At 37.4% G+C, this 72,089-nt stretch overlaps 5 protein-coding genes and 1 pseudogene across 6 annotated transcripts; 3 read left to right on the plus strand and 3 right to left on the minus strand.

The window, feature by feature from the left end:
* Positions 1-3,747, plus strand: part of LOC129106436 (tubulin alpha-1B chain-like) — a 3,919-nt pseudogene extending 172 nt beyond the window's left edge.
* Positions 3,748-4,188: 441 nt separating this feature from the next.
* On the plus strand, positions 4,189-13,264 carry LOC129105185 (CD276 antigen homolog). The gene is made up of 6 exons (XM_054616072.1): positions 4,189-4,350; positions 5,993-6,331; positions 7,411-7,686; positions 10,244-10,519; positions 11,485-11,534; positions 13,172-13,264. Exons 1-6 carry the CDS (start codon positions 4,281-4,283, stop codon positions 13,262-13,264), a joined length of 1,104 nt encoding a protein of 367 aa, XP_054472047.1. The 5' UTR covers positions 4,189-4,280.
* A 10,651-nt stretch (positions 13,265-23,915) lies between these two features.
* On the minus strand, positions 23,916-30,719 carry sec13 (SEC13 homolog, nuclear pore and COPII coat complex component). Its single transcript, XM_054616856.1, has 9 exons — positions 30,535-30,719; positions 30,376-30,420; positions 28,799-28,914; positions 28,547-28,698; positions 28,245-28,378; positions 27,952-28,085; positions 27,092-27,212; positions 25,524-25,670; positions 23,916-24,671 (listed from the first exon to the last, which is right to left on the minus strand). The coding sequence occupies exons 1-9, from the start codon at positions 30,535-30,537 to the stop codon at positions 24,561-24,563; spliced, it is 963 nt and encodes a 320-aa protein (XP_054472831.1). The 5' UTR covers positions 30,538-30,719; the 3' UTR covers positions 23,916-24,560.
* Positions 30,720-32,357: 1,638 nt separating this feature from the next.
* On the plus strand, positions 32,358-49,298 carry cand2 (cullin-associated and neddylation-dissociated 2 (putative)). Its single transcript, XM_054617342.1, is given in 26 exon segments — positions 32,358-32,435; positions 33,372-33,487; positions 33,490-33,514; positions 34,052-34,206; positions 34,830-34,953; positions 35,157-35,214; positions 35,517-35,715; positions 37,009-37,114; positions 37,200-37,339; positions 37,561-37,883; positions 39,059-39,200; positions 39,448-39,571; positions 41,039-41,102; positions 41,222-41,277; positions 41,737-41,989; positions 42,591-42,797; positions 42,945-43,132; positions 43,822-43,975; positions 44,122-44,262; positions 44,395-44,534; positions 45,310-45,485; positions 45,713-45,808; positions 47,137-47,306; positions 47,468-47,632; positions 48,343-48,450; positions 49,068-49,298. Coding segments are annotated over 26 exon segments (3,729 nt in total). The 5' UTR covers positions 32,358-32,367.
* A 2,096-nt stretch (positions 49,299-51,394) lies between these two features.
* Positions 51,395-59,485, minus strand: LOC129105933 (polymeric immunoglobulin receptor-like). Its single transcript, XM_054617210.1, has 9 exons — positions 59,363-59,485; positions 58,229-58,465; positions 55,902-56,204; positions 55,199-55,486; positions 54,790-55,098; positions 54,259-54,306; positions 54,058-54,141; positions 53,764-53,813; positions 51,395-52,526 (listed from the first exon to the last, which is right to left on the minus strand). The coding sequence occupies exons 2-9, from the start codon at positions 58,293-58,295 to the stop codon at positions 52,248-52,250; spliced, it is 1,428 nt and encodes a 475-aa protein (XP_054473185.1). The 5' UTR covers positions 58,296-58,465; positions 59,363-59,485; the 3' UTR covers positions 51,395-52,247.
* A 949-nt stretch (positions 59,486-60,434) lies between these two features.
* On the minus strand, positions 60,435-65,497 carry LOC129106160 (uncharacterized). 2 transcript variants are annotated; one of them, XM_054617503.1, is made up of 6 exons: positions 65,399-65,497; positions 63,710-63,823; positions 62,325-62,423; positions 62,133-62,219; positions 61,739-61,785; positions 60,435-61,061 (listed from the first exon to the last, which is right to left on the minus strand). In XM_054617503.1, exons 1-6 carry the CDS (start codon positions 65,436-65,438, stop codon positions 60,783-60,785), a joined length of 666 nt encoding a protein of 221 aa, XP_054473478.1. In that variant the 5' UTR covers positions 65,439-65,497; the 3' UTR covers positions 60,435-60,782. The 2 variants fall into 2 exon arrangements, with proteins under 2 accessions (XP_054473478.1, XP_054473477.1); XM_054617502.1 differs by lacking the exon at positions 65,399-65,497 and having other exon boundaries at positions 63,710-64,065.
* Positions 65,498-72,089: the final 6,592 nt, after the last annotated feature.

Raw genomic sequence — 72,089 nt, forward strand, 5'->3', positions numbered from 1 at the left:
ATATACAGATATATAGAGTCATGTTTGACTGCTTTGGCTTAACTGACATTTATACTTTAACGTTCAGATTCCTTGTTAGCTTAGCCTGCTAGCATGGAGGCTAACGGCGCTAACGTGCATGTGAAACAAAATGGCGGCCTCCCACCAGGCTCCTCCCCTCCAACGGCTCCCGGCGGCGGGAAACCGGCCTCCCCCTCCCTCAGTCATTACTGTCTGTCTCTGTGTGTTTGTGTGGTTTCTGTTTTTTATTGTCATAATTATGTTTATAATTATTATATATTTGGGGCCGAGGACCGTTTTTCTTGATGATGGGACGGAAACCGCGGCCGCCATTTTCTTTGAAGTTCAAGCAGCGGAGGCGGAGCTTAATGATATGCAGGGTCAGGGGGCGTGGCCACGGCGTGTGACGCGGCTCTGGAATAATTAAATAGACCAGGGGGCGTGGCCACAGTGTGACGCGGCTCTGGAATAATTAAATATATCAGGGGGCGTGGCCACATAGTGTGACGCGGCTCTGGAATAATTAAATAGACCAGGGGGCGTGGCCACAGAGTGTGACGCGGCTCTGGAATAATTAAATAGACCAGGGGGCGTGGCCACAGCGTGTGACGCGGCTCTGGAATAATTAAATATGTCAGGGGTCACAGTGGCCACAGTGTGACGCGGCTCTTGAATAATTAAATATATCAGGGGGCGTGGCCACAGTGTGACGCGGCTCTGGAATAATCAAACAGTAATGTGATTTAACATTCATAAACCAGTGTAATCATTCTACTTAAGATATATTTTAAGATAAGAAAACATATTTTCAATAGCGATGTGTCGCTTATTCTTACAATGGCTCCGTATTATTTTATTTTTTTTAAAGTCCCTGTGTCCATGGTGGTGTGACATTATCACAGCATGTTCTGCTTAACATTATTATATTTAATATCCCAAACAGAAGCAAGTGAAGCTAAAAGGAATATTAAAGCAGGTGGTGAACCTGAAGCTGCACAGTCCTGCTGTGAGCTGGTGCCCATTATCTCCTGTAATTAATCCACCATGTGTTGAAGTATTGTATACATTCCATCCAGGTATTCACTCCTCTTTTCAGTAGACGCCACCTGAAATGGAGAGAAAGGAAAAGCAGAGCGGCGAGAGTGACCTTCCCTTTGAAACAACGCAGCACTTTGTGGTTACTGTCGTGTCATCCTGATTTTTAGCAGCTTTTCTCCTCTGATGAGTTACACATTGCCTTGTTCTCATCCAGCGTGAGTGTATCTCTGTGCACGTGGGTCAGGCCGGCGTCCAGATCGGCAATGCATGCTGGGAGCTCTACTGCCTGGAACACGGGATCCAGCCTGATGGACAGAAGCCCAACGACAAGACCATCGGGGGAGGAGACAATTCCTTCAACACCTTCTTCAGTGAGACTGGAGCCGGGAAGCATGTCCCCAGAGCGGTCTTTGTGGACCTGGAGCCCACCGTCATCGGTACATTATTTATTCAATAAACACCGTGGTTGCTGCTTGATTTAGGAGAGCTAAACCCTTGAGTCATTTTGATTTAACTGTCTCCTCAGATGAGGTGCGAACTGGGACCTACCGGCAGCTGTTCCACCCCGAGCAGCTGATCACTGGTAAGGAGGATGCAGCCAACAACTACGCCCGCGGACACTACACCATCGGCAAAGAGGTCATCGACCTGGTGCTGGACAGGATCCGCAAACTGGTGAGGAAAGGTCTTTACTAATGAAGCCTGTGATTAATTATTAATGTTAATGAAGTATCAGGAAAGGGTTTTCATCTCAGACTCACCTTATGACAACCAGGTAAACTACCTGTAAAGGTAAACTACCCGTATTCAAGGTTTTGTGATCTGTTTTAGATTTATGCATGATTTTGGTTGTTGTGCTTATTTTTTAAGGTCATTGAGAGAAAAGATGAACAGAAATACTACATTGAGTGTGCGGCCACTTTTCATGTCAACACAGACAAAGTAGATGACTGATTTTATTTTTAATTTTTTTTCATATTTCCCTCGGACAGACTAACTCTCAAAACATCTTCGTTTTGTTCTAAGCTTTGAACCCAGCATCTGCTGCTGCACCAGTGGCTCTGCTGATGATGGCATTTATAATTGTCTTTAATACATTTTTGTACTCTAGTGTACTGCAGAACATTCATTGTATTTTGCATATCCGTATGTATTCTAAATAAATGTATGTAGTGAAGTAAAAAGTTCAAAAAAGTCCTCTGAATGTAAAATTTCCCTCTGAAAAATGTAAAAGTTCTGATGAGTCAGGTATAGTTTTGGTTTTAAATATGAACTATTTACAGACTGAAAACTGATTCACCTTTATAGCATCAAAATTCACAGCCTAGCACAGTACTGAGATGTTCAGGCTGGTTTAGTGGATTTGGACTCATGTGCTGGTTGACCAAAATGTGATAAAGTTAGAGTCCAATGTTCTTTTCTCTTTAATTACAAAAGCTATCTATAAACTGATGAATGAATGGCTCCCTCTAAACTGTATTATTGTGGTCTGTCCTCAGTCCGACCAGTGCACAGGTCTTCAGGGATTCCTGGTTTTCCACAGCTTCGGGGCGGCACTGGTTCTGGTTTCACCTCCCTGCTGCTGGAGCGTCTCTCTGTCGAGACTACGGCAAGAAGTCCAAGCTGGAGTTCGCCATCTACCCGGCTCCCCAGGTGTCCACGGCTGTGGTGGAGCCCTACAACGCCATCCTCACCACCCACACCACCCTGGAGCACTCCGACTGCGCCTTCATGGTGGACAACGAGGCCATCTACGACATCTGCCGCAGGAACCTGGACATCGAGCGCCCCACCTACACCAACCTGAACCGGCTGATGAGTCAGATCGTGTCCTCCATCACCGCCTCCCTTCGTTTTGACGGGGCCCTCAACGTGGACCTGACGGAGTTCCAGACCAACCTGGTGCCGTACCCTCGTATCCACTTCCCTCTGGCCACCTACGCCCGGTCATCTCAGCAGAGAAGGCCTACCACGAGCAGTTAACCGTGGCTGAGATCACCAACGCCTGCTTCGAGCCCGCCAACCAGATGGTGAAGTGTGACCCTCGTCACGGTAAATACATGGCGTGCTGCCTCCTGTACCGCGGCGACGTGGTGCCCAAAGACGTCAACGCTGCCATCGCCACCATCAAAACCAAGCGCACCATCCAGTTTGTGGACTGGTGTCCCACCGGCTTCAAGGTGGGCATCAACTACCAGCCCCCACCGTGGTGCCTGGAGGAGACCTGGCCAAGGTGCAGCGGGCCGTGTGCATGCTGAGCAACACCACCGCCATCGCCGAGGCCTGGGCTCGACTCGACCACAAGTTCGACCTGATGTACGCCAAGAGGGCCTTCGTCCACTGGTACGTGGGGGAGGGGATGGAGGAGGGGGAGTTCTCAGAGGCCAGAGAGGACATGGCCGCCCTGGAGAAGGATTACGAGGAGGTCGGACTTGATTCTGTTGAGGGTGAAGGTGAAGAAGAGGGCGAGGAGTATTAGACAGAACCTCAAGCCGCTAGTTAAACAGGACCGATCATCCCACTGTGGCTTTAAATGCATTAAATGTTTGTTCTGTAAAAGGAGTTTGTTGGTTCCTCTCCCAGCGGGGAGCAGAGGGGGAATATGGCTGCTGTTAAAGGGAAGAGGGAGATGATTTTCTTCTTGAATGTGTTCTAAGATCAAATGTTTTTTAATCCTCTAAACGTTCAGAGTTAAAGTCCTGACTGTCAGTAAAGTTCCTGTGGCATGTGAAGCTGTGCATCTGGTTATTGATCTGTGTGCAGAACCTTTTATTATCCATTTACTTTAATTTATTTCTCTTTTTGGTGATGAATGAAACCAGTAGGGGCTCCCACTAACGACTAATAAGATATCAATTAATCTATGAGCTATTAAACAGATTGATTAATTACTATAACTATATACATTTCCTCAAAAAGAACGACCTTTGGGTTTATTTTGACAAACAGTAGGCTGTCTTTATTAAAAGCAGCACGACACTAACGTTAACCTCTGGAGACGCAGTGATGGAGTCCAGCATGTGATCACTTCTGCAGTAAACCTCACCTCTTCAGTCACGTGCTTTATAATAAAGAGTTGATTTCATCTTAAATACTCCCATGAAGCACCGGGCCCAGAGACCCGCGCATGCGCACTAAGGAGCTGAAAGCGAAAGTGTTTGTGTGAGTTGGTCTCCGCAGTCGTTCTCGTTCCTCGTCGTTAGAGTCTCGGAGCAGTTTGACGTCCAGCGACGTGAAGAACGATGAACGTGGTTCCTCTCGTGTGTCTCTTTCTCCTGACTCGGTCCGGGACAACGTCTGCTGCTGGACACGGTGAGCACAAGATATATATCTAGATAATAATAATGTAATATATTGATATATATATATATATATATATATATATAATGATCTATATTGATATATAATAATAATGTTTTTTATATATAGATATATATATATATTGATCTCCATCTCTGGAGTCATTCATCGGTCGGTCCTCAGAGCGTCGCAGCGTTTCTCAGGGCGTTGACTTCCTGCAGAGAAACGAGCTGCTCGATATCTACTCACAAGTATTCACATCCTGTACTGCAGTAAAAGTACTGATATCACTAACAATACTTCACTACCAGTAAAAGTACTTACCTCACTGAACAATACTTCACTACCAGTAAAAGTACTGATACCTCACTGAACAATACTTCACTACCAGTAAAAGTACTGATACCTCACTGAACAATACTTCACTACCAGTAAAAGTACTGATACCTCACTGAACAATACTTCACTACCAGTAAAAGTACTGATACCTCACTGAACAATACTTCACTACCAGTAAAAGTACTGATACCTCACTGAACAATACTTCACTACCAGTAAAAGTACTGATACCTGAACAATACTTCAACAAAAAGTACCTTCAACAACCTGAAGTAAAAGTAGTTAAAGTATTGATTGATCAGTATAATGTTTTCCTATCAGATGTTTCTGGATCAATATTCCTGCTGCATTAATGTGTATTTCATGTTAACTCCTTTATATCCTGTTTGTTGGTTTAATCTGCATCAACGCATCATATTCTATAAAATCATCACGTGTTTGTAGAAAACATTAAAATATGAAAAGTAACTAAAGAACTCGAGTAAAGTACAAGTACTTGGAATAAGTACTTAAGTAAGTACTTGTCAGAGTAGATGTACTTAGTTACATTCTACCAGTGTATTTGTAACAATTCACTGATGTTTCTCATGAAATATGAAATCTGGATGTTCCTGCTGCCTGAGAGCTACTGAGAGTCTGGAGGATAGATTTTATTCAGGAGCTAATAATAATAATTATTATAATATTAATAATGTTGATAATAATAATTAAATTATAATATTAATAATGTTGAATAATAATAATAATAATAATGCAATAAGATTCAGAGCACGTTGTTTCTTTTTCCTGATTAACTCCAGTTCTTCTCTTCAGGTATTTTTTCATGCAGCAGCTTGTTTAAGTGTTTCTGAGGAAAGAGATCATATAATAATTATAATAATGATCATATAATAATAAAGCTGTTGGTCTGGTCCTCCTGCTCTGCGGTTAACAAACATGTTCAAACATGATTTATTCATTATTAATGAGAGAAGTGGCTGCAGAGTCATCACTATGAACTAACACGTTCAGTTCCTCCTCGCTCTCTCGTTTCCTCTCTCCTTCCTTCCTCTCTCCTTCCTTCTCTTCTTTGTGTGTTGAAAATAAGGATTAGATCAAATCACTTGTTCATTATTAATGAGAGAAGTGGAAAATATTAGAATATATGAATAAAAAAACCTCAAATGTATTAATATGTAAACAGACAATCTAGAGGGAAGTGCAAAGGATAATCTGATGACAAAGAGAAAGACGAGCTCAAAGAACGAGAAAAGTTTCTTGTTATTTCCTTTACGTCTGTCTGAACTTAAATACTCTCCATGTTTTTATCTTCCAGGAGTCATCATAGTGGAAGAAGACAGTGATGTTATCTTACCTTGTTCCCTCGACTCCAAGGAGAACATCGTAGCAGCTCTCTTTGACTGGAAGAAAGTAGCTCAGAGAGATCAAGGTCAGAAGGACGTTTTCTTTTATGATGCAGGTGATCATTACAACAACGGCCGTGAAGGTCAGAGTCCAGAGTTCAGAGGACGAGTCTCACATTTTCCAGATCAACTGAATCAGGGCAACGCCTCCATAATCATCAGGAACATGAAGGTGGAGGACACTGGGAGCTACACCTGTGATTTTCCACGTCTTCGGCCACCTCAAACGTTCTCCGTTGAGCTTGTTGTTGGTGAGTGTTGTAATAAAACAGGTCAGCAGTCTAGAGATGAAATCTGCTGTGAACACTCGTTGTACGAGCAGATTGTTTCTTCCATACTCCGACCTGAACGCGTCCAGGACTCTGTGAACGTTTATCAGTTTAGATGGAAAAACTAAATCTGTTCAATTAACAGACACCAAGCAGTCACATCTGTGAACGTTTATCAGTTTAGATGGAAAAACTAAATCTGTTCAATTAACAGGGAAACACATTTCTGTTTTATTGTCTGACAATGTTTCACAATCACTCTAACTCATGTTTTGTTTTACCTTTTTTCTAGATCCGTCTTAAGAGACAGATCAGGAGAAATGTGAGTATAAACACCAGGTGAGTCCTGATGGCGATGACGTCAGGCTCCACCTGTCCCATGCATGACGTCATCCACAGCCCTTTACCTGTGGAAACCTCTCTGTGCTGAACTGACCGGGATCTCTGTTCTCTGTGTTCACTTCACTTTAGAGAGACATATATGTGTGTGTATATGTATATATATATCTATACATATATATATATATTAATAATATTATTATTATTATAATTAATAATGACATTCAGCTGTTACAGTACAGTAAAAGTCTGAGAAAATATATTTAGGTGCAGGTACAAGTACATGAAACGCTAATGGTAAGACATTCCATATGGAATAAACAGCTGGAGTTATGATATGAATATAAATATATTTATTCACAAACATCTCTTTAGTTTGTGTAAATAAGGTTTATGATTGAAAAAGTTTATTTGAAAAATTAAAAAATGTTTTGTATTCATTTTGCATTGTTCACAATCTTTAATTTAGGTACACATAAGCAAATCAAAGAATAATATCCCAGGAATAAATCTTCATCAGTTTTTGTTGAAATTGTTACTCTCAGAGGTGTTTCTACCATTTTACATTAAAATGTATATTTTGCAAAAGGGAAATTATATAAAAACAATCCAGTCAAAATCTCTTATAAACTTTACTTGCCTTTTTAATTTTTCACATTTAAAAACCGAAAAGTGGTGAAATAAATATCCTGATATTATATGTTTAATTCTGTAATCATCAGGTGCAGCTCCAAAACCATTCATCACATCTCTTCATGAAACAAAGGACTGGTCCCTGCTGCAGTGTGAAGCTCATGGAAATCCTCGACCTGAAGTAGAATGGCAGGACAGTTCTGGAAACAAACTTCCTGCTGATGAACCAGAGTTCTCAGTGAGAGGAAGCATCTCCTACGTCAAACTCAACATCACTGTGAAGAAGACGGACCGCTATCGCTGTGTAGCCACACAGGAGAACATCAGTCATCAGATTCATACTGACACTTTTGAGCATATGAATGGTGAGTCGTATTTTAATCTTTAAAGAATTGTAATAATGATTATTCATGTGTTATTTGTGTGGTTTCTTTTAAAGTATGTGTTTAGGCTGAAGGTAAAGCAAATTAATAAAAATCAGTTCAAACGGGAATAAAGACAGGTCTGCTCATGTTGAAAGAGTTTCAGTGAAAACTTTCCTCTTCTGCTGAGACTCGACTTGATTAAAGTCCAGAGATGAGAGGAAGATGATGATGAGGGTCACACACAGTCATAGTTCCTGATTATAATTAGACCGCATGTGTAATAGATGCAGATAGGCCATTGAAGACGACTAAAGATGGTTATCTACATTTATTGCTCCTGCAGAAGACAATATATAAAACATGAAAGGCCTTCTGGTCTAACTCTGTGAGGACACGTCCTCGTCTGAGCCTGAAACCAGGAGTCAACAGATGTTCTCCTCTTCTCACTTTCACTAGAAGTCGGACTGTGGTTTGTGTTGAACGTTTACATGCAGCTCACTAAAGCAGGAGGATGATTCCACCAATCACAGGGGACCATTGATCCTAGAATCACAGATCAATACTAAAGAAAACACTCTCAATAAGTTGATGGGGGTGAATTTACATCATCAGGATAATCATGAATGTGGTCACATGACTTTAAAAAGACGTCTGTCGTGAAGAGAAATAAGAAAACAGTCTGATTTATAAACACAGGACTGATCATGTAAAAAGATCAGACTCACAATGTTTCTATTTGTTTAGTTTCATTTATTTATTCTTTATTTATGCAGTTAGACCTGATGATTCATGATTACCTCATTTAAGAAGTTATTCACTAAATATAATGTTCACTAAAAAAAGGAGGCGTGTCCTATCTGTGATGTAATATAACTTTTAGTTTCTTAACTAAATGTAAAGAAAATGGTTTCCTGTTTGTTTTCGAGACATTTTAAGTTTAAAGCATATTTTGATGATAATCAGAATAATGATGTGAACAATAATTATTTTGGCAGGATAATCATAACAATATATTTGTATATTTTTATTATATTATATAAATGTCAGCAGTGTAATTTACAGATTTACTGTCAGATGTTTGAAGTTCTGAGTATAAATAAATAACTTTAATTCTTCTCCATTAAAAGAAGCAACAACTGTCTCCTAACAGTAAATAATAATAATAATAAATACAGCAATAAATATAATAATAATGATAATAATAATAACATGAATAATTTGTTCTGCTACAAAATAATCTCAAAAAAAAACAAGTTAATATTAAAAAGTAATAAATACCTCAAATGAAAGATAATGAATGAACAAACACTTTGTATCAGTGAAAATAATAAAAACATCTTCATGTGACTCAGTTCTCCTTCAGGTTGTAAACATTAATTATCTTTTAATAAGTGTAGTTATTGTGAATATTAAACCATCAGAAGCTGATGAAGATCTTCTGAATGGACTTTAAAGATGAATTCAGATTCATAAATCATGATCATAGCTGTGGATTCACAGATCAATAAATCATCAGATACAGATTGATCTGTGATCTCCTGTGAGCTGAAACAGAAGAATTGTATTCAGACTATTTTATTTACTAGAGCTGTGAAACTGAATCTGAGTCTCTCCGTGTTCTCAAAGAAGAAGGTGTAAATGTTCATTAGATTGTTCACGGGTAAAATAATGTGCAGATGTGAAGTCTGTTGAGACGTAAATGGTCCGTGAAGAAGTTCCTCATGTTCAGTCCGTGTGGACTTTGTCTGAAGTGTGTCAATGAAAGGACGTGTTTGTCTCTGAGCTCTCAGTTAAAGCTGCTGTTGAACTGGACCACGTTCTACTGAGAGCTGGTTCTGGTTCTGCTCCTCTCTGTTCACTGAATGTGAAGAACTCCTCTGAGGAGAAAGCAGTCAGAACAACAGCACACTGACTGACCTCAGGGATCAAACATAGAAGTCAATCAGCTCCTCACAGCAGGAACCTTTCTGGAGGATCAATGACACTGATCAGCTGGACCTGATAAAGAGGACACTCAGTGACAACACCAGGGCTGCTCATTAAAGACTCCATGTTTCATGTTTCACAACGTTTCATATCTGACTTTAATAGAAAGTAGAGTCAACACATCAGAAACACATTCATGAGATCAGAGAAAGGTTTCAGCTCAACAAATAAACTCTTCAAGAGTCCAAACGTCTTCTGGTATTAAAGGTGTCACAAACACTGTTTGTAGGTGAAACAGTTCAGCTTTTAGTAGAAGTTAATGTGTTTAACATGAGATTATAATGATGGGATGTTTGAGTTGAGTCTCCTCAGTGTCTCTCTGTTCCTCTGTGTTCTTCTCTTAAACACACTTTAATCCTCTTTTACAAGCAGAGAGAGGAAGAACACAAACGTCGCAGTGTTACGTTCTCCTCCTGTAAACGTTCTCTGTAACCTCTAGTTTAAACTGTTCACAGGTGAAGATCAGGAGACGTCTGTCACGTCACCTGATCAAACAAAGATGAATGAAATACATCACAATGATACACTTTCATGATTTTATTGCCTTTTACTGTTTCTATTGTGTTCACAGGTGCAGCTTTAAAGCCGTATGTCACTATACTTGATCAAACAAAGGATGGGATGTTGCTGCAGTGTGAAGTTCATGGTGCTTCTCCAGAACTTAGAGTAGAATGGCAGGACAGTTCTGGAAACAAACTTCGTGCTCATAAATCACAAATCCCAGAAACAGGAAGCAGCTATGACATCATCCTCCAGACTACTGTCACCAAGTCCGACCGCTATCGATGTGTCACCACTGATAAAACCAACGAACGCTCTGAGTCTGAGACCTACGTGTCTGTAAACGGTGAGATTCTTTCTATCTGTATTATATATTTAATTTAGTTGTTTATGTCATTAGTTTTATAAAATGTTCTCGTTACTGAACTCAAAGTAACCTGTGATGAAGACGAAGTCTTTACCAGATGAAGATGTTTCATAGTGAGTCATGGGGCTGGTTAATAATTCAACATGATGGTTTATCGTCTTTCAGTGGAATCATATAGTGATAAAATCATAAAAGGAGATATCATAACTAGGGGATGGTATCGGTAGGATTTTATTGATACTCGTGCTCTCATCAATACTCTTATCGGTTCTTTATGATTGTTGACAGTTATTCATAAAAGATTCATCATGTCGTTATTATTCTTGTAGGGAAACAAATAGTCTTTATTGAGCAGACAAACAAGAAGTTCTAAATCTATGAAACACATTCTCAGCTGATCAATGATCTCAGTGATGATCTTTGATTGATGATCCTGTTGTTCTGATCAGACTAACGTTACCTTGGTGGAAACATTTGAGGATGAAGATTTGTGGTTTTGTTTTTCGTCTCACTTTATGTCTGATTTTTTATTTATTTATTCTCTATAAATTACTAGAAACTTTTTGATCATTTTGTTCTTGATGAAATGAGAAGAAGTTATTTTCATTTGTTAAAGTATTTAATTCACAGAGTTTCTAAAAACAGTCTTCACCACGAGGTTATTTCATGACTATTTATTTATTGATGAGCAGAAAACATGCTGCTTGGTGAAGAATCTGGTTCTGGAGAAATGAGAGGACTTCTATCAGGATGGAGGATTCAGGAGGAAGACTCCACCTGATGGAGGTCCAGACACAAGACACACACAACACACACACACACACACACACACACACACTGATGAATGAACTCATCAACATCTTCAGTTTTTCTCTTTGTGTGATGTTTAATCTGCTGAGTCACATTCTGATGTTCTGCTTTCTTTTTCTTCATGTCTCTTTCAGGGTTCCTCCCCAAGGAAGAGGAGGAAGAGGTGGAAGAGGTGGAGCAGCTGGTAATTCGTCTGATGTTATGGTTGTTGTGTCTCTTTCAGTTGGTTTGTTTCACTCTCAAGCCAACAAACAAAAACTTAAAGAAGGTAAGTTAAAAGTATTTAATCAGCATGTTCCACAGACTCTTGATTTGTTCTTCATGTTTAGAGTTCTGTCAGTTGTTTCATCTCCTCAGTGTTTCAGCTTTCTGTTGGTGGAATCAAGTCAGCTGAGTTCTTCTTGAATATAACTTTATTTTCCTTCCTGATGATCCAACAGCAAAGAACAGAGACCCAACAGCAGAGGAGATGATCTAACAGAAGGGAACATAGAACCACTAACAGGGAACCAACCTTCAGGAGACCCTCCGATATCCTGACTCCACATGTTTCTGTGTGATCTCCTGCTTAACAATCATATTATTCAATAACTAATCGGTCATAACTGAAGTGGATGAAATGAACGTTACTCTGCTTTTCAATTTACTGTTTTTATGTAAATTCTGTTAAAATTTGCGTCTCATTTGGATCAAAACTTGACTTTGAGGACGTTTAAAGGACAAAAGGACATTTAACCTTCAGACTTTGATCTAAACTCATTCATAAGAGAACCATTAGATCCCTCACATCTAAACTCATTCATAAGAGAACCATTAGATCCCTCACATCTAAACTCATTCATAAGAGAACCATTAGATCCCTCACATCTAAACTCATTCTAAAGAACCATTAGATCCCTCACATCTAAACTCATTCATAGAGAACCATTAGATCCCTCACATCTAAACTCATTCATAAGAGAACCGTTCTGTAGTTTTCTGATTTATTAGTTGTTCCATCAATATTATTTAACGTTCTAAACGTGGTCAGCGTCCTCTGATGTGTAAATGTTGTGATGAGGTTCTTTATGTCTCAGGAGTTGTTGACGACGTTTCTTTTAGTTTTATTTTATTTGTTTATTTAACAGGCACCATTCTCCTTAATATGCATTACTATCAGCCCTTCACAATAAAAGCCTGACCAAACGTACAGTGATAGAAATAGACAAAGATCCATAGAGACTGATAACAAGAGAGGAAACGTCCTTTAATGCCGACAGGACTGATTATTAATGAACAGTTGCTGTTGAACTCTCATTTATATAGTGACTGAGCTTTAGGAGAAAAAATGACTTAATTAATGCCGTTAAGGACTTTATTCTTTTATTTTTATACTCTGATCATCTTCAGATTTAATTCCAGGCAGCAAAGTGTCACGTCATCATAAAAATGTAGTTCTTGATGAATCAGATGAAGCTCCAGAGAAACTGATGAACGTGTGATGAATAATGATGTATTTAAAACGTGAAGAATTAAAAGGGACCAAGTTAAAAAAGGAGCTGATTGAAGTAAACGAGATTCAAACGTCCAGAAGGAAACTTGTAGCTTCACCACCAAAGAGACCAAAACATGAACACAATGTCAGACTGTCAGAGAGTCTGAATGAAGAGGACTGTGATAGCTCTCACTGAAGGAGAGCCGATCATTCCAGACTTGTTCAGGATCCTCATGTCCTCATGTCCTCGTGTCCTCATGTCCTCATGTCTTCATGTCATGTGTCCTCATGTCCTCATGTCTTCATGTCCTCATGTCTTCATGTCCTCATGTCCTCGTGTCCTCCAGTGTGAGAGGATGAAGGAGGGACATTTAAGCTGTGTAAATGTAGTCCGTTCATCAGATCTGATCCTGCTGCTTGTAGTTCTTAAAGCTCACTGACTGTCACGCTGTCAAAGAAATGTGAAGATTTAGCAGCTAAAGTGAAATATAATGTGACTTATTGTTTATTTTTGATATATTGTTTTTATATTTGCATTGTTTGGGACAAGCATGTGCTGCTTCTTGTTGTTTCTTCAGGTGCTGATCCAGGAACAGCTACACACTGAACACACACTCAGTGTCCAGTTTATTAGGGACAGCAGCTCCTGTTCCTTCATCATTTAATGCCAACGTTTGAATAAAACATGAAGAATGTTGCTGATGTTTCTGTGTTTTGATAAAAGAAACAAACTACAAACAAAAACACTTCTGATGTTTCAACATGTTTCTCATCTGCTCCACAGATTTATGATGAATCTTCTTCATTGAGAGTTATGATCATGAAGTTGTTTCATAATTCTTTGAGCTTCTGATAACTTAAGTGACTTTTGTGACTCTTTAAGACGATCACATCTGTCTTCAGAGGAGATTTATAGATGGAATATATATATATATATATTCCATCTATATATATATATATATATATATATATATATATATATCATCTTCTTTACAAGAGAAATGACATCACATGAACACACTCAGAGACCACATCTTGTTTTAAATACTGAATACTCAGACGTTGGATCCTCCAACTATAAAATAAATCATTTTGTTGAATTTCTTATAACGTTAATATTTTTCTTTCAAACTAACCAGTTTTTTGTTTGAATCTTTTCAAAACTAACCAGTTTTTTGTTTGAATCAAAGCTACATTATTAGTTATAGACTTTAGTTAAATGTTCCTTTAGTGGGGGCGTGGTTATGGCGGTGAACTAGATCTATATAACTAGATCTATATATATATATATATATCTTTTGCTGTCAAAAGCGTGATAATTGATAATTGATAAATATGCTCCTCCTGAAGGGTAAATGTTGACTGTGCCAGGTAAAAGATCCCAGGTTGTGTTTCCTTGTATTAATAAATGTTATATTTTTAAACTCAAAAGCAGTCAGGGATTCAGGTTATATTTATTTCCATATTTCTTCTGACTCAGAAAGTGGCAAAAAGAATATATCACATTGATTGTTATATTACATTAATGAAAGTATGTTAAAAAAGTCATAGTATGTTGTTATTGTCGGAGTAGAAGGACGTAACATAATGCACCAGGTGGAGCAAGTGAGGGTGTAGCCACAAAACCAGGACCCAATATGAATTAAAGACAGTATTTATTCATAACTTTGTGGGTGGGTTGCAGTTGTCTGTTATCTTAGGTACACATTACTGACATTGTGTTTTTCCATAGCCTTCAAATGTGTATATGGCACGTTTTCCCATGGTTGAAATGTGGCTCTGTGCGTCTTGAAGTCTGCAAATCTGTGATCAAATTCCTCCTGTAGCTTCAAAATGGCATCAACATACTTCTCACCACTGAATCCACGAGTGCCTTGCATGCTGGGAAATGGCAAAGGTTTGTCTGAGAGAGCTGTGACTGCAGACCACATTAGGCTACATTATTTTATTACTTTTCTTTTATCACTTTGATGTATTTAGTCAGAGAGAGACATATATACATATATACATATATACATATATACACATATACATATATACATATATACGTATACATATATACATATACACATATATACATATATACACATATACATATATACATATATACGTATACATATATACATATACACATATATACATATATACATATACATATATACACATATACATATATACATATATACGTATACATATATACATATACACATATATACATATATACATATATACATATATACGTATACATATATACATATACACATATATACATATATACATATATACATATATACACATATACATATATACATATATACATATATACGTATACATATATACATATACACATATACACATATATACATATATACATATATACATATATACATATATACATATATACGTATACATATATACATATACACATATATACATATATACATATATACATATATACACATATACATATATACATATATACGTATACATATATACATATACACATATATACATATATACACATATACATATATACACATATACATATATACATATATACATATATACGTATACATATATACATATACACATATATACATATATACATATATACATATATACACATATACATATATACATATATACGTATACATATATACATATACACATATATACATATATACACATATACATATATACATATATACATATATACGTATACATATATACATATACACATATACACATATATACATATATACATATATACACATATACATATATACATATATACGTATAATGTCCCGCTGGGCAGCAACTTAAAACACTTTCTTTTGGAGGTGTTGTGAACGCAGCACTGTGACGAATGTCCGCAGCCAGCACGGAGAGAACTCTCCATGGCAACGCTGCTGTCACTCTCCATGGCAACGCTGCTGTCACTGTCTGCTTGCATCAAGCCCGGTCGATGTCCCGCCCCCAGAGCCATATACCCACCGTGATTGGTTCGTTCAGCTCCGCACACAACACTGTAAAGCCATTCATATAAAAACCACGGCCCGCTACACATTCTATAAACATAATGAACATGAAACATAATGAATATGAAACATAATGAACATGAAACATAATGAACATGAAACATAATGAACATGAAACATAATGAACATGAAACATAATGAATATGAAACATAATGAACATGAAACATAATGAATATGAAACATAATGAATATGAAACATAATGAAACATAATGAACATGAAACATAATGAACATGAAACATAATGAATATGAAACATAATGAACATGAAACATAATGAATATGAAACATAATGAACATGAAACATAATGAACATGAAACATAATGAACATGAAACATAATGAACATGAAACATAATGAACATGAAACATAATGAATATGAAACATAATGAACATGAAACATAATGAATATGAAACATAATGAACATGAAACATAATGAATATGAAACATAATGAACATGAAACATAATGAATATGAAACATAATGAAACATAATGAAACATAATGAACATGAAACATAATGAATATGAAACATAATGAATATGAAACATAATGAACATGAAACATAATGAATATGAAACATAATGAACATGAAACATAATGAACATGAAACATAATGAACATGAAACATAATGAAACATGAAACATAATGAACATGAAACATAATGAATATGAAACATAATGAAACATAATGAACATGAAACATAATGAAACATGAAACATAATGAATATGAAACATAATGAATATGAAACATAATGAACATGAAACATAATGAACATGAAACATAATGAACATGAAACATAATGAACATGAAACATAATGAATATGAAACATAATGAACATGAAACATAATGAAACATGAAACATAATGAATATGAAACATAATGAAACATAATGAACATGAAACATAATGAAACATGAAACATAATGAACATGAAACATAATGAACATGAAACATAATGAATATGAAACATAATGAACATGAAACATAATGAATATGAAACATAATGAAACATAATGAAACATAATGAACATGAAACATAATGAATATGAAACATAATGAATATGAAACATAATGAACATGAAACATAATGAATATGAAATATAATGAAACATAATGAATATGAAACATAATGAACATGAAACATAATGAACATGAAACATAATGAAACATAATGAACATGAAACATAATGAACATGAAACATAATGAAACATAATGAATATGAAACATAATGAACATGAAACATAATGAATATGAAATATAATGAAACATAATGAATATGAAACATAATGAACATGAAACATAATGAATATGAAACATAATGAACATGAAACATAATGAACATGAAACATAATGAAACATAATGAATATGAAACATAATGAACATGAAACATAATGAACATGAAACATAATGAACATGAAACATAATGAATATGAAACATAATGAATATGAAACATAATGAAACATGAAACATAATGAATATGAAACATAATGAAACATGAAACATAATGAATATGAAACATAATGAACATGAAACATAATGAATATGAAACATAATGAACATGAAACATAATGAACATGAAACATAATGAAACATAATGAACATGAAACATAATGAAACATAATGAATATGAAACATAATGAATATGAAACATAATGAACATGAAACATAATGAAACATAATGAATATGAAACATAATGAATATGAAACATAATGAACATGAAACATAATGAATATGAAACATAATGAACATGAAACATAATGAACATGAAACATAATGAAACATAATGAATATGAAACATAATGAACATGAAACATAATGAACATGAAACATAATGAAACATAATGAATATGAAACATAATGAACATGAAACATAATGAATATGAAACATAATGAATATGAAACATAATGAAACATAATGAACATGAAACATAATGAATATGAAACATAATGAAACATAATGAACATGAAACATAATGAAACATAATGAACATGAAACATAATGAATATGAAACATAATGAACATGAAACATAATGAATATGAAACATAATGAACATGAAACATAATGAACATGAAACATAATGAATATGAAATATAATGAAACATAATGAATATGAAACATAATGAACATGAAACATAATGAATATGAAACATAATGAACATGAAACATAATGAACATGAAACATAATGAAACATAATGAACATGAAACATAATGAAACATAATGAATATGAAACATAATGAACATGAAACATAATGAACATGAAACATAATGAACATGAAACATAATGAATATGAAACATAATGAATATGAAACATAATGAAACATGAAACATAATGAATATGAAACATAATGAAACATGAAACATAATGAATATGAAATATAATGAAACATAATGAATATGAAACATAATGAACATGAAACATAATGAAACATGAAACATAATGAAACATAATGAACATGAAACATAATGAATATGAAACATAATGAATATGAAACATAATGAACATGAAACATAATGAAACATGAAACATAATGAAACATAATGAACATGAAACATAATGAACATGAAACATAATGAACATGAAACATAATGAAACATAATGAACATGAAACATAATGAATATGAAACATAATGAACATGAAACATAATGAATATGAAACATAATGAACATGAAACATAATGAACATGAAACATAATGAATATGAAACATAATGAACATGAAACATAATGAAACATAATGAACATGAAACATAATGAACATGAAACATAATGAAACATAATGAACATGAAACATAATGAATATGAAACATAATGAACATGAAACATAATGAACATGAAACATAATGAATATGAAACATAATGAACATGAAACATAATGAATATGAAACATAATGAACATGAAACATAATGAACATGAAACATAATGAACATGAAACATAATGAATATGAAACATAATGAAACATGAAACATAATGAATATGAAACATAATGAACATGAAACATAATGAATATGAAACATAATGAACATGAAACATAATGAACATGAAACATAATGAATATGAAACATAATGAACATGAAACATAATGAACATGAAACATAATGAATATGAAACATAATGAATATGAAACATAATGAACATGAAACATAATGAAACATAATGAACATGAAACATAATGAATATGAAACATAATGAACATGAAACATAATGAATATGAAACATAATGAACATGAAACATAATGAATATGAAACATAATGAACATGAAACATAATGAATATGAAACATAATGAACATGAAACATAATGAATATGAAACATAATGAATATGAAACATAATGAACATGAAACATAATGAAACATAATGAACATGAAACATAATGAATATGAAACATAATGAAACATAATGAACATGAAACATAATGAACATGAAACATAATGAAACATAATGAACATGAAACATAATGAATATGAAACATAATGAATATGAAACATAATGAACATGAAACATGATGAACATGTTCCACACATGAAACCTGCACTTAATGCTGTTCACACCAAATAGTTTACATGTAAAGTCACTGACAGACGCTGTGTCTGCGGTCGCCATGGCAGCATTAGACGGTGCTGCCACCGTGTGGTGGAAGGAGGAATTACATCTTTACATTTGTATGATTTATTTATTCTGACAGAGCTAGAGCCATAACTAACATTATAAGACTGAAGCATAACTAACATTATAAGACTGAAGCCATAACTAACATTATAAGACTGAAGCCATAACTAACATCATAAGACTGAAGCATAACTAACATTATAAGACTGAAGCATAACTAACATTATAAGACTGAAGCCATAACTAACATCATAAGACTGAAGCATAACTAACATTATAAGACTGAAGCCATAACTAACATTATAAGACTGAAGCCATAACTAACATTATAAGACTGAAGCCATAACTAACATTATAAGACTGAAGCCATAACCAACATTATAAGACTGAAGCATAACTAACATTATAAGACCGAAGCCATAATAATTTATTTAATTTTATTACCTTTATTTAATGTTTTATCAATGTTTTATTGTCTTTATTTAATGTTTTATTATCTTTATTTAATGTTTTATCAATGTTTTATTGTCTTTATTTAATGTTTTATTATCTTTATTTAATGTTTCATTATCTTTATTTAATGTTTTATTATCTTTATTTAATAATAATAATAATAATAAATTTTATTTATAATGCACTTTATATTCAAGAATCTCAAAGTGCTACAGAGAAAAAAAATAACAAAAAACTATTAAAAGGGGGAACCTCAAAGAAAGTTTAATATTATATATATATATATGTTAATATATATTTATATATATATATATATGTTAATATATATTTATATATATATATATATATTTATATATATATATATATATTTATATATATATATATATTTATATATATATTTATATATATATATATTTATATATATATTTATATATATATATATTTATATATATTTATATATTCATATATATATAAATATTTATATATATTTATATATATTTATATATATATTTATATATATATATATTTATATATATTTATACATATCAGATGAATACCTCTTCTTTATAAGAGAAATCTCTTGACATGAAAACACTCAGAGACCACATCTTGTTTTAAATACTGAATATATGCAGACGTTGCATCCTCCAACTGTAAAATAAATCATTTTGTTGAATTTCTTCTAACGTTAATAATAATTCAAAACTAACCAGTTAAGTTTAGTTAATTTGTTTGTTTGAATCAAAACTACATTATTAGTTATAGATTTTAGTTAAATGTTCCTTTAGTGTGCTTTTAAATAAAAAGGAACAAACATGCTTTGATCAGAGGCCAACTTTTTATTCTTCTTTTTAAATTAACCTGAATTTTTTGGTTTATAGTTTTTAATTATTTACTGATCGTGATTCTGAATGAAAAATGAGACCTTTAATATTTTTTATTAAACTCTTTAAACACAAGGATTCTCCAAGGCACACTGCTGCATCTGCTTTAATTAAAATGTTAATATTTATTTTCAACTACTCTGATTATTGGCTGCTGTCTCTTTCAGTGATGTTTAAGTTTTAATCTCCATCCTCAACAACATGGCGCCCTCTGGTGTCTGAAGACTACACACACACACACACACACACACACACACACACACACACACACACACACACACACACACACACACACACACACACACACACACACATGACACTTGAAGCTCTTGGACACTTTCTTCATCATTTAATGCATGGAACGTTTGAATATGTTCATGTTCACGGTAATGATGAAGCTCTTGGAGACATTCTTCATCATTTAATGCTAACGTTTGAATAAAACACGGAATGTTAGTGCGCCTCTATACTAACATTCACGGTAATACTATACATTCACGGTAATGTTAGTGCGCCTCTATACTAACATTCACGGTAATGTTAGTGCGCCTCTATACTAACATTCACGGTAATGTTAGTGCGCCTCTATACTAACATTCACGGTATTCACGGTAATGTTAGTGCGCCTCTATACTAACATTCACGGTAATGTTCACGGTAATGTTAGTGCTCCTCTATACTAACATTCACGGTAAACGCACAACATGAGATGTTAGTGCGCCTCTATACTAACATTCACGGTAATGTTAGTGCGTGGTAATGACATACTAACATTCACGGTAATGTTAGTGCGCCTCATAAACATTCACGGTAATGTTATGCGCCTCTATACTAACATTCACGGTAAACGCATCCAAACAGAGCAGGAGGGGTCGACGTGAGACAACTTCAGGTTTTCAAAATAAGATGTCAACAAATATATGGAAATAAGATTAATTTTATTTTATTCACATTAAGAATGAAACCAGTTACCTGCATCACGTGACTGACTAACATTTTCACTGTACCAATTGTATATTATATTTCATATTTAACAAAGTAATAACTCCTACATTTGTACAAATAATTGTCAAGTGGTTGTTTTTTTAAGTGCTATAAACATTTTTTTCTCAATAATTCCAGACATACCTGATGTATATGTGTTCAAACTAAAATTCAAACATTTTTAATGTACCAATTAAAAGATATTTCAAAGTAAAAGTCCTCCATTAGAGCAGTCAAAATATATATAAAGTATCTCTGAACACACTCACTGAACATTAAACGTTTTTATTGTAGTGGTTTAAATATTTTTCATTATTTTTATTTAATTGTATTGTCTTTATTTAATTGTATTATATTTATTTAATTGTATCATCTTTATTTAATGTTGTATTGTCTTTATTTAATTGTATTATCTTTATTTAATGTTTTATTATCTTTATTTAATGTTTTATTATCTTTATTTAATGTTTCATCATCTTTATTTAATTGTATTATTTTATTTTATTGTATTGTTTTTATTTAATTGTATTATATTTATTTAATGTTTCATTATCTTTATTTAATTGTATTATCTTTATTTAATGTTTTATTGTCTTTATTTAATTGTATCATCTTTATTTAATTGTATCGTCTTTATTTAATGTTTTATCATGTTTATTTAATTGTATTGTCTTTATTTAATTGTATTGTCTTTATTTAATTGTATTGTCTTTATTTAATTGTATTATCTTTATTTAATTTTATTGTCTTTATTTAATGTTTTATTATGTTTATTTAATTGTATTGTCTTTATTTAATTGTATTATCTTTATTTAATTGTATTGTCTTTATTTATTTAATTGTATTGTCTTTATTTGATTGTATTATCTTTATTTAATTGTATTATCTTTATTTAATTGTATTGTCTTTATTTAATTGTATTCTCTTTATTTAATTGTATTATCTTTATTTAATGTTTTATCATGTTTATTTAATTGTATTGTCTTTATTTAATTGTATTGTCTTTATTTAATTGTATTGTCTTTATTTAATTGTAATATCTTTATTTAATTGTATTGTCTTTATTTAATGTTTTATTATGTTTATTTAATTGTATTGTCTTTATTTAATTGTATTATCTTTATTTAATGTTTTATTATATTTATTTAATTGTATTATCTTTATTTAATTGTATTATCTTTATTTAATTGTATTGTCTTTATTTAATTGTATTGTCTTTATTTGATTGTATTATCTTTATTTAATTGTATTATCTTTATTTAATTGTATTGTCTTTATTTAATTGTATTGTCTTTATTTAATTGTATTATCTTTATTTATCGTTTTATTATCTTTATTTAATTGTATCGTCTTTATTTAATTTTATTATCTTTATTTAGGTTTTCATGGTTTGTCGCGGTGCAGTGACGTCACTATGACGTGTCCCCGGTACCGTGTCCCGGTGTACCGGAGGACCGGTCGGCTCATCCTCCTCTAGCTCTGCTAGCTAGAGGAGGATGAGCCGTCCGGGAGCTCGGGGAGCCGTCCCGGTAGAATCCCGGTGACCGGAGCACCCGGATGTAGTCAATAGGTTCGTTCACCGGCGATCACCGCGCAATGCATGCCGGGTAGATTTTTTTTTAAAAAAAAAATTTTTCAATAACTTTATTGGGACATTTGTTCAAACATATAAAACTTAACTTATAATTTAGCCATTTATTTATTTTCAAGTGATGTTTGTATTATTCATTGTTATTTTATATACTGCCATATGTTCAGGTTGGGGGTCATTTATGTATGTAGATTGTGTTAAATGTATAAAACCAATAAATATTAAAAAGTGTATTTATTAAGACCATGGACAGATATGTGGTAATGTGGAAGTCTTCCCAGGAGGATCATTTAACAGAACAGCAGCATAAGCAGCAACATGATGATGAAAACATGACTGGACCAGTTAACCTTCTGTGTCAGCTGCGTCACATGATCATCTCTCAGCCAGTCTACAATGCTGCTCCTGGGTTCAAAACCTTTATTTTCAAAATAAGAGTTCACTGTAACTCAAGAGCTTCATCCATGATGAACAGATCAGAACTCAAACTGCTTTCAAAGAACCAAAGAAACAAGACGTTTTGTTTTTAACATTAAGGTTATTTAATTACATCAAATATGAAAAACTCATCCGTGGTTTTCTGATCTCACAACTGAAACTGTTCCTCATTCAGGGTCGTCTCATTAGGATTCATTAAGGCCGGTTCAGGTCACGACCAGCCTCGTGTGTGGAAAAGAATGTGAATCAATAGTTTACTCAATAAATCATTTATTAACTTGTTAAGTTTACTGAACCAGTCGGATCATTTCTTTATCACCGTGACGACACGAGGATCTGATCCCAGAGCAGAGAACGAAGTTTATTAACTTTTATGGAGAGAAACGTTTTATTTATTTGCTGCCCGAGATGCTCGATGGGTTCGTTCTCCGCTGGTGGAGGTGGAATGTTTCAGGAGCAAAGCATCATGGGACGGGATAAGTTATGTGAATGTACATGTGGAGACTCGGTGGAGTGCATCTAATTAAAACAATGTTTATGTTAATTATCAGTCTGATGAACTTTAGGAACATCTGTACAGAACTCATGATGTCATCATCACACAGCCGAACATCAGCGTTACAGAAGGAGCTCAGTCGGCGAGGACGTCGTCCGGCGGGGTCATGAGGTCATCTTTTAAAGAGCGGGGTCATCCGGGTCCAGTCGGGGGTCAAAGGTCAGAACGTGTCACTGCTCGATCTGCTGCGTGTCTGTGATGGTGGAGACGGCGCCCTGGCCTTTGCTGACGTCACTGATACACGCCCACTGACCGTCCATCGACTCCTTCCACAGCGTCACCTACAGGGGGATCGAACACACGGGTCAGAGGAAGTAAACAACGTGAAGCTTAGTTTATAAACGCCGCAGTGCGTTTGGTCCTGCAATCTATGAAAATCTAATTTGAGTAAATATTTAGCAGCCAAATTAAATAGTTTACAGGAAGACCAACCCGAGTGTCTTTATAATAAATGGAATACAGGACTTCTTTCTTTACAGGATTAGTTTAAAGGTAAAGTAGTCCATAAAATGAGACATGAGTTTACAGATAACAGTCCTTCCTCGTCATAGTGGAGGTTAGTTTATGGCGTTCGTCGGTTACACAGTATTTTAGATTTTTCACAGTTTTATTTTACGTCCTCTGGTGTTTCAGAGAATAACGAACATCAGTTCAAGTATAAACCACAGACTGTATACAAGAGGTGGACGTTCAGCGTTTTCAACAGGAAGTGACCATATATGGAGTGAGGAGGAGTGACGTAGAGACGCCGTATACGTCTCTGGTGTGGACCTGTCAATCAGTGTGTAGCCCCGCCCTAAAGCATCCCCTGCTTTATGGTCTGTTTGACTCTAAATGGAGCATCATTTACTAAATGAACATCATGCTGTATTGAAGAAGACTTGAAACTAGAGATTGAGACCATAAACTCATGTTTACAATGTTTACTGAGGGAATAAATCAAGAGAGAAGTAGAGTCATTTTCTCATAGACTTCTATACAACCAGAGGAGTCGCCCCCTGGTGGACAGCAGAGAGAATGCAGCTTTAACACAGGAAGCTTTGGCTCTACTCTTCAGAACTGGAGGTTGCCTCCTGGTATAAGAGCTCACGGGTTCAGACAAAGCTTAACATGTGTTCCTTCATAAACTCCACCTTGTTGTCTCCTCCAGAAACAGCCAGAATGTTTCCAGTGATGGACCAGCTGACGTGCCAAACCACGTCGTTGAACTTATGGAGCAGTTTGGCCGTCCAGGTGTTGCCCGCCGGGTCGTCACACGTCCAGATGAAGACACGTCCGTCCTACGAGGAAACACAATCTCATGTCAAAATGTTCCTCACTTAACTCTGCTGCCATGTGACCCAGCAGACGGTGTTTGGTTTGTTCACCATGACTCAGATCTTTTACTTTAAATGGTCACTTCAGAAGTTTTCAGCCTGGACTCTTTCTCCTCAAGTTTTTGTGTCTAAAATATGAACAATAAAGTTTAAACTGGTTCAGTATTAAAGTTAAACTGTTATGTGATCGCCCACCGTTTATGCTCGTCCACTTAAAGAGCTGGTTTTTGTCATTATAAGAGTCTGACTACGGGATGGAAAGAACAGAAATATAACCTCTCCTCTTTGTGTCATGTGACTTGTTGCTAGGAGACGACAGAGGTTATAGAGTTATAGAGTTAAAGAGGAGAGATGATGCTGTCAGTGTGTTGTGATGAAGAACAGAACGAGGAGCTCAGTGTTCAACGTCACGGCTGGATATTTAGATGATTTCAATAATGGGGAGGAGACAAGAGATGTTCAGAACCAGACTTTGTTAAACAGTTTTTTAGATACTCATTTGTTAATATTCACCCTGGACTCTGGCTCAAACCGAAGCGTAATAACGCAGCGCTGTTTGAAACGTACCGTTGAGTTATTCAGAGAAACACTGTCGGAGCAGCTGAGCACCGAGCGCTGTGAATGTGTGGAAGTAACATTTATTTTATTTATTGTTAGCTATAGACTACATCTCTTACCTATTTCACAGGCATATGTTAGTCTCATGTTTCATCATAATTATGTCAACCTCTTCTTCAAACTCTTTCACAAGAGACAATGTTTTGTATTATAACCAGGAAAAGAGTTTTTCTTTCATCCATTTCAACTTCATACCCGTTTGTTATTTCATAAAGAAAAAGAACGCTTTGATTCTTTAAACACCATCGCTCTCATTTCAGTGTAGAGCTTCAGTTTCCTTTGTATACTGCTGAGTAGATTAGTAGTACATAATACAGTACTGCTTTATATTATTTAAGTACATCATAGTTTTTTATGTAAACGCTAACAACAAGTTACTAAATAAATGTAGTGTAGAAAAAGGAGAAATATCTCTGAGGTGTTGTGGAAATACTGCAGTAAAGTACAAGTATGTTGAATTTGAACTGAAGTGCAGTACTTGAGTAAATGTACTTCGTTACATACATATGCTTCATACATACTTGTTTCATGAATCAGAAAATGAAGTTTAAGGCAGCCCGTTAATGAAACGAGATGTTTCCATGTTTGTAACTTCTTCTTACTGAACTTTACTCTCTGTCTCCACCTGGTGGTTCAGATCAATAAACTCCACGTTTAACAGCTGCCACACTAATCAGAATAATCTAGTGATTGAATAAGAAGACAGTGATTCTCTGGAGAACATTGAGGAGCAGAGCCAGTGTTAATGGAACAGAAAGGAGTCTGACCTGAGAGCAGCTGGCGATGGTGCTGGTGGGGAGACCAATAGAAGGAGCCCAGCCGACGTCTCTCACCCAATCACTGTGAGCCTCCAGCTTCTGGTCCTCCTTCCACTGACCGTCCTCCTCTCTGGAGGCAGGAGGTGAGAAGTTAAGACATAACTCTCCTCCAACAAGAGAAATCAAACGAGTCAGCGTTTCTCTCCTCTAACGTCGTCTGACTCTTCATGGACAGTTTAAAACTAAAAGGACATAAAGCGAAGCAGCAGAACCAGAGACTTCCTCTTTTTATTCTGTTCAACTTCCTCCTCAAAGCCTGACACCTACATTACCCACAATCCAACTCTACCACAGACAAAAGGCTTTTCTAACATATGAAGACATTCTCCTTACGACCTGTAGACAGACTGTGATGTGTAATGCTGTGCAGCACACAATCTATGCCTTTAAACTAACTTCCAAAATGAACTTTTTCCCAACATGTTTTTATTCTATTGACACATTTATGTTTGCTGCACATAAACAAACATCCATCACATTATTGATGCTTTCAACTACGTTTCTGTTAAAGCTGTGACAACTATATATATATATATATATATATATGTTAAATAAACAGTCTGTGAGTCTGAGTCTATTATTCTCTGCCCCTTTAAATATTCATCGAAATAAGCAACAAATACATTTCGTATTTTTGGTTATTTTAACTTCTTCCATATTTTACTTGTGTGATTTTCTTTTTATTCATATTTAATTAGCGTTGCTTGAGGGATATGAATATTACGGCTGCTTCTCTGCAGCAGCTGTGCACATGACAATAAACACATAACTTCTATTGATAGTTAATAGTCTGTTGAACATGAACTTACTTCCAGAGTTTGACCAGGTTGTCGCAGCCTCCAGAGACGAAGCGTTTCACACAGTTTGGTTTCTGACCCGACGGCTGATCGATCAGGCTGCCGGGAACGACGGCAGGAGCCCAACTCACCGCGTTACAGCCGATCTGAAGCACAATGACAGCGGGGTTAATGAACCTGTGAACCAGCAGGAGACGGACAGCTGGACGGAGTAAAGAACAGCATGAACAAATAGTTGAACTGGACAGTATGTCACGCATTCATGGAATGAACCTCTGACACTCCGAGGTGTCTCTCAGACTCACAGTGTGTGCGTTGCTGATCTTCTTGACGTCCCACTGCTGATCACCAGTAAACGTGAGGAGGGAAATGGCTCCGTCTGAGCTGCCGCAGGCCAGAATCAGACCGAAGTCATAAGGACCCCAGCAGACGGAGTTCACTGTGGAGACACAGGAGCAGATTTAGAAACAGTCTGTCTGAAATTGACTTCATCGGAGGGAGAGAAAGATTTGATAAAATACAAACTAGAGAGCCAGTCACAAATACAGAAATATGAAATACGTAGAAAACAACTCCTAGGTTTTATTTCACCAGCAGATCTACAGACCTGATGACTCGTGTCCACAGTACTCATACATCTTGTCCCAGGATCCGTTCTCCTCCTTCCAGATGATGACTTTACGGTCGTAGGAACAGGAAGCCAGAATGTTGCCGAACATCGGGTGAGCCCACGCCACCTGCCACACCGGACCCTCGTGGCTGCACAAACACAGACACAAATGTGACGTCAGTGTTACAGATAAAAGAATTACTGTGAGGAGTCTGAAGCTGCTGGTTCGGTGTAACGGTGGTCTCTTACCCTCTGAGGTCGGCGACCAGGATCTGCCCTCCGTTTCTCACATCAAAGATCTTCACGGTGCGATCGGAGGAGCAGGTGGCGAGGCGAGTCCCGTAGTAGTCCATCTGGGCATCGTGCTGAAACAGACAGAACAACACACAGTTTAATGAATGATAAATAAATGACCTCTGTTCTCTCTTGTGCACTACACAATAAATATCATGAAACGTACGTCAATGAAACAATCATAATAAAGGAACTCTGGAACACATTAGCAACTGAACTAATGCTGCTGACTAAAAGAAAACCAGAGCTGAACACATTCATAACGTAGAATACAAACGATTACAGTCAACACACAAGAAGAGACAGACACACAAACTAAAGAGCTCATTGAGTTACAGCCGAAACCATGACTTTATTAATCAGTTCATCAATGAACAGAACAATCAAAGTAACTGGAAACTACGGCAACAGCAACTGATTCTCCTTTTGTTTATGCAACACTGTCAATATATTTGTGATCATTTTGAGGTTTGGACTGTTACTTCCTCTTACTTACTGTAACAGAGTATCGTTAGTATGGAAGTACTTTAACTAGAACAGAGTGTTTTACTGTGTGGTATCAGTACCTTTACTCTAACAGAGTGTTTTACTGTGTGGTATCAGTACCTTTACTCTAACAGAGTGTTTTACTGTGTGGTATCAGTACCTTTACTCTAACAGAGTGTTTTACTGTGTGGTATCAGTACCTTTACTCTAACAGAGTGTTTTACTGTGTGGTATCAGTACCTTTACTCTAACAGAGTTTTTACTCTATCAGTACAGAGTGTTTTACTGTGTGGTATCAGTACCTTTACTCTAACAGAGTGTTTTACTGTGTGGTATCAGTACCTTTACTCTAACAGAGTGTTTTACTGTGTGGTATCAGTACCTTTACTCTAACAGAGTGTTTTACTGTGTGGTATCAGTACCTTTACTCTAACAGAGTGTTTTACTGTGTGGTATCAGTACCTTTACTCTAACAGAGTGTTTTACTGTGTGCTATCAGTACCTTTACTCTAACAGAGTGGTGATACTGTGGACATAGTACTTTTTACTGTGTTGTATTGGTTCTCATACTGTAACAAAGTACTTTTACAGTGAGGTAGTAGTACTTCCTCATCACTGTGTATTAATATTAACCTGCAGCATTAAAGGCTGTTTAATAACAATAATAATGATGATAATAATAATAATAATGATGATCATAATAATAATAATGATGATAATAATAATGATAATAATAATAATAATGATAATAATAATAATAATAATAATAATGATAAAAATAATAATAATGATAAAAATAATAATGATGATAATAATAATAATAATATAAAAATAATAATGATGATAATAATAATAATTATAATAATAATAATCATGATAATAATAATAATAATAATACTAAACAAGGAGACACTGACAGACATGCAGCAGGTAAACTGTCTCTTCAGCTAATGCTAACGTTAGCTTCAGTGATAGCTAATGCTAACGTTAGCTTCAGTGATAGCTAATGCTAACGTTAGCTTCAGTGATGGATGAAGGAGACTTACGATCATGTCCTCGTGAGAGGTGTCCACCGTGTTGATGACAGAAACCTGGAATTCACAAACAAACAATAAAGTTATGTTGAGGATTAGCTCTCCGCCGTTAGCCTGTCAGCTAACGAGCTAGCACGTCCGCAGCTAACTGTTGAAACAAACTGAACTCACCATGACTGCTGAATATAAATGTATATAAGTATATATAAATATATATAAGTATATAAGTATATATAAATGTATAGAAGTATATATAAATGTATAGAAGTATCCCTTTTTCTCTCCTGAATGAGTTCACCAGCTCAACTGCTCCGACGTGGCAACAAGACGTCGCTTCCGTCTACAGGTCCGACGACTGTTCCTACCGGCGGAAACACACGAACGGACAAACAAAGGTTCCGCACAACGAGAAAATAAAAATAAAAATCTTATAAACTGTTTTAAAAGTCAAACAAAGGCAAGACTGGCAATATAAAGATACATAATAATAACATGACCAGTGCGGGAGGAAATATTTAGACATTTGACTCATGTAAGAGTAGTATTTCCCGAGAGTACTATTTATTAGATAAGATAAAATAAGATAAAATAAAATAATCCTTTATTAGTCCCGCAGCGGGGACATTTACAGGATTACAGCAGCAGAGAGGATAGTGCAAACAAGAGACATAGTAAAAAAGATTATAAATAAGCAAATTAGCAATAAAAAACAGTAAAAGAATCCACTGTAACTGAAATATTATATATACAGACAGAAACTATTATAACTATTGTATTGCACAGTGTATTTGTATTGCATCATGTATTATTAGCATCAGAATATACTTAAAGTTTTCACTATGCATGTCAAATGTCAGAATAATGTATATTATTGTATAATGTTAGTGATGCATTCATGTGTTCATCACTTTAATGCTGCAGCTTGTAAAGGTGGAGCAGATTTAAACTTCTTTATGTTCTGCTGTGTAGTTTAACTTATATATCAGAATGTATATGTATTCAATAATATAATCAAAACCTGCAAAGTATTTAATAACTGGAAGATGGATTCGCTGTTAATAATTAAAACTAATATTAGAGACCAGGCGCCCTGTTGTATAGTATGTTATTTATTCCTGTTCTATCTTTATTTTGTTGTATAGTATGTGTATTTATTGTCTGTGTAGTTGTATAGTATGTTGTGTAGTTGTATAGTATGTGTATTTATTGTCTGTGTAGTATAGTATGTTGTATTGTATAGTATGTGTATTTATTGTCTGTGTAGTTGTATAGTATGTGTATTTATTGTCTGTGTAGTTGTATAGTATGTGTATTTATTGTCTGTGTAGTTGTATAGTATGTGTATTGTATTGTCTGTAGTTGTATAGTATGTTATTTATTGTATTGTATAGTATGTGTATTTATTGTCTGTGTTGTATAGTATGTGTATTTATTGTATGTATTTATTGTCTGTGTAGTTGTATAGTATGTGTATTTATTGTCTGTGTAGTTGTATAGTATGTGTATTTATTGTCTGTGTAGTTGTATAGTATGTGTATTTATTGTCTGTGTAGTTGTATAGTATGTGTATTATTGTCTGTAGTTGTATAGTATGTGTATTTATTGTCTGTGTAGTTGTATAGTATGTGATTTAATTGTATAGTATGTGTAATATTGTATAATAATTGTCTGTGTAGGACATATTGAATAGGTTTAATTGGTTGACTATGCTCTATGTGTCCACACGGTGGCGCTGTCACCCTGGATTCTGGTCTATTTATATCTCTAACGCGGAGTGTCAGGTTCCCCCCCGCCGGAGCGCCTCTCTCTCCGGTGCTGCTCCTTCTCTCGCCATGTTGTCCGGTTAAATCTGTCGCGTCACTTTCTGTTCCTCTTTTATTCTTTTATTCTTTTATTCTTTCATTCTTTTATTCTTTATTCTTTATTCTTTATTCTTTATTCTTTATTCTTTATTCTTTATTCTTTATTCTTTGATAATAAGTCCCGCAGCTGTCAGGCAGCAGGATGTCCACCGCGTCCTTCCACATCTCCAACCTGTTGGAGAAAATGACATCAACCGACAAAGACTTTCGGTAAGTTCATGGAAAGCTTTCAGTCACTGTGAGTCACTTTAGTTAAATAATATAATATATATATATACTCGTTAATGAGTGTGTGTGTGTGTGTGTGTGTGTGTGTGTGTGTGTGTGTGTGTGTGTGTGTGTGTGTGTGTGTGTGTGTGTGGAGAGTATATAAGAAGTATTAATGAAGAAGTTTACTGCAGTAAAAGTATTGATACCACAGAGTAGAAATACTCTGTTACAAGTAGAAATCCTGCTTGATTTAAAGTACTAAAGTATCAGCATCAAAATATACTTAAAGTATGAAAAGTTAAAGTTCTCATTATGCAGAATTATTTTACTGTATTTTAATTATTAATTCATTAATGTGCATATTTTAAGTTATTTTTAAGTTTGTGAATTTCCCTAAGGGATCAATAAACTCTTTTTTATTCATATTAATACATCAATCATTTCTTAGTTTATTATATTTTGTTAAAGTAACTTAAACTGTCAGATTAATGTAGTGGAGTAAACGTTTTATTTATTTACCTCTGAGATGAAAAACAGTAACAAGTAGAATATACGCTCTGAAATATAGAAGAAGAGAAGTATAAAGTAGCAGAAAATACAAATACTCAAGTAAAGTACATGTGCATCAAACTTGGTACTTTAGTAAATGTACTTAGTGTCTATAAGTCAAGATAATACAGATTTCACTCTACTGATCACTTTAATTGATTGATGATTGAGTCTTTCTTTTCCTTTTCTTAGTTATTTAATATCACAACAACTTAAACGATGAGTTCATCATTTATTAGCCCAGTAGTTTGTTTGTGTTTGACTCTGTCTGCTCTCAACTAAACCTTCTCTGTATCTGTGTGTGTGTGTGTGTGTGTGTGTGTGTGTGTGTGTGTGTGTGTGTGTGTGTGTGTGTGTGTGTGTGTGTGTGTGTGTGTGTGACTCCAGGTTCATGGCCACCAACGACCTGATGCTGGAGCTGCAGAAGGACAGCATCAAGCTGGACGAGGACAGTGAGAGGAAGGTGGTGACGATGCTCCTCAAACTGCTGGAGGACAAGAACGGGAGGTTCAGAACCTCGCCGTCAAATGGTTTGTGATCTCCACAATACGGAGACGGAGATTTATCAGTTCTGTTCAGGCTTATGGGGGGGCACGCTGCATATTGACGTTTAATGGTATTGTGATTATCAAATAGATATTTCATGTCATATATAACATTTAATATTAATAAATTAGCAGGAGGGATCCTGAGATATTAATATTAAAATATTTATTTATTTATTTCTAATAGTACTTGAAATAATACCAGTAATAATACTACTAATAACACCTGTAATAATACCACTAATAATTCCTGTAATATTATCTGTAATATTACTTGTAATATATTACTTGTAATATTACCTATTAATGTTATTATTATAAATATTATTATTATTATTTTCTAGACATTTAAAGGTCCCAACGTTTATCAAAGTAACGTTTCAGAGACACTCAGAACTATAAGAACTTCACGCTCACTGATGTTATTGTTTGTAGTTTCTCTCACTGCCTCAGTGGCTGAGACTACTGATGAAGATCAGCTGATGATGATTGAAGAACTCGGTGGGTGTGTTTGATTTGCAGCCTGGCCCCTCTGGTGAGTAAGGTGAAGGAGCCTCAGGTGGAGACGATGGTGGACACGCTGTGCTCCAACATGACGTCGGACAAAGAGCCGCTGAGAGACATCTCCAGCATGGGACTGAAGACCGTGATCGCTGAGCTACCGCTGTCTTCATCAGGTGAGATATCATCATCATCATCATCATCATCATCATCATCATCATCATCATAGAACACATCATCATCATCATCATCATCATCAGCAGCTTTCTCCTTATTTTAAACAGCAGTATAATGAAGTGACGTGTAATTAATGTTTTAATTAATTGCATATACAAGTTGCATATTGGTTGATTTTTATATTTAAAAGGGACAGATTTTAAGTACGCTTATAATAAATGTCAACCACATGTTAAACCAAGAGAAAAAAAGTAATATAGAAATAAAGCTATAAGCTTAATTATTATTTACACCAAATACCAAACCATAAAATGAATATAAGATGTTGAACTGATCATGAATGCAACAGCAACATTATGACATTTTATACCATTTATGTCACTTATTCTCCTCAAATCAGTCCCCCTAAATTTGATAAATCAACACGTTATAAAGCATTAAAATTCTATCCAGTCTGTTATATTTAATATTTAAAGTTTTTAAAGGTGCTGAATTCAGAATAACGATTTTTCTGACTGCACTTGAAGGCAACAAAAACGTCTCACCTGTGTGTTTGGTTGTGCCGATATAAAAAGTCCTCCAGATAAAACACTTCCCTCTTGTGTTCTTTCTGGGTTGCCAGGTTTGAGCCTGACGGTCAGTGTGTGTAAGAAGATCACCTCTCAGCTGATTGGTGCGATGGGGAAACAAGAGGACGTGTCCGTTCAGCTGGAGGCTCTGGACATCCTGTCGGACATGTTGGGGAGGTAACCACGAAACGATAACAACCATCTGTCAGTCAGTCCAACGCTTTAGTGGAGGAGACGTGAAGTCATGTGACTAGAGTTAGGTCAGGGGTAAACGTTCTAACCCTGACCCTGGATTGATTGATTGATTGATTGATTGATTGATTGATTGATTGATTGATTGATTGATTGATTGATTGATTGATTATATTTGTATTCTCCAGGCTGAGTGGAGCTCTGGTCAGCTTTCACAGCTCTCTGCTCTCCAGTCTGCTGCCTCAGGTGAGAAACTGTAACGCCAAATGATTCATTACATTTTCACTATAGAGGAATACTAGTAGTAGTATTTGTAGTATTGCTTTTTTTCATTTCTTATACACTAAATAAATTAAATATCTATATTGTCACCAACAGAAATACATCATATGTTAAGTGCTGCATTGCATTCACAAACATTATTAACCTCCATTGTACATTTAATGTATTTTATTTACTTTGTATCTATCTATCTTTCATCCGCCCATCCGTTCATTCATTCATTCACTTATTAATTCATTCATTCATTCATTCTGATGCTCCGTTAGTTAACCAGCCCCAGGATGGCGGTCAGGAAGCGCTCCATCTTGGCTCTCGGTCACCTGGTGCCCTGCTGTAGCCCCGCCCTCTTCACCCAGCTGACTGAACACCTGTTGACAGAGTTGGCCAAGGCCCCGCCCACATCCATGACGAGGACGTACATCCAGTGCCTGGCAACCATCAGTCGTCAGGGCGGCCATCGAGTCGGTGAGAGCTCAGTCATGTGACATTTTAAGGTCATGACATTATTCAGTTTTCATGCAGATCTTTATTTTATTTGTTTTTAAATAGTTCAGTTTGTCTCCTCAGGACTAAACCTTTTAGTGGCAGCTTTAAGTGTTTATGATGCCAGTTGTTGGACCAGGCTGCTTAAGACACTGGGCATTAGCTGACTGGCTTTAACGTACAAAACGTAAAGAAGCCAAAAACCCAACAGATTTACTGAACATATATCGGGTTCATCTTTTAGATTTTAAAACCAAGAAACAAGAAAACTTTTCTTGTCTTTAAACCAGGCGGCAACCTACAGTACCAGTGAAAAGTTTGGACACACCTTTTTCTTTATTTTTATTTTAATATTTTTCTACATTGTAGATTAATATTGAAGACATCCAAACTATGAAGGAACACATATGGAATTATGTGGTAAACAAACAAATGCTCAATAAACCAGAATATGATTTATATTTTAGATTCTTCAAAGTAGTTGAATGAGAAGGTGTGTCCAAACTTTTGACTGGTACTGTACGACGAAATTCCATGCTTCCTGTGTTAAAGCTGCATTCTCTCTCCTGTCCATCAGGGGGCGACTCCTCTGGTTGTATAGAAGTCTATGAGAAAATGACTCTACTTCTCTCTTGATTTATTCCCTCAGTAAACATTGTAAACATGAGTTTATGGTCTCAATCTCTAGTTTCAAGTCTTCTTCAATACAGCATGATGTTCATTTAGTAAATGATGCTCCATTTAGAGTCAAACAGACCATAAAGCAGGGGATGCTTTAGGGCGGGGCTACACACTGATTGACAGGTCCACACCAGAGACGTATACGGCGTCTCTACGTCACTCCTCCTCACTCCATATATGGTCACTTTGCAAAAAAACAAGATGCTGTTATCCAAGGCTTCAAAACATCTGTACACAAACCAATGAGTGACGTCATGATGATTACTTTTTATATACGACCACAACTATTGTTATTGGTTCAGTCTCACGGCTCTCATAGGATGTCGTATGTGTACAGATTGTAAATCTGAGGCAAATTAGTCATTTGTGATTTTGGGCTTTACAAAATAAATTGAATTAAATTGAAGAGCGTTGTTTAAAAAGCCTCTGTATCTACCTGTTCAGGTACCCTGTACACTATACAACACAAAGATTCATCCATTCATCATGTTACTTTGTGTGTGTGTGTGCGTGTGTGTGTGTGTGTGTGTGTGTGTGTGTGTGTGTGTGTGTGTGTGTGTGTGTGTGTGTGTGTGTGTGTGTGTGTGTGTGTAGGTGAACATTTAGAGAAGCTGATCCCGATGGTGGTGAAGTTCACCGGTGTGGAGGACGACGAGCTGAGAGAGTATTGTTTCCAGGCCTTTGAAGCCTTCATACGCAGGTACACACACACACACACACACACACACACACACACACACACACACACACACACTGTCGTTCATGTTGTGTCCATTGATTGACAGGTGTCCAAAGGAGATGTCTCCCCATATTGCCACGGTAACACAGCTTTGTCTAAAGTTCATGACCTTTGACCCGAACTACAACTATGATGACGAGGAGGAGGAAGAGGACAGCATGGACGTAGAGGACGGGCTGGACGAAGGTTTGAGAAACGTTTGTCTTCTGTTTACTTCTTCTTTTGTTTCATTCATATGTTTAATGCTTCTGATCTTCATCTGCATATACTACTGTTGTACTAAAATGATGTAGTGGGGTTAAAAGCACACTATGTACCTCTGAGAGGTAGTGAAGGAGGAGCAGGAAGTACCTTAACGTGTACTTTGGGACAGTACTCTGTGAGTGAAAGTACTCTCTGTCCTCCAGAATCCGATGAGGAGTACAGTGATGATGACGATATGAGCTGGAAGGTGCGTCGCTCCTCCATCAAGTGTCTGGAGGCGCTGATCACCTCCCGCCGTGACCTCCTGCTCTCCTTCTACTCCTCCGTCTGTCCCGCTCTGCTCGCTCGCTTCAAGGAGCGCGAGGAGAACGTGAGGGCCGACGTCTTCGCCGCCTTCTCCGCGCTGCTGAGGCAGACACGGGCGGGATCGAACCGCCGGGGCCTCGTCACGGCCTCGGAGTCATCGGGGAGCAGGAAGGAGGAAGAGGAGGAGGAGGAGCCAGGAGTCGCCATGCTGAAGAAACAGGTACAGGAGGGTAATACTACAAGTACACAGGAAGTACTGTGTTTGAAGGTGGGGTTTAATGATGTCACTGATACTGTCAGAAATGAATCGTTATCGATCAGCGATCAGAGATGAAGAGCTTCAGGAGTTTATTGATCTCCAGTGGGTTTATACTAAAATGATGTTTACCAGTGATGAACGACCATAAAACTCACAGATCTGATCAGCAATAAAGAAAAACAGGAGCAAATAAAACTTTTAGATCCCTGATCACATTGGTTTTTTACCACCAATATTAATTATTGATCATTGATGATCCATATTGTTGTTGGATTATAACAGCTGGTCCAAAAGGATCCAGACGTTTTATTTTATTTTGTCATCGTCCCAAAAACCATTTCACGCTCAACCAAATGTTATACTTTTACTTTGTTATAGTAGTTTATAGTGTACAATTCAAATGATAAGGAAATAAAAGATTGTATTTTTATTGATTAAAACAGATCTCTTCATTAGTAGTGTTAATGATGTGTTATAATCTTAGAGCTAGTGTTAGGAAGTTAAACATCATAATTCATCTCTAATATCTATTTTATATTAATGTGAAAACATCTCCTTCAAACTACTGGATTTATTCTAGTTCATCACCAACACTACATTTTACAGATTACATGTGAACACATCATGATAACGTTATAATTAACCTTCAACCTATACTCATTTTCACTGAACAGAGCCTGAACGCATCATAATGTAACTGAACTGAACCTCCTCCTGTTGGCCGTTAATGCTGTAAATCTGTAAAGTTTTTGACTTTTTATTTTATTTTTATTTTCAAACTAGCTTACTCCTCCTGTTGGTTTAAACACAGATTGGTTGTTTACAAAAATCTAAATCTAAACTCAACATATATTTTGTAAATCTGTAAAGTTTTTGACTTTTTCTTTTCTTTTTCTTTTCAAACTCAGTAATAATTTACCACTTGGTATCCTAAAGAAAAAAGGTTTAACTATTGAGCCTTAAACATGATCCTAGTTTATTCCAGCAACTTCTGTTAAATAGTGTGTGTGTGTGTGTGTGTGTGTGTGTGTGTGTGTGTGTGTGTGTGTGTGTGTGTGTGTGTGTGTGTGTGTGTGTGTGTCTCTGTTGTTTCTATGTGTGTGTGTGTCTCTGGTTGTTTCTATGTGTGTGTCCAGGTTCCTCTGATAGTGAAGGCTCTCCACAGACAGCTGAAGGAGAAGAGTGTTAGATCTCGACAGGGCGGCTTCAGTCTGCTGACTGAACTCAGTCACACTGTTCCTGGAGCTCTGGAGACACACATACCTGCTCTGATACCTGGTACACACACTAACACACACACACACACACACACACACACACACACACACACACACACACACACACACACACACTCTTCCTGTTTCTTTTATTTCTCTTTCTTCCTCTAAACTTCATCAAATCTTCATTCATCAGTTTCTTCATTTTCTCCTCACTCTGCTCTTATTTTTATCTCTCTCCTCCCTTTCTCATCCTCCCTTTCTCCTCCTCTCTCCTCCCTCCTCTCTCCCCCCTCCTCCTCCCCCAGGCATCGTCTTCTCCCTGACAGACCGCTCCACCTCCTCCACCATGAGGATTGATGCTCTCTCCTTCTTCCACGTTCTCCTCCTGTCTCACCCTCCTCAGGCCTTTCAGCCACACATGCAGGTTCTTTAAAGGCTCATGTTAACAGTTCAATGTTGATTTAATATATTTATTGTTTCAGAGGATTCTTTTTTTATATAAATAGTGTGAATCAAAGTAAACGTTAGAATCAGTTCATTGTTTGATTTGATTCTTAAATCTCAGAACCTGTCTGTCTGTTCTAGTTGTGGTGATTAATGTGTAACCTTGTTCTTGATCTTATTGTTTAACATTTAGAATCTGGTTTATTGTTTATCGTCTCTTAGTTCAGTAAACCTTAGATGTGAGGAATCACAGATCCCCAGCATGTTAACTAGTGATTAATACGTTAAACTAGTCTTAATAAAAGAAAACACACACTCATTAAGGTTCCTACGGGGGTCGTGTGACACACGTCTCACTGACTCACAATTCATCACAGCATCTGTGTTTTACCTGTCTACCTGTGTACCTGTGTAACTACCCATATGTTTACCTACCTTTCTGTCTACCTACCTGTCTCTCTGTTTATTACCAACCTACTTGTCTACCTACCTGTTTGTCAACCTGCCTGTCTGCCCACCTGTCTACCTATCCACCTGTCTACCTACCTGTCTGTCTACCTGTCTACCTATCTACCTGTCTACCTACCTGTCTAAATACCTACCTATCCTGTCTACCTATCCACCTGTCTACATAGCTACCTGTCTGTCTACCCACCTGTCTACCTACCTACCTGTCTACCTGTCTGTCTACCCACCTGTCTCTACCCACCTGTCTGTCTACCCACCTGTCTACCTACCTACCTGTCTGTCTACCCACCTGTCTACCTACCTACCTGTCTGTCTACCTTCCTGTCTAACTACCTACCTATCTACCTGCTGGTCTAGTCCATCGTTCAAAACTTTACTTAAGTAAAAGTACAAAAGTATTAGCATTAAAGTAAACTTCAAGTACCAGAAGTTAAAGTAATATTAAAAGCAGAATAATATATATTATTATAACTGTTTTATAATTATGATGCATTCATGTGTTCATCTCTTTAAAGATGCAGCTGATGAAGATGAAGCTCATTTAATGACTTTATATTCTGCTGGTGGTTTAATCTAAAATAATAAATCATAATTTATCAGTTTATGATAATCTGAATATGTAAATTAACTAAAGGTATTGAATAAATGTAGTGGAGTAGTAGAATGAAGTATCATTATATGTTAGTACTCTCTTAGAGTCACGGTGGTCTTTGAAGCCTCTTCAGATGAACTGGTCTGTTGGTCTGGTCTTGTTGTCCTGTCTTCTGTTCTGGTCATTTGTCCTGGTCTGTTCGTTGTCCTGGTCTCGTTGTCCTGGTCTCGTTGTCCTGGTCTCGTTGTCCTGTTCTCGTTGTCCTGGTCTCGTTGTCCTGGTCTCTGGTCTCGTTGTCCTGGTCTCGTTGTCCTGGTCTCGTTGTCCTGGTCTCGTTGTCCTGGTCTCGTTGTCCTGGTCTCGTTGTTCTGGTCTCGTTGTCCTGGTCCTTCTGCCCCCCTGGTGGTGGCCTGTGTCTCGGAGGACTCCTTCTATAAGATCACCTCTGGAGGCTCTGTCCTGGTCTCGTTGTCCTGCTCCAGCAGCTGGTCTCGAGTGATAAGGCCTGGTCCAGGACAGGTCTCTGCAGGTCCTTCTGCCCCAGAGGTGGCCTGTGGGAGGACTCGATCACCCAGACCGTTCGTCAGCAGCTGGTCAGAGTGATAAGGCCGTCGGGACAGAGCGCCACAGAGCCGGGAATCTGATCTCAACTCTCTGATCTCTCTGAGCTCAACTCACTGTTTATTATTTTCATTATTTTATTCTCATTAGTTACCTGCTCAGGTTGCATTGAACATGTTATAAGTAGACAAAAATACATACATTTCCATTTTTTTTTAATGAGTTAGTTACCTTGTGAGTTCATTTATGGAGAAAGGTATAATGTGGGTTGTGTGCAAACTACGGCTTCTTTATAAATAAATGAATGGAAATATATTAATTCAGCTGAATGCAGAGCAGGTTACTATTCAATGAAAAGGGCATCATTTAAACTAAACCTTTACTTTGAAAGGGATGCTTTTTATTGTGAAATTGTGCATAATTAACCCCAATAACCCCAAGATTAACTTCCCACCTCTTTGCATTCTCTCGTTAGCATTAAAGTAGCAGGTTGTGTTCGTTCAGAGAGAGAACATGTTCAGCAGATCAGTGATAATGACCCTGGACTGGTTCCTCCTCAGGTGTTTCCTGTCACCCTGAAGAGGCTGAAGGCGACCGACATCGACCAGGAGGTGAAGGAGAGGGCCATTTCCTGCATGGGTCACATGGTGTGTCACCTTGGCGACCACCTGGGGGCGGAGCTTCAGGGGGTCCTGGTGATCTTCCTGGAGAGGTTGAAGAACGAGATCACCAGACTGACCGCCGTCCGGACCATCACGCTCATCGCTGCCTCACCGCTAAAGGTTCAGAAAGAACTCTGATCAATCAGTACTTTAACTGCAGGAAGTAACTGGTACTACTAGTGGAGTATCTTCACAGTGGGGTGGTAGTACTTTTACTTCAGTACTACTAGTGGAGTATCTTCACAGTGGGGTGGTAGTACTTTTACTTCAGTACTACTAGTGGAGTATCTTCACAGTGGGGTGGTAGTACTTTTACTTCAGTACTACTAGTGGAGTATCTTCACAGTGGGGTGGTAGTACTTTTACTTCAGGAAGGTTTGACTTGTACTACTAGCGTAGTATTTTCAGTGTGGTATTAGTACTTCTCCTGCAGTACGGTTTGACTGGTACTACTAGTGTAGTACCTTCACAGTGTGGTACTAGTACTTCTCCTGCAGTACGGTTTGACTGGTACTACTAGTGTAGTACCTTCACAGTGTGGTACTAGTACTTCTCCTGCAGTATGGTTTGACTGTACTACTAGTGTAGTACCTTCACAGTGTGGTACTAGTACTTCTCCTGCAGTACGGTTTGACTGGTACTACTAGTGTAGTACCTTCACAGTGTGGTACTAGTACTTCTCCTGCAGTAACGGATGTGAGTACTTCCTCCTCCCGTCCAGATCAACCTGTCCTCCATCCTCCCGGAGACTCTGTCCGTGTTGGGATCTTTCTTGAGGAAGAACCAGCGAGCTCTGAAGCTCGCCACGCTGGCCTGTCTGACCGCGCTGGTCACGCATCACGCCGCCGGCATCAAACCCGCGGCCCTGGAGCCCGTCCTGAGCGAGCTGCCTGCTCTGGTGGACGAGAGCGACATGCACGTATCACAGGTAGCGTTCAGCAGTGATCAGCCTCCTTCCACCACCAACACTGTGACATGGGGGGGGGACGGGCCGGGGTTCGATTCCCGGGCTAGACGGGCCTTCTGTGTGGAGTTTTACATGTTCTCCCTGTGGGTTCTGTTCTCCTCCTCTCAGGTGTCCATCTCCTTGCTGACCTCCATGTCCAGAGCCTGCTCCTCCTCCTTGGCTAAGATCAGCTCCTCGGTGCTGCCGGGCGTCTTCAGACTGGTCCACTCTCCTCTGCTGCAGGGAGGAGCGCTGGCCGCCATACTGGACCTCCTGCAGGCGCTGGTTCTGTCCAAAACCAGTAACCTGGGCTACAGGTGAGACGGGTTCTGGTTCAGGATCATTTATAATGTTTATATGTTTATGGTTGTTTTTATGGTGATATGAATCTGATACTTTTTGATTTGTGAGATAATTTATGTTTAAAGAAGTTATAAGAAGGAGAAATGTAAACATCAGTGATAAAGACATTGATTATTGATTTATTCTACACATAAAGATCAGTTTTAATAAACTACAGCTCTGAGACGACGAGTTTTATAGCAGAAAGACAAAATGTTTGTGTTGCATTGTGGGAAATATTCAAGGTTTGTTTTTTTAAGTCTACTTATGATTCTCTAAATTCTGTGGAGAGGAGGAGGACAGATGTTTATGTAGAACAGCTGTTTTAAGACTGTTTGTTGCTTTCAGTCGGGTTTATTGTGAGAAAGTAAAAAGAGATAAAGTAAAGGTGGTTCTGATTCATTGAATAATGAAAACTGGACATTAGTGAGCTTTTAAAAATACATTATAGACTTATGATTTTAGAGACCCAATGAAATATTGCTATTGACACTTTCAATCAATCAACAAATCAATCAATCAATCAATCAATCAATCAATCAATCAATCAATCAATCAATCAATCAATCAATCAATCAATCAATCAATCAATCAATCAATCAATCCACAAATCTTATTTCACACACTGTACTAAAGACTTTTATCTCCTCTCTCCTCCTCTCAGTCAGTTGCTGAAGTCTCTCACAGGTCCGTTCCACACCTCCCAGTCCTCCCTCCTCCACAGACAGTCGTACCAGTCTGTAGCTCGTTGTGTAGCAGCGTTGTCCTCCTCCTGCCCCTCAGAGACACCGGCCACGGTGGCCGGACTCCTGCAGGAGGTGCGTGGAGGATTAAACACAGGAGATGTACAACAACACCTCCATCAGTTTCACTGTATCTCCTCTCTCCTCTTTCTTCTACTCCTCTCCTCTCTCTCCTCCTCTCCTCTCCTCTAATGTCCTCTCCTCTCTCCTCCTCTCCTCAGGTGAAGAATCCAGGTTCTCCTGAGTCGGCTCGTGTCCTGGCTCTGTTGTGTTTGGGGGAGGTGGGGAGGAGCGGCAGCCTGGGAGGAAGTAAGGAGGTGAAGGGAGTCCTCCTGGAGGCCATCTCCTCCACCAACGAGGAGGTGACAATGCTTATTTTCTTAATTGATTCATTCATTAAACCTGTATAAAAGTCTCGTCATCAACCCGCTCAGTAGAACCTCTTCTCTGGATGGATGAAGGTGAACGAGGCCGTAAACAGTTTGTGTTTTCAGGTGAAGACGGCGGCGTCCTGCGCTCTGGGCAGCATGGCGGTCGGCAGCCTGAACGACTACCTCCCCTTCCTGCTGAAGGAGATCTCCTCCCAGCCGAGGAGACAGTACCTCCTGCTGCACTCCCTCAAGGAGGTCATCAGGTGTGTGTTTCTCCTCAGTGTTTCCTGATTCCTTTTCTCCTCATGAACAGGAAGTGACCATATATGGAGTGAGGAGGAGTGACGTAGAGACGCCGTATACGTCTCTGGTGTCGACCTGTCAATCAGTGTGTAGCCCCGCCCTAAAGCATCCCCTGCTTTATGGTCTGTTTGACTCTAAATGGAGCATCATTTACTAAATGAACATCATGCTGTATTGAAGAAGACTTGAAACTAGAGATTGAGACCATAAACTCATGTTTACAATGTTTACTGAGGGAATAAATCAAGAGAGAAGTAGAGTCATTTTCTCATAGACTTCTATACAACCAGAGGAGTCGCCCCCTGGTGGACAGCAGAGAGAATGCAGCTTTAACACAGGAAGCACTGACTTCAGTTTAAGAACCAGAGGTTGTCTCCTGATACTGAGCAGCAAGTTGACTGACCATTTGGTGTATCTTAATCTGAACCAGTCTCAGTTTAGTCCTGGTCCTCTATAGACCTCCATCAGTAAACGAGACCATCAGAGAGACGATCGTCTGTTTCTATAAAGTTATTCTTAAAGCTCGTCATCGGAGCCACCGGGTCGGATTCTGATATCAGATGAAATCATGAAGGTTCACCAGAAACTCCACTTTTTATGTGAAGCTTTATTTGAATATCTCTTAGTGCATCTTTAACCAGACTCCCTTTAAAGTTTGATAAGTCCTTCCTCCTCCCACTCCTCTTCCTCTCTCTCTTCCTCTCTCTCTTCCTCCTCCTCTTCCTCTCTACACAGTGCCTGTCCAGCCTCTAGTCTGTCCCCCCATGTGGAGTCCATCTGGACTCTGCTGATTCAGAACTGTGAGTGTGAGGAGGAAGGAACCAGGAACCTGGTGGCTGAATGTTTGGGGAAGCTGACTCTGGTGAACGCCGATCAGCTGTTACCACGACTGAGGCAGCAGCTCAGAGCCGGTAGGAAGTACTCTGTTACAGTAAAAGTACTAATACTACACAATGACAATACCTTTGTTACAGTAAAAGTACTAATACTACTGAGTAAAAATACTCTGTTACAGCAAAAGTACAAATACCACGCAGTAATAATACTCTGTAAAAGTATGTCAGTATAATCAGTACTGTGTAGTACTGTGTTTCTGTGGTGAGCTTCATGTTCCTGTTGTTCCTTTAAATCCTCTCAGGTTCTCCTCTGGCTCGAAGCACCGTGGTGACGGCCGTCAAGTTCACCATCGTCGACCAACCGGCTGCCATCGACGCCCTGCTGAAGGACTGCATAGGTAGGACGCACACTAAGATACACAGAGACACACAAAGACACACTAAGATACACAGAGACACACACAGACACACTAAGATACACAGAGACACACACAGACACACTAAGATACACAGAGACACACAAAGACACACTAAGATACACAGAGACACACAAAGACACACTAAGATACACAGAGACACACACAGACACACTAAGATACACAGAGACACACAAAGATACACAAGACACACAAAGACACACTAAGATACACAGAGACACACAAAGACACACAAGATACACAAGATACACAGAGACACAAAGACACACTAAGATACACAGAGACACACAAAGACACACTAAGATACACAGAGACACACACAGACACACTAAGATACACACACAGAGACACAAAGACACACACACTAAGATACACAGAGACACACAAGACACACTAAGACACAGACACACTAAGATACACACACACAAGAGACACAAAGACACACTAAGATACACACAACACAAAGACACACTAAGATACACAGAGACACACAAAGACACACTAAGATACACAGAGACACACACAGACACACTAAGATACACACAACACTAAGACACACAAAGACAAAGACACACTAAGATACACACAAAGACACACAAAGACACACTAAGATACACAGAGACACACAGACACACTAAGAGACGCACAGACACTAAGATACACACACACAGAGACACAAAGACACACAAAAAGACAAAAAATATATATAAAATAGATGAAATTAATAAAATATGTAAAATAGATGAAATTAATAATATAGTTTAAAAAGATGAGATAAATAAAACATATAAAAAAGATTAAATTAATTTTCATCTTAAAGAAATAAAATAATAAAATAAATAAAATAAATAAAATAAATAAAATAAATAAAATAAATAAAATAAAAAAATAAATAAAATAAATAAATTTAAATTAAATAAAATGTGTCTTAGTGTGTGTCTTAAAAGATGAAATAAACAATTTATATAAAATAGATGAAATAAATAATATAAATTAAATAAATAATATCATAAAAACAATAATAAAATAAAGAAGGACAAATACGACATCAAATAAAAGCCACTCTGTAAAAAAGAAGTGATTTATGGGCCTTATCTCTTCGCCAAAACCTACCTTTAGTTTTCAAACTCGACTTTGGATCAGCCAGAAGAACCCGACCCAATGATCTGAAGCTGTGAGCTCATAAGGGCTCAACATTTCTGATATATATTTAAGTTTCAGACCCAGACGAGCTCTAAAACTGATCAGAACAATCTCACAAATCAATCGCTCTCATCTCCCTTCGGCAGGCGACTTCCTGAAGACCCTGCAGGACGAGGACATCAACGTCCGCCGCGTCTCTCTGGTGATGTTCAACTCCGTGGCTCACAACAAGCCGTCTCTGATCCGTGGTCTCCTAGCAACCGTGCTGCCTCACCTGTACAGGGAGACCCAGATCAGGAAGGACCTCATCAGAGAGGTGGGATGTCTGCCTCGAGAGGCCGGAGGACGTTGGTGTGTGATGCTCACCTCTTAATGATTGTTTGTGTGTGTGTGTGTGTGTGTGTGTGTGTGTGTGTGTGTGTGTGTGTGTGTGTGTGTGTGTGTGTGTGTGTGTGTGTGTGTGTGTGTGTACCACAGGTGGAGATGGGTCCGTTCAAACACACAGTGGACGACGGTCTGGACGTGCGTAAGGCGGCGTTCGAGTGCATGTACACGCTGCTGGACAGCTGCCTGGACGGGCTGGACGTCCTGCAGTTCCTGGATCACGTGGAGGAAGGACTCAAAGATCACTACGACATCAGGGTGAGTGAAGACACAGAAATAATACCAGTTATGAGCAGCTCACATGATCATCTTCATAAAAACACTCAAACTCATCAGCAGCCTTCAGGGCAACCAGCTGTTTGAGTTACAATCAGTGGTGGAAAGTAACTAAGTACATTCACTCAAGTGCTAGAGTACAATGTTGAATGAAGGATTTTCACTTGTTACAGAGTACTTTTACTTCAGTGAAAGATCAGAGTACCACAGGTTACTATATAAAGTTTGTTTCAACACAACTTTTTTTGATTTTGGAGAAATTGGCTCATGCTGCCAAAACATCCTTTTTTCAGTTTGAAAATCAGAAGCAACAAAGCAAGTAAAACTTTATTTATATTCCACGTTCTGTTCCAGGGAGACGCTCAGTTTGCTTCAACAATGTACAAACTTCTATGGAAGTTACAGCCACAGACTGTGTTTATAGTGTAAAGTTAAAAATGCATAAGACATTTATAAAAACATAAATAAAACATGTGAGTTAAGACCATCAAGAAAAAGGAATAAACTAGAATAACCATTTAATGTTTGTTCCCCTCCATCATCCAGTCATGCATCGATGTCTGTTTGAAATGTGTGTGTGTTTCTCTATGTGTGTGTGTGTGTGTTTGTGTTTCTCTATGTGTGTGTGTGTGTGTGTGTGTGTGTGTGTGTGTATGTGTGTTTGTGTTTCTCTATGTGTGTGTGTTGTTTAGATGCTGACGTTCCTGATGTTAGCCCGACTGGCCTCTCTGTGTCCTGCAGCTGTTCTCCAGCGTCTGGACCGACTCATAGAGCCTCTTAAAGCTACCTGCTCCACCAAGGTACCGTCTGCAGAATTCACTCGTTCATGTTCATGTCATGATTCATGTAAACACCAGAGAACGGCGCCGTGTGGACACGATCCACGCAGCAACACATCACAAGGCCAGCAGGCTTTTAAAACACGACTAAATCAACCACATTTATATTTATATTCTCTTTTAACAATGTAATGTAATGTAGTTTATATACAAACTCATATTCAACTTTGACCTCTGATACTTGCCGTAGTTGTGTGAGGAGTCATGGAAACTGTAACACCAGTAACGTATTCGTTATAGTATTGTGGGTTTTTTTAATATACTGTATATTTTATAGGTGGAGGCTTCAAATAAGCCCAGTGGGCTTTCTGCCTCTTCCTGCACTGTAATATTATTTATCTATGTTATGTTGTTATATTTTTCAATTGTGCAAATGAAATAAACTAGAAACTAGAATTTATTTAGCTCAATATCACAAATCTGACTCAAGGTGGTTTGAGCTTCACCTGATCTCCATCTTAAATCTGCTGCTAACATCAATACAAACTAGACACTGTGTCAGATAAAATGTTATCATATTTATTTTAAGAATATATAGAGCTTGTATTATCTAACAGTGAAATGATCCTCTGCTGCAGGTGAAGGCCGGCTCCGTGAAGCAGGAGTTTGAGAAGCAGGAGGAGCTGCGGCGCTCAGCGATGCGTGCTGTCGCCGCCCTGCTGGCCGTGCCCGAGGTGGAGAGGAGCCCCAGCATGGCCGACTTCGCCAACATGATCAGAACCAACGCAGACATGGCGTCCATCTACCAGAGCGTCCAGGGGGGGGAGGGAGGGGGGGAGGGCCCCGCAGAGAACATGGACATCAGCTAGACGTGGTGTTTAGAGATGAAGAGCCTTTTTAAAGATGTGTTACAGTCACAGCTGTAGTTTGATAACTGGGCTTGTTAGTTTGAATTTACTTTATGGCAAAAATGCAACTAAAGCTGGAGTGTGTAGCCTTTAGGGAGTTTAGTCTGCCATGTTTCTACAGAAGCCCAGAAGGGACAAACCAAACACTGACTCTATAGAGAGACTGTTGTGTGTTTTTGGTACCTGAAGGCCACCGTAGTTCTCTACAGGCTTTATGTGAGAGGAGTATTGAGTTGGTTCAATCTGCAGCCTCACCAGTAGATGTCATTAAATCCTACACACTGTCCCTTTAAGGATGGACACTGAGGACTTCTTATGGTCCATCGTGTGGTTTCTTCCCAGTCTGAACTGGTTTTAATTTAGTTCACATGAAATAAAGTGGGAGCAACACTTTGAAACGTCTCGGAGCCGTTTGTGTCTGATGCCTGATTACAACACAAACATCTTTTATTCAGGAAGTAAATGTGGCCGCTGAGTTTTCAACACGTCGTTCAGGGACATCCACGCTTTTACTGCGTCTTTGAAAAGAGCATTGATTTCCATTTAGGTTTAACATTGATACTACAAAGTTTTAAAAAATCCCTCATTTAATATTTATCAAATCAAAGTAACATTCAGCATAATTATATATTTTTTTAAATATAATTATGCTTAAAAAAATCTTAAATCAGTTTTATATGGTGCTTTTTTATGTGGATTTATTTTTAAGAATAATGCATTAATACAATATGACATGTTGATGAGTGTATAGTATTTTAAAAAGTACTATATTTATCATATATTGTCTGAGATGCAGTGGAGAAGAAGTATAAAGTTGCATGAAATGGAAATATGATATTATATTAATATGCAGAAACTGTGGCTTTTATGAAAGGAAAATATCAAACTGAAACAAGATAAATGTGGATAACATATTAAGGTATGAATACAAATATGATGACAGAGAAATATCAGTTGACTATTTTAAAATATTATAGTGACATCAATTTAGAAGTGAGGCTATGTAGGAGAATACAGGTTTGATCTCATATTGATAAACTATGTAGACTAGCGCCCCCTGTTGTTTAGCACTGGTTGATTCATGGTACATAAGTGCTTTATTTTTAGGCACACTTTAGAAATACAATTCAAAAGGGTGTTGTGTAAATATTCCCTTATGATTTAAGATGGCGTCAGATTTCTGTCACAAGCTGTAGATACATATCAGTCAGTCTGGAGGCTGCAGGTCATTATTTCTAATTGGTTTCACCTAATTAAACACTCTGAAACTAGACCCCTGGTACCTTGGACATTTCAGTTAGAGAGGCACATTATAAGTCTTATTCAATTCAATGGAGATGAATTTCAGTCATACTCTGCAGTCTGCAGGTTGTTTTCTTCATGGTGTGAGAGAAGCTTCAGTGGACAGAAGAATCACTGCTGCTGTGTGAGGAAACCTACCTAAAGTGACATTATGACTCTAACCAAACGTATTAAAGTCTAAACTGCGTGTTCAGTATATTCATTCCCTCATTATTTGCAGCTTACCCCTTTAAAGCACCAGAAAGTAACCAGCCAATCACTGTTTGTGGTCCTGTGGTCCATCATCGCTTGGGTTCAGTCGTAACAGAGGACGTTGCGTTGGTGTTGCCCCACTGAGCCGGTTTGAGTTTCTCTTCTGAGGGTCTGGTTTGACCCTGATAGAGGAAATGAGTCAAATGTTGAAGCCATTGCAGCAGCAGGTGTGAGTGCAGACGAGGAAGAAAAAGGAGGATGATGACGGCTTTGTGGCCAAAGAAACTGAAATGCTGTTTAAAAATAGATGTGGTTTTCAAGAGCAAGTGTAACCAAATACTTCCATTTGTTCCATTTTGACTTTGAGAAAGCATTCAATAAAGTATTATGTATTATTTACACCGGAGTGTTTCCCACTGTGAAAGGTCAAGATGTCTTCTGTAAAACAGGCCCACAGCCGTATCCACAGTGTCAGTCAAGTAGAAAGTAGAAAAATCCAACTCAGCATGCAGCGAATTTAATACGATTAAAGAAGGAGAATATTACACCGGTGTAGTAAATAATCAGGAACGTTTTATTTTGGACTATAATTGGCATAACACAGTATCAAGCATAACATGTCATTTCATAGAATCATTTGCTGTACAGGTCTGATTGGACTCAGTAGTGCAGATATTAAACATCTAAGCTAAATGTCATTAATCCATCCAACAGTTGTTAAGATATTTCACTCAAAACCACAAATGTCAACCTCATGGTGGCGCTAGAGGAAAAAGAAGTCATCATCTGGGGACCATGAATGTCTGTTAAAAAGTTCTCAATATTATTTTTTCTGCGTTCAAGCAAGCTCTTTAATTTACTCTGAGAGCAACACGTACAATACACAAGTGATATAAATAACCTGTGCAACAGCAACACTTCATATTTATTTACAATGTGAACAACCATTCAGTCGACTATCTTATTTTAGTTTATGAAGTTTTCTTTTATGTTTCTCTTATTTATTATACCTTTACTGTCTTATCTATTATACTTATCTATTATATTGATTTGTTTTTTACTGATATCTCTTGTTAGTGGGACTAATAAAGGATTATCTTTTCTCATCTCTTTCATCGGCCCGGTGGCCTGGAGCTCGCAGTGTTGTGTTTTGTGTGGACTCAATTGGTTTACACAATGACCATTAATTAACTTCTAGACCGACGTGCGTCACTGATCCAAAATGTTTTAATGTTGATGTATTGTTGCGATTTAAACTCTTCTAGCTGAGCTCCAGGAGCAAATAAAAAGAAAGGACATATCAAGTCCAGTCACAAACCCTGGTGACTGAAACATGTGTGACATCTGAATATCATCTCTGTGTAATTCCAAACAAAGTGAGAAATGAACGACCTTTTTGTTAATGTAATAACTCCCTCATGGACTCTGTGGCTTTTTGACTGTTGAGTAGAGAGGATCCTCTGAAGAAGGACTCTGTCCCACCTTCACAGTAGAATACTCACAGGCGGAGGACGAGGGTCTGGTGATCAGTGCCTCACCACCAGGTTCACCAGGGCAGCTTTGAAAGTTGATGGTAGAGTAAAGCAGCGAGGCAGAGGGGTTTGTGGGAAAGTTGGCGCTGACATAAATGGTGTTCATTTCCTGTCCTGAGTCTGGTTTCTGAGGCCGCTCCTGGATCTCTTCATAGATGTATTCCTTCCAGAGAAGAATGAAAATAGAGTTAATACAGATACTAATCTTATGTTTTGTTATCAACGGTTAGTAGTTGGAAACATCAGCGCAGCTTTAAACAAAGCCAGGAGTAAGTGATTCCAAATGTGTTTCTAATAAAATAAATAATAAGAGACAGTGTCCCTGTGACACAGCAGCTTCTGATATCATCTCACTTTTCACAGTTTAACATACAGATCTGTAAAGTTCACTTTCCTAAATCAAATTATAACTAAACATGAAATGTTTGCGTTATTATATTTCTGTGTTGTGAAAACAAGATCAATTCAGCAGGCCTGCATGAGATATAATAACGAGCATGAATAAACTGTACCATTAATATTGAAATAATAACTAATTAATAATTCATTTTAGAATGTTCCCATATAAACTGTCTCATAAAAATGACGGGTGCTCAATTCATAATTGAACGAAACCACTTGTTTCTGCTCTATTCCTCTCCGTTAAGGTTATTGTTGGCCAGTGAATTAATGTGTTAGGCTTCTGATCATATTGAGCTCTGAGGTTTATTTTCTGTGCCTTCACTTCTGAAGTGAGTGGGTGCGTTTGTGCTTTGTCTCATAGTTGAGCTTCACATTGCAGCTTTTAATAATCACGAGTCTCAGAACATATGAGACATACTGGTTTGAACTGTCTGTGTGAATAATGTACATAGAAAGAGTCTGTCCATTCTAGGTTAAAGTCTCTGGTCTCTCTTTGCACGTTTCTGTTTTTGCAAAACTTCATGTGAAGTAACGTAATATGATTTACAACACATTGAATTGGTCGATGTGCTTCCTGTAACACTGAATAAGTACCGTAAAGGACAGAAAAGCTGCGCTGGTTAAAATTATACCGCTGAGTAAAAATGTAATATTTCTCAACTATCCATCAGCTGTAGGTCCAGGTCCTGATACGACGGTTCTGGGTCCAGACCCGGAGCGCAGTCTGCCTGTTAGTGACCTCTGATAGACATCACATAGTAACATATTTATGGTTGTAGCTCCTAAACAGTGGGTTTATGATCATTTCTCACCTGGTAAAAGTACAATTCTATATATGGAACTTCTATATATGGATTCTGTGACTCTAAATCCCCAAACTTCTTTCTTGTTCTTGAGTGTCTGGCATCGTTGGGGTAAGAGTAATCTAACTATTGGTGAAATATGAATACCAGCGATACAGAACAACCACACACACACCAATAGATTCATACACCAACCTCTTTGATGTGCTGCACTGCTGCTGCATTTCTTTTGTTTTTTGAGCGTCCTATCAGAAACAACAAAACAGAGATTAACAAGCTGAAGGACATAAAGATAATTCATTTCTCCCTTTTCATCAGTTGTCTCTCCGTCTACGTTAACAACCAGCTAGAAAGCTAGAAAACAAATCTTCTAAACATAGAACTAGTAAAGCCTGGAATGTCTCTTCTAGACATCACGTGTACAGGAAGAGATGTCGATATTGTGCTTTTGTGTGTGACGTATGAGCATGTTGGTAACAACCGTCTTACGTCTGTAGATAAGGATCACAACAGGAACACACAGCAGCAGAACGACCACACAGACGATCACAGTAATGAGGACCGGAGGGCCTCCTGCAGAAAACATCCAGCATTCAAACTCAGTCAACACACGTCCTTATGTTCAAGAGTTTAAGAGGAACTTTACAGAATATCTTCTTAAGAAGGTTAAAGATATCAAACGTGTCTCACCTCCACTCCCAGCAGGAGAGACGGGTACTGGGGGTGTTGTTGGTTGGACTGAAAGCAAAGAAACGTGTTTAAAGTTGTCCATGAAAGCAGACAAAGTAACGTCTCATCAAAAGAAAGAAAATTAACTTAATAAAATTTGGCGAGAAAAGAAGAATTTTCTTAATTCAATATTTTGTGAAAAAAAACAACCTTTTTTTTTTACCTTGATGGGTTTGTTAATAAATGTTCACGTGGTAAAACAATGATCAGAGATCTAAAAGTTATTTTTGCTCCTTTTTTTCTTTTGTGCTGATCTGATCTGATCTGTGAGTTTTATGATCTGTTGCATCATTACTTTTGGGGAAATGTGTTTATTCACTTTCTGACAGACATTAAAAACACGTATAACTGAGTTATCTTCATGTCATATGATATATATTCAGTAATGAAGAACAACTGAAGCCATCCTGTCACGCTTGCCTCCCTAAGTTACCCTCCTACAATCTGAACCAGGGTCAGATAACATTTATTAAATGAAATAACCCGACTCACCGACAGTCATCGTGAATCTCTGGAAGAATGGGTCGCTGAGTGTGTCATCAGTGCTTTCTGCTCCACACCAGTACGTCCCAGTGTCCTCACTGGTTATGTTTCTCACTGTTATGGTGATATTTGTATTGTCTTTGTCGTCATTCATGGTAAACCTGTTGTTGTATATCCGTGTGGTGCTTACTACACGTTCACATTGAGATGGATCTTCTCCCTTACAGATGAATTTATTTGTAGGAGCATTCTCTGGGTATCGACACCAGTATGTGAAATTCTGTCCAATTGTTGGAGACCTTTTGAAGTTAGTAATATCTGTAGGCAGACAGACAGTAGTTGTGTTTAACTACATACATCAGAGAGACCTTTATTATATGTGTGAGTAAATCAAACGTGTCAGATGTGAGCTCCTGACCTTCAACCTTCAGTTCTATTCTTCTGAGAGCAGTTCGGATACTTCCGTCCTCTGCTTCCAGTCCACACCAGTAGACACCAGCATGCTGTGAGGACACTTTACTGGTGGACATGTTGAAGCTGCTCCATTTTAACCTCTGAGGAGACTTTGTTGGTAAAATGTCCTCACAGATTTTACCGTTGACTTTGCAGAAGAACTTGACTCTGGAGTCTTTTGTTGTGTTGCCACATGAGATGGTGGTCTTAGCTGTTCTGTACGTAGTTTTCAAAGGTTTCTGGCAGTTCTCATCTGAAAATGAAAAATAAAAGTAAAACATGCAGAATGTAAGTAAGTAGACTTCATTTCTAAAGTTCCTTTCAGAATCAGAACTACAGAACTACAAAGTGCAAACCACAGAATTCAGATAGAATTTAAAGTAGTGGTTAAAAAGAGAAAAATGAATCAACATGTAATAAAAACAAATTAGACAATGGTACTAAACTTTACATTTCTGATATCTGAGGTGTTTTATGACTAAATCTGTGACCAACAGCCTTTAGCTTGACGTGTTTCCTAAAAATATGGTTTATGAAAATCTGATTTATAAATATGCTTTGAGTTGTTACATTTATGGTAATTTGTTTTATTCATGTTTTCTCAATCAAAACGTTTGACCAAAGTATAAATATGAGATTATTAAAACATCACAATAATAGTCTCTTACCAACTTTCAGTTTCAGTTGCTTGATGTCTTTTTTGTTTGAGTTTTGGTCAAATCCACAGCGATAAATCCCAGAGTCCTTTTGTTGAAGTTGGTTGATGGTCACCTTGAGTTCTTTATTTGTTGTGTCATGGTACAGAAAATATGCGTCTTTGTTTTCCCAAACATCCTTCTTATCACTTCGTATGATTGTTCCTTTTGGTCCAAATACATCAATTCTATCTGTCTCAAATGTTCCAGGATATTTGCAGGTGAATGTAAGCCATCCACCTTTGCACCCCTTCACTGCAGAAAAGGCCTCACAACCTGCAGATCAGACAAAGACAAAAGTTCACATCATGTCAGACACTGAAACGACTCAGAGCTCCTTCAGACGTCTGTCAGGAGAACGTAGATGTAGATGTATGAAGATGAGCTCAGCTCTGACATCAACTGTAACGTCTGTGTGAACTCTGTTTAGGACTTCTTTCTTCTTATATATTACAGTAACACTGTGGACAACTATCCTTAACTAGAGACAACTTTTAAAACTGGAGCTTTCTCTAATCAATATTTAATATAAACAATGGATCACATGACTACAAGCAGATGAGAGGACTCATTAGTTTTTAAACCAGCAGTTCTCCTCAACTCCACACATGGTTTTATAATCTCTCTCCACAGTGGTTTTGGTTTTACTTCTATTTTACTGTCGTTTCTCCTCACTGCTCATCCGGATCGTTTCAGGACATAAACTGTGTTCTCCACTGACTCCAGTCTAGCGTTTCACAGCCAAATGGATTTTTCCCAAACACTGAGCTCAACAGGGCTGAGGCGATTCTTTGATGTTACCGACGTCATGGTTTTAAAAAACCTGCGCCGTTCAGAGGCCAACACGTAGCGGATTAAACTGGAACTTCTCCAGACTTTTCAGTGATCAAATGTTAGTGTCTCATAATTATCAGTATGATGCAGATTCTATGAGTGATATCCATCATTTACAAACATGGGTCTCATAGATTCATATTCACATAAATAAGAAAGAATCTACACAGCATGGCACCTGGTGTTTTTTAATCACTTGTATTAACTGTATTTTCTGTCTATCGCTGCTCCAACTGCTGCAATGGTTTCGTTTTTACAGCTATTTGGTCTTTTGAACATACTGACATTGTTTTCTGATCTTAAAACGACAAAAAAAAGTGTGACTTTCACTTCTGCTTTTGTTTCTTTTTTTAAGATTTTTTTAAGATAAAATGTCTTAATTCTTTATCAATGTTAGCAACACATCATGTTTTGTCAAACTAAATTAAACATGAGAATCATCATGCAAAGGATTTTTGTCCTGAACAGGTTTTTGGTAACATCAACTTTAAAACCTTTGTTCAGATCGCTGTGCATTTACACCACGTACAACCTTTTATTAACAGACTACAGGTTGTATCACTGCTGAGCTGGAGGATTCAGCCACAGTGAGCATTAAATGAGTATTAAATGAGTATTAAATGAGCATTAAATGAGTATTAAATGAGTATTAAATGAGTATTAAATGAGCATTAAATGAGTATTAAATGAGTATTAAATGAGCATTAAATGAGCATTAAATGAGTATTAAATGAGTATTAAATGAGCATTAAATGATCATTAAATTAGCATTAAATGAGGCAGACTGCGTTTTAAGCTCGTGGGTTTTGGTTTGTGACCCGGTGCTGCAGTAACAATGCTAGTGGAGCTTAAAACCACAACATACAGGATGTATTGAAACTGTTTCATTTCTTCTAACGGTTATCTATCAGTATTAAATGGGCATTAAATGAGCATTAAATGAGCATTAAATGAGCATTAAATGAGTATTAAATGAGCATTTAGTGAGCATTAAATGAGCATTATATTTGCATTAAATGAGCATTAAATGAGTATTAAATAAGCATTAAATGAGTATTAAAATAGTATTAAATGAGCATTAAATTTGCATTAAATGATCATTAAATTAGCATTAAATGAGCATTAAATTAGCATTAAATGATCATTAAATTAGCATTAAATGAGTATTAAATGAGCATTAAATGAGTATTAAAATAGTATTAAATGAGCATTAAATTTGCATTAAATGAGTATTAAATGAGCATTAAATTAGTATTAAATGAGCATTAAATTAGCATTAAATGAGCATTAAATGAGGCAGACTGCGTTTTAAGCTCGTGGGTTTTGGTTTGTGACCCGGTGCTGCAGTAACAATGCTAGTGGAGCTTAAAACCACAACATACAGGATGTATTGAAACTGTTTCATTTCTTCTAACGGTTATCTATCAGTACATTATATCAGGATCAGACAGTGGTAATGGTTTTACCTGAAACCAGTGAGAGGATGAGCAGGAGAGAGTTCCTCATGGTGTTGATCTTGAAGGCTGAAATCATCACTGAGACTTTTCTCACTGCAACTCCTGTTTCTGTTTTTTTGTTCCTCTTTTCATCTGTTGATCTTCAGCGTCTGCTCTGCACAGACGTGTTTCCGGAGATAACGTTTTACGTTTCTTGAAAACTTACCCTTCTTTCTTCTGTTGAGTTTTCTCATTTTCCTGTTGTCTCTGAGGGTTTGTATGATTACAGCATTAACCATATCAGCCCCAATAAAATGTCTTAATTCTTTATCAATGTTAGCAACACATCATGTTTTGTCAAACTAAATTAAACATGAGAATCATCATGCAAAGGATTTTTGTCCTGAACAGGTTTTTGGTAACATCAACTTTAAAACCTTTGTTCAGATCGCTGTGCATTTATTTATTTATTAAATTAGCATTAAATGAGTATTAAAATAGTATTAAATGAGCATTAAATGAGTATTAAATGAGTATTAAATGAGCATTAAATGAGTATTAAATGAGTATTAAATGAGTATTAAATGAGCATTAAATGAGTATTAAATGAGCATTAAATGAGTATTAAAATAGTATTAAATGAGCATTAAATGAACATTAAATGAGTATTAAATGAACATTCAATGAGTATTAAATGATCATTAAATGAGCATTAAATGAGTATTAAATGAGCATTAAATGAGCATTAAATTAGTATTAAATGAGCATTAAATGAGCATTAAATGAACATTAAATGAGTATTAAATGAGCATTAAATGAATATTAAATAAGCATTAAATGAGTATTAAATTTGCATTAAATGCATTAAATGAGTATTAAATGATCATTAAATTAGCATTAAATGAGCATTAAATTAGCATTAAATGAGTATTAAATGAGCATTAAATGAGTATTAAAATAGTATTAAATGAGCATTAAATTAGCATTAAATGAGGCAGACTGCGTTTTAAGCTTGTGGGTTTTGGTTTGTGACCCGGTGCTGCAGTAACAATGCTAGTGGAGCTTAAAACCACAACATACAGGATGTATTGAAACTGTTTCATTTCTTCTAACGGTTATCTATCAGTACATTATATCAGGATCAGACAGTGGTAATGGTTTTACCTGAAACCAGTGAGAGGATGAGCAGGAGAGAGTTCCTCATGGTGTTGATCTTGAAGGCTGAAATCATCACTGAGACTTTTCTCACTGCGACTCCTGTTTCTGTTTTTTTGTTCCTCTTTTCATCTGTTGATCTTCAGCATCTGCTCTGCTCTGACGTTTTCTCATTTTCCTGTTGTCTCTGAGGTTTTGTATAATTACAGCATTAACCATATCAGCCCCAGCCGCTCACACACGAACCGATCAGTCCGTCTCACTGTCAATCAAACGGATCAACAGCCCCGCTGGTCATGAACAAAATCAAATTGGATGCATATTGTTCAACTGCAGCAATCCAAGCAACATTAGAGCTCTGGTCCATTCTGACTAATACTAATGTTAAACTAGGTATTTATTGTTGGGCTGGTTCAGTGAACTATGAACATTCTAGGTGTTGACCTTTGACCCCCCATGAAGTCAGAAAGCTTAGTGAAAGCTAGATGGCAGCGTAGGGGAAACGTTCCTTCCTTCACTGGTTTGTGTGTGTATGTGTGTGTGTGTGTGTGTGTGTGTGTGTGTGTGTGTGTGTGTGTGTGTGTGTGTGTGTGTGTGTGTGTGTGTGTGTGTGTGTGTGTGTGTGTGTGTGTGTGTGTGTGTGTGTGTGTGTGTGTGTGTGTGTATCTATCTATATATCTATCATTTAAAAATGTAGAAACCCTAAAAGCATGAAGTTAATAATAAACCTACAGTAGGTTGAGCCTGAAGTCTTCAGAGAAGAGGCTGTTGTTTACAGCTAATATGTAATTAAAAATGATTTTCTGTCTTTTATAGCTTTTTGATTTAAATTGATTTTTTTTTCGTTAGAAACTCATTATTTCCACTTTCCTGAATTATTGTAACATTTTCTGGTTAATACATGTCTTCATTTGCTCATTGTTTTTATGTGCCAACTATTTTTATTCTTTTGTAATAATTGTTTTTATTTGTTAAACAATGAGTTGTATGAGTTACAAGATGAAGACGACACTTGATGCAAAAGAAAACCTTATTTAATATCACTATAAAAATACAGAATGAAAAGTTATGAACAAGAAAAGTGAAACAATGCATGTTAATAAAAAAGGACGTTTTTAAATGATGAAACAAATAGATGTTGCATAACACAGTTCACATGGTGTAAACTATACAATATATAAGTTCCATCCGTCTGAGGCTGAACTCTGAGTATTGATCAGAGGTGTTGATCCAGCTCTCTGGTTCTTATCCAGGTGCTAGTCTGACATGTTGTATTGAACTGGTTACTTGGTTTGAATCAGCGCAGACGCCCCGTGACTTCACCTTGAGTCAAACAAAGTGAACGATGTAATGAGTCCTGAAGTCTGAGGCCTGGTTTGAATTAAAGAACATCCCATAAAAAATGAAGAGGAAACTGTGGGGATTTGTCTCAGAGCTGCTGTGGGTTGTTGACAGTGGAGTAGAAAGGGTCTTCAGGAAGTCTGGATGGATGATTGACAGTTGAGTAGGCGGGAACTCTGCCGTCCTCCTCCACGGTAGAATATGTGTCACCAGCAGCTTCAGCGGAGCCGTTGGGGAAGTTGGCGGTGGAGTAATCCTGCCAGGCAGAGAGGATTGTGGGAGCGTTGGCAGTGACATAGATTGTTTTAAGTGCAGTTCCTGAGCCGGGCTTCTGGGGGCGCTCTTGTATCTCCTCATAGGCCCGATCCTTCCAGAGCAGAAGGACAAACACAGGATGAATAGTATGCAGTCGTTAGCATAAGCATCAACCAGAAGGGCAGACGTTGTAGCATGCTGAAATGAGCATTTAGCTCCAAAGCAGAGCTGCTAGCGTGGCTGTTGGCTCCGTTTTCATGACCTGAACTTTGTGTATCTCTAGAAATGAGCTTGATATTGTCGTGACAAGTTGGCTTTACTGATGTTATGTGATTGGACGTCAGTAAAGATGTTTTCTTATTCCTATTATAAAAGGCTACAAAACTGCTTTCAGGCCTTTTCAGACATAGGATACGTAGCTGGCTTCAGATCAGTGGTGTTACAGGCCGCCTTCAATGTCATTCAGTGATCCATACGTAAGCAGCTTATTATACATCATTAAAACTACTAATGACAAGATTGTTTCAACACATAAAAGTACAATCTGTTATTTCCTCATCATTTTAATTGTGTGTTTTTATTAAGAATAATAACACTATAAATGTCTATATATTGTGGATCCTTGTAGACCAGCTGCTATAATGAAACAACAAAGGGATCTGTATCTGACATTATGGATCATCAATGATTGATAATTAGTCTTTGTCTTTAATATCATTCATGTAAAGTACATTGTTGTTCATTACATCCACACTCAGTACAACCATTCACACTAGCATGTACACCAACCTCGTTGTTCTGATCTCTGTTTCTTGTGTTGCTTGAACGCTGTGATCCTGTCAGAGAAAAATGAGACAATGAAAGAAAGAAAGTGGATGAATGTCACCAAACAAATCCGTCTGATTCAAACAGTTAGTTTCAGGTCAGAAAACAGGAGCTTCTGTACATCTGAGGAAAGAACTGACACAGTGACACCTGACAATGCTTGTTTTCACTTCATCTCACGTCATGACCTGACCAATGTGTTTCACTAGAACTTATCAAAACATCAGGTTACAGACACAAAGAAGATAGTCTGGACCTTTTTATTATTTTATCTATTGATTATTTAGGAATCAGTGATTTCCAGCCTCTTTATTTCCTGTAAGAAAAAAGCGTGTAAGTGTTTCAAGGAATGTCTTACGTTTGTAGCCAAGAACCAAAATAAGCAGAAGCACCAGTAAAGCCACAGAGACAACCACAGGAATGATGATGGTTAACCTGGAGCCACCTACAGCCGACAAAACACACAACAAAAGAAGAAGCTGCGTCATTTAAGGTTTTCAGTTGTTTGAACATCTTCCTCTTCCTCCTCCTTCAGTACAAACGTTCTCACCGTCTCTCTTAGTGAACGTGGTTGATGCAACGGAAGATGTAGTAACTGGTTGACGTGATGTTGATGGGGTAACAGAGGGTGTAGATGTATTTGGAGGCACTGAAAATAGATAGAATAGATTACAGATCTATAGTAGCAAAGTATGGAAAACAAGAAACACAATTTGACAAACAAAAAAACAAAAAAAAAAGTAAAGTTAAGCTGCGATCATCTGAGACTGTGACCGACTTGTCAGGGTTTCATATAAACATGAACCAACGTGACTGAGTTTTGGAGCCATCAATGTTCTTCTTCAAATAATATGATGGCTTTGATTTTGTTCTACTGTCTGTTTCCATTCTGGAGGAAATTTGATGCCTGAGACTGAACAGAGCAACAGCGCACATGATTCTCCTCTTAATTAATAACATAGCTTAATAAGATGACCTATGAGTTGATCCGTAGCTTTTACTTTGATGCTAGCCAACATAATAGCAGAAGTTTGGTATTTCCAAAAAGTGAATAAAGCATGATACAATCTTTTGAATCAAACGGTATCTTACTCTACAACAGGAAGCAGCAGTATCTTTAACCTGCCACAGGTGAACATCACCATCCATCAGTAAGTCTCCTACAGTCTCACTCAATGACTCACTCAATGACTCACTCAATGACTCACTCCCTCATTCAGGTTCATCTAATATCTTTATCTGGATCAGTTGTGAGCCTGTGTGGAGATCATGCGCTCTGTCGTGTGTGTCCGTCTGTCTGTCCACAGATCTGCTGGACCTATCAGATGATATTTTCTGTGCTGTTTTATGACTGTTTACTCAAAGACCTGTTGCAGTGATTAACTTTTTTTAAAAACCTACTTAACTGACTGTTGCATAGCGTCACTGACTGCTGACTCCTCACTCCTCAAACAGCCTTTCTGGCAGTCGGCTAGGCTAAAAACAAGCTTTACCTCGTCTGCTACGGGCCACATTTTGTTGTGGCATCTGCAGATTACAAACACTAATAAAATACACCAATCCTTTTGGAAAATGCTTCTTTGTCAATAACAAATAAAATAAAAAACTATACTGTAGAATAACAGAATCCTTGCACTTTCTTACAGAGGAACTGCACAGTAAATAGTCGTTTTTTTGCTCTGCAGACATAATCACACAAATTGTTGTTGGTAGATAATACAGGTGATTTTCACAACAATACCAAGCTGATTGTAAAACCTTTTTCTTCTTAGAATCAGCTTGAATGTAATTCTTGGATTTAAAAGTTCAGTTCAGCTGAATTCTCTCTCCTCCAAGTGACGTAAAATACACAACTCTCTGTGATACGTTTGTACCAGACTTACAAAGTACTTTAACAAAGGGCATGACAGACAGTATTAGAAAAATACTTCTTACCACTCTCTTCCATCTCCTCACTGGAGACAGATGTTGATGTGTCTTCAGATGTTTCGTCAGATGCACTTCCCAAAGTTGGCACCTTCAACTTCTTTGATGAAGATCCTGATAATTCTATTAGTTTTGTCATGGAACACAGAATACTTGCTGTTGTTTTGCCACACATTCACTTGAATGCTTTGTATGACAATGTCTTTGCCCTTAACTACATCATCACTCTCATAAACGTTTGTTTCAGGGTATTTGCAGGTACAATAAACCCATCCGTCTCTGCATCCCTTAGCATCAGGTGTATTCTCTCTTTTTTTGTTGATATAGTTTTAGCCAGAAGTTACCACAGTGTCTTTTTACTTGCTACCACCAGGAGCATTCATAGAAAAAGCTACGAAATATAAGTAGTTTTGTTGTCCAAACAAGTTTTTTTGTCCAAACAAGTTTTTTTCCTGTGAAGAAGGAAGTTTATTTTGAAAAGACTAAATGCATGAAACAAGCGTAAATTCACCCGTGTTGCGTGACTTTAGTAGGAAAACGGACTAACTTTTCGTAAGATATCATAAGAACTGTTATGAGGAGTTGCCGCATGTTGAAATATATGTGACTTCAAGATGTTATATAAATATCTGAATATTACGATTTTGTATTTTTTTCGATTGTGAAAAAGAACAAAAACTGTTGCTGGTTCACCAAAGGATCAATGCTCTAATCGAATCTGTGTTATAAATGAATAAAAGGAGATAAAAACCGATGTTCAAATGAAAACATAGCACACTGTGTTCTGACTGTAGCTTCGGCTTCGTGTATCAAAGTTGTTGTATTATGTTGCATTACAGTCATGGAAGTGTACGGTAGTACAGTATCATTCTATTGCACGGTACTACTTTACTGTAGTACAGTATTACAGTAGAGTTTATTACAATTTTATACTATTATTATTATTTTATACTCATATTGATGACAGTAAAGCACATGAACAAAAGTTATGTTAGATCAAACTGAACCACAGGTCAGTTATTAGAGGGGCTCCTACACATAATTCATGTGCACCACACATTTTTCACAGCGTCTTTTAGCGCCTTAATAATACATTTTAAGAGGTAAACTTCTCCGTCCCTTCTTTATGCTCCTGTCCTGCATGAACAACGTGTAAAATGCCTCTCAATGCAAAGCTCTAATGTTTGCAGTGCTTCCACGTGGAAATGTCCGGGTTCAAGTTCAATCCATGCTCTCGTCGGTTTAAGACCTCCAGACAACTCGGAGGTCCCAAGTTTAAATTTCCAACTTCTGACCTTCATACGTTCCACGTGTCTGTCTGTCACTAACTGATGGCTCTTTGTTAAGTGTCATTTTGAACGTTTTCCAAAATATCTTTTGTGCAGAGATAAGTTTTCTGAGATTGTTTACTGTAGCCAGCTACGTATTAAAATGGAGACTACTTTGACACCAATTTACAAGCAGAACAGATTTTACTGTATGATAGTATTTATAAGTATATATATATATTTATAGTATATCATTTAGATTAAATACATCACATGTATATTTATGTTGCCTTTGTAGTGACGTCAGACAACTTATTCTTTGTGAACAAGTCTTCGGTTAATGTTTAATTATACTTTTTCAGGTCAAACATGACATATCTGTTGAAGAGTTTAATTATATTCATTCATCAGGTATGAGTGAGGGTTTTACCTGCCATCAGTGGGAGGATGAGTAGAAGAAAGCTCCTCATGATGCAGAGATCCTCTGTCAGCGGGTGATTTCAGTTTCCTCTGAAGTGTTTGTCTCCACTGTCGGTCCGTCTCAGGCGTGTTTTTTGAATTCCTGTCATATATTAAGTCAAAACCTCTCGCCCCCACCCTTCTGTCCATCCTTCCTCTATTTTTTTTATTCTTCTCATTTAACCCTTCCTCATTGCTTCTTGCATTATCACTAAACAGGAACTAAGAAAGACGGATAGAGAGGAAGGAAAACACACTTTGGATTAATAGGAAGTCACACGACACAATAGTGTCTGACATAGTACATTATTAGTACAATATTAATACAGATTGATCTTCATTTGCCTTTGATTAAATCAGTTCTTCATCTTAAATCTGCTCAGATCTTAAATGCAAAAACCAGTGACTGGGTAAATAGTTTATGAATCCATAAAGGGAAAGTTTGAGCGTCAATATCAGGAGATATGTGCTCGATATGAACAGTTACTATGGAAATGAAAGTGATGATGAAACATGTACATTACATTACAGTCATTTAGCAGACGCTTTTATCCAAAGCGACTTACAGGAAGTGTATTCAACATAGGTATTCAAGAGAACTACTAGTCACCAGAAGTCATCAGTGCATCTCCTTTCTTAAACAAGCATCTTAAAGCATAAACCAGAGCAAAAGTATAGTGCAGAGGCAAATTACTACGAAAACAATAATTGCAACAGACTAATACGAATACAATAAGTGCTACAAACTACTACGAATAGGATAAGTGCAGTAAACTAATATGAATACAATAAGTGCTGAATACAATAAGTGCTACGAGGAAGGCTCAGGGTAGTACTTCTTTATCAGTAGTACTTCTTTATCAGGTAGTACTTCTTTATCAGTAGTACTTCTTTATCAGGTAGTACTTCTTTATCAGGTAGTACTTCTTTATCAGGTAGTACTTCTTTATCAGGTACTTCTTTATCAGTAGTACTTCTTTATCAGTACTTCTTTATCTTACTTTATCAGGTAGTACTTCTTTATCAGGTAGTACTTCTTTATCAGGTAGTACTTCTTTATCAGTAGTACTTCTTTATCAGGTAGTACTTCTTTATCAGGTAGTACTTCTTTATCAGGTAGTACTTCTTTATCAGGTAGTACTTCTTTATCAGGTAGTACTTCTTTATCAGGTAGTACTTCTTTATCAGGTAGTACTTCTTGAAGAGGTGAGGTTAAAGATGGGCAGTGACTCTGCTGTCCTGAGGTCAGTGGGGAGTTCATTCCTCCACTGAGGGGTCAGGACAGGAAGAAGCTGTGACCGGGTGGATCGGCTGCAGGGACCTCTGAGCGACGGGGCAACAGACCCCGAGGCAGCAGAGAGGAGTGGTGGGGGGGTGTAGGGCTTGACCAAGGCCTGGAGACATGTACATTACATCGTAGATATCCCACAAATGATTTCATATGTTATTCACGTAATCCTGAACGGGCTCGTATAAAGACAACACAGAAACACTCATAGTTGATGGGTCCAATAAACACAACTCTCTGGTGGAGTAGACGGCTGTTTGTTCCTCGTGTGACATGAGAAGTCAACGCTGATTTATTTGTCAGGTAACTTGTGTACTTCAGTAACATAACTTCTGTAGCTATTTTAACCCAAACCACCATCTTTTCCTCAACCTAGCTAAGTAGTTTTGTTGCCTCAAGCTAACTAAGTTGTTTCTTGTGAAGATGGAAGTTTATTTAGCAGAGACTGTTTTCATGTAACGAGTGGAAATTGACGTGTTGCTGGACTTTTGTAGGAAAATGCAAGATGTCATACGAACCGTTGTATGAGGAAATGTGCAGCCTTACAAACTATATAAAACCAGCAGGATGTGACTCATTGAAGTTCCTGTCAACAACACAAAACCACAAGAAACTGCTGCCAATGAGCTGGTTTCTAATACTTTAATAGCTTTTTAATTTATTTGATTAGAATGGATTAATAAACACTTTGAAATGGATTATTATTATGTAATATTGTCTCTATCGCCTGTTGGAGTAGCACGTGTTGTCCAGCTGTTCCCAACGACTCAGCAGTGTAACGTGTTTGTCATTTTACCATTAATGGGCATGTCAGTGGAGGGATGTACAGGAGACAGTGGAGGATGACATGCAGAAAAAGTCCCTGTCTGAGGCGGTTAAATGTGTCCAAACGCAGAAGTCTATATTTGTTCCGTCTCATGAGGTAATTCTGACGCAGTTGCCACACTGGTACTGCAGAAAAACACAGGACGCACACCGAGCCAGATGCTTTCCATTCAATTACATCACTAAAGAAATGGCTGAAATAGTTGAATGTCACAAGCACTCATCAAATGTCTCTTAATATTTTCAGAAAGTGATCCGTCACGTCCACTGACTTTAAAACCTTGTGATGAGATGTTTTAGTAAATTATTTTATATCCTGTGATATGACTTCACTGCAGCCTTGGACCTGCAGTCGGAGCTCCGGAGGGAGGAGGAGAGCTCAGCTCCCGGCAGCAGCAGCGTCTCCTCCTCCTCCTCCTCCTCCTCCTCCTCCTCCTTCAGGAGCAGAGCTTCTCCCCTCTGGGAGTCAACACTGACGCCACACTGCTGGAGACCCAGGCCGTATTGCTGGCCCCGCTGGAGGGAAGGGAGGCACAGGAGAACCAGAACCAGGACTGAGAGGAACAGACTGTCAGACCCTGCTGCAGTAAAATGAGAGGTTTTCTAAAGGGACTCTGGTGAAGGAACACTACCACTGTAGTCCACAGGGACCGCCAGAATCAACACAAAATGAAAGTTCCTCGTAGTAGCTTTAAATTACAGATTTCGCGACTGCACTGCCCATCTGCAGCAGTCGGGGCCTCACGTCTGTGAACCAGCTGTCAATAACGAGCCATGGCAGTCGTCTATCAATCAATGCTAAATCTGTGCTTGTCCTGAGACGATCTGAAGTCAATATGGGGAAGCTAGAATGTTGAATTACAGGACGGGTTGAGAAATGTTCCCTTTAGACATTCAGGTACTGAGCCACTTCCAATTCCACCAACAACAGCAGAGTGTGTGAAATGTGAAGCAGGGTGTTACTGGAGTAAAACCAGTGTGTGAAGGAGCAGCAGAGAGTCCTCTCCCTGACCTCCACACACACCGTCAGACTGTTCAAACCATCGTTCACAGCCGATAACGCTGGTCATTTGTCCTGACCGCCTCTCTGGGTCTCACCACGCCCCTCTTCTCTGGACCCTGATGTGTTTTGGCCGGTGCCGTGGGGGTTTATGGAGTCTGATAACGTTTGTCGTGTGCTCCAAGTGAAACATGGAACAATGACTGTGTGTTTATGGTTTATGAGTTCTGATGGCGATCGGGCCGGACTGCCAGCCAATCTGGAAAGAAAACACAGATAAGATAGAGATTTTTATAGCTCTGCTCAAACACACACATGCAGAGCTGATTGGTGTTTATAAAGACTCTGGCTGAGATTCATGGTGATTTATTAGTTATTTACAACCTGCTGGTGGGAAGAACATTTACAAGTTAAAGCTGAAGTCTCTGCTCGAGTGATGAACTGCAGACTTTAAAGAGCAAAGCAACATGGGATTGTTGAAGTGGATTTCTTCTTTCTTATACCACGTTATCACCTGGCATTGATCGATTATAGGTTCAGGTGGAAATGCATCACGGTGTCTAGTTTAGATGGTTTGTCTCTGGACACATAAACTGACTCTCAGTTCATCGTAGAGTCCAGTCACATCAGCATTTACTACCATCTGCATGACTCAACAGTTACCAAGTTTCCAGCAGAAACTATTTAGTGACGATGCAGAAGAGAATTTGACTTCTGTACCCCAGATCATTTAAAGGTGCAATGCGTAAGATGTGTCCAGACTTTTAGTTAAAACATCCAATAAATGAACTAACACATCACAGGAATGTGAAGACGTTACAGTGTTATCTACTGAAATGCTAACCAGCTAGCCCCATCCTGCTCTGTCCTGTAATACCACTTGTAACCTGGAGAGGCGATATATATTCACCGTTCACTCTGAAAGTGGAATAGTAGTTTAACTATTGACATTTTGAGGCTTAATCAGTTTGCTGATTGGTCCCTCATCCCAGGGTGGCGCCCCGTTATTATTATCTATGTTAATAATCCTATTGATACTAATCATTTTATTATGACCAATATTATCATTTGTATACTTGCTAATGACCAAACCCGCTCCTGCCAGATCCAACTGAACTGAGTTTGTATCTGGGATGACAGTTAGTTTGATGACAGCCGTCTGGTAGCAGTCTGGACCAGTGCAGAACGGATACATATCATAAAAAAATCAATACAAACAAAATGTGTATTATGATCGTCAGAAAAAAATGATTTCATATTCAGGAATGATTGTTGATCGGAATCACGCTTTTTGCTTCAAGCTTCTTCTTTTCCCAAAGTGAGTTATTATTAGAGATTATTCTGAAACAATTTTTTCCTTCCCGATACTGATATTGATCTTAACGTGAGCTTATTGATCACAGTCTGTATATAAGAAGTGGACAAAGTCGTCATTACGACACCCACTGGGTTGTAGACTGATGTTTAGAAGTTTGAGTTTGGTGATTTCCCCGTCGCCATCTTGTTCTTTTTCAACCAGTGAACAGGAAGTGACCATATATGGACTGAGGAGGAGTGACGTAGAGACGGCGTATACGTCTCTGGTGTGGACCTGTCAATCAGTGTGTAGCCCCGCCCTAAAGCATCCCCTGCTTTATGGTCTGTTTGACTCTAAATGGAGCATCATTTACTAAATGAACATCATGCTGTATTGAAGAAGACTTGAAACTAGAGATTGAGACCATAAACTCATGTTTACAATGTTTACTGAGGGAATAAATCAAGAGAGAAGTAGAGTCATTTTCTCATAGACTTCTATACAACCAGAGGAGTCGCCCCCTGGTGGACAGCAGAGAGAATGCAGCTTTAACACAGGAAGCACTGACTTCACTTTTCAGAACTGGAGGTTGTCTCCTCTTATTGGACGGTACCCGTACCAATCCGATACGGGTGCGCTGAAAACACATCACCGTTTTACTGGTGGGATTTTCCAGTTTAAATTCTGCAGACTCAACAGCATTTTACTGGTAAAACAACTCTCTGGATTAAAGAGTGAAGGTGTGTGTGACAGGTTTACACTTGTGTATGGTGTCAGGATTCAGCCTGTGAACCACAGATCCTGTTAGAGAGCGAAGGCGCTGCACTGTGAGGTCTGATTGATGAGGGGAGCCGTGGACTGTTTACTTTAGGATTTAAAAGCTGCAGGGCGTCCTGCTGGTCTAAACCCGGCTCCTGATAGGACGGATGCTCTGCCACCGATTAATAACGTGATCCATCCTCTTAGAATAAATAATCCTGCGATGCGTCTCTCATTAATGTTCTATGTCACTGCTGAAATGCCCCTAAAGTGGGCAGATAAGCTTCCTTTTTAATACCATTAATTCACCTTGTTCATCTTCATACTTTCTCTTATCAGGCTTTGAATTACTTTGTGATACAGCTAGAATGAAGCAGATAATAAAGCGTAAACATGATCCTCACTAATGGTGGGAAAGATCTCCCTCCATTAACGCCAGCTCCTCTGAAATCTCTCGAGTAAATTCCCCTTTTTTAAAGTAATGATGTGTTTTTTCTCCCTGAAAGCATTCCTGCCTCCTTTCTCTTAACTTGACAGAAACACTTGACGAGGAGATTAGTTTCCATGCTACTGTGGATAAACTGTGAGACGTTTTCATTAAATCAAACATTATTATCTCTTAATGAAACACTGTTTGAGCCAGAACTGTGTGTGTAGAAGAGCTTTTCAGTCTGGCACTCCTTAAACTATTAATATCACTATTTAATGATCAGCACATTAATGTGGTTTTTTATTCTTTGGGTGAAATATGTTTTAGATATCTCCACTTTCCTTTTCCTCTTTTAGAGCAACAGAATGTAAACTTCTTGCCTTCTATCTTAATTCTTAACTTTATATTGCAAACTGCATTGAATTCTGATTGTTTGATCCTCTAGCTGGTATTTATGAAGCGTCTCAGAGTAGAAGTTAGTCCTGACCGGTTTACGGTTTACAGAGTGATGCTAATTTACAACTGGGAGTGAAATCTTTTCATACATTTTTTAACTTATGTAATATCTCTTTTCTCGGCTCCTATTTTAGGTCTCACTTGTTGGAAGATTTTGTTTAAGCAGAGATAGATGTTCACTCTCTGTGTGAGATGATTAAAAGATGCCATTTCTGCATAATTTAAAACACATTTTGACCTTCTGTGTGTTCTGTTTATTCATATTATTCATATATTTACCAACACTCAATGTCAAGTAAGAGAAAAAAAACACCTGGATTTATGCAGATGTATTAAGTCATTCATTCATTTGTTTAAAATGACGGATGTCAGGGCTGTTTTTAAAGGTTTTCCATACAGAATTGACCCTTCGTTAAGTCCCGCCCCTCCAAAGCAAAATAGCCATTGTAATGTATGATTTAAATATTTCTCTCTATTTAAACTTCTTTAAAGGTGTCTTTGAGTTTCTTGGATAGAAATGTATTAATACTGACACTTAATTTAACCCCAGTCTGTTTCTTTACTCTTAAAACGTGATTCACATCACTTTTTGTAACTACGTGAATAA

This window comes from Anoplopoma fimbria, chromosome 17, assembly GCF_027596085.1.
Source record: "Anoplopoma fimbria isolate UVic2021 breed Golden Eagle Sablefish chromosome 17, Afim_UVic_2022, whole genome shotgun sequence".
NCBI lineage: Eukaryota > Metazoa > Chordata > Actinopteri > Perciformes > Anoplopomatidae > Anoplopoma > Anoplopoma fimbria.

What these genes read in the sequence shown, in the direction of transcription:
- LOC129106160 (XM_054617502.1), bottom strand. Translation starts at nt 63,875, where the DNA reads ATGTGTGGCAAAACAACAGCAAGTATTCTGTGTTCCATGACAAAACTA. An exon ending in TTTGGTTCTTGGCTACAAAC is followed by an intron (nt 61,786 to 62,132) that starts GTAAGACATTCC and finishes TTTCTCTGACAG; the next exon opens with GATCACAGCGTTCAAGCAAC. An exon ending in ACAGAGATCAGAACAACGAG is followed by an intron (nt 61,062 to 61,738) that starts GTTGGTGTACAT and finishes CTGCTCTGGAAG; the next exon opens with GATCGGGCCTATGAGGAGAT.
- LOC129105933 (XM_054617210.1), bottom strand. Translation starts at nt 58,295, where the DNA reads ATGATTTCAGCCTTCAAGATCAACACCATGAGGAACTCTCTCCTGCTC. An exon ending in CATCCTCTCACTGGTTTCAG is followed by an intron (nt 56,205 to 58,228) that starts GTAAAACCATTA and finishes TCTGATCTGCAG; the next exon opens with GTTGTGAGGCCTTTTCTGCA. An exon ending in GAGATTCACGATGACTGTCG is followed by an intron (nt 54,307 to 54,789) that starts GTGAGTCGGGTT and finishes CTTTGCTTTCAG; the next exon opens with TCCAACCAACAACACCCCCA.
- LOC129105185 (XM_054616072.1), top strand. Translation starts at nt 4,281, where the DNA reads ATGAACGTGGTTCCTCTCGTGTGTCTCTTTCTCCTGACTCGGTCCGGG. An exon ending in CACTTTTGAGCATATGAATG is followed by an intron (nt 7,687 to 10,243) that starts GTGAGTCGTATT and finishes TTGTGTTCACAG; the next exon opens with GTGCAGCTTTAAAGCCGTAT. An exon ending in GACCTACGTGTCTGTAAACG is followed by an intron (nt 10,520 to 11,484) that starts GTGAGATTCTTT and finishes TGTCTCTTTCAG; the next exon opens with GGTTCCTCCCCAAGGAAGAG.
- sec13 (XM_054616856.1), bottom strand. An exon ending in AGATCAGCAACGCACACACT is followed by an intron (nt 28,086 to 28,244) that starts GTGAGTCTGAGA and finishes ATTGTGCTTCAG; the next exon opens with ATCGGCTGTAACGCGGTGAG. An exon ending in CCATCGCCAGCTGCTCTCAG is followed by an intron (nt 25,671 to 27,091) that starts GTCAGACTCCTT and finishes GTTTCCTCGTAG; the next exon opens with GACGGACGTGTCTTCATCTG.